The sequence below is a fragment of the Camarhynchus parvulus genome, chromosome 2 (genome assembly GCF_901933205.1).
Source record: "Camarhynchus parvulus chromosome 2, STF_HiC, whole genome shotgun sequence".
NCBI lineage: Eukaryota > Metazoa > Chordata > Aves > Passeriformes > Thraupidae > Camarhynchus > Camarhynchus parvulus.
In genome coordinates this window covers 79,979,441-80,051,529 of record NC_044572.1, presented here as the reverse complement: position 1 = coordinate 80,051,529, position 72,089 = coordinate 79,979,441, and the positions used below count along the sequence as shown (strand labels likewise).

Genomic DNA, 72,089 nt, shown 5'->3' with positions numbered 1-72,089 from the left:
AAAAGTATCACAGGCTGTCAAAGAATTAGAAAAGAAGCCTGGAAAATGAGAAGAGCCAACTCATCTTATTCTGGAGAGCAGGAATTTTCTTCTGTTTGGTGAATTCCTATGTACAGCTAAATATAGCATTTATGGAAAAACTTTGTGAACTCTGGACCCTTTTTGCTTTGGCTGTGGAGCTGCTGACCACTGGGAAGTATAAATGATATCAGCCAAGTCCATGCTGAGACTGAGATGTGCTTTATAATGCTAAATATGGATATCCCAGACTGGGCAAACTGGATGCTCCAAATCACTTCCCCACCTATATAAACACCTATACAATTAAGTAATTTTAATTACACATGGTATTACACTTAACCATACCTATAAAACTACCTGCAGATAACAGGCACACGTAAACACTATTCCCATATAAAGTAATAATGAGATACATATAAAAATATATAGATACATACATAATTTAAATTTTTTAACACATATTATTAACACATATACATATAAAAAGCCTCTTAACCTCCTAGTGATAATGTGGAGCACTTATATATGTTAATGATGACCATCTCTCAAAAAGCCAGTATTAAATAATTCTTCTGTAAGAGGAACAAATAATTTGGGGTATATTATGGAGGCTACAAAGGGAAAACAGACCAGCTGCCCTTTCACTGAACACTATGGAGCACTTGCATGAGAAGAGGCAGGGGATTATGTGAAAATTGTACTTCATTGGATAATTAAAGTTGTTATGCACATTAATTTTGCCTAGTCAGGTTTAAATTTGCCACTTCTCTTGGCACATTTGAATTTACAATGGTTTTGGATGCTTTTATATCTATAAAACTGTGCTCAGGTTTGTGGATAATTAGTGGGCCAAATGCTCCTGTTTCAGTTGTCTCTCAGGGAAAGAGAAGAGGTTGGGAAAATGGATTCAGGTTATTAATTTTCCCCTTCCTGTTGTAGCAGCTTCCCACACGAATGCCAGTTTGTTCTTTGCCCAAGCCCTTCCTCCCAAACAGACAGAAAAGGAACAGAAACCCTCCAGAGGCAGATGTGCAAAATCTGCACTTGAGGGTGCTGTCCTGGATGCATCCAGTGATTTCTCACAAGGCACTGATGGAGCAGTGAGCTCCTGTAAATGTGGATCGGGAAAGGGGCCCAGGAACTGCTGGAACATCTTCATGTGTGTGCGTGCCAGTGGGGTTTTTGCTCTTGGTGCCATAGTAACTGAAGTCAGCTCAGAGAGGTGTAAACCACCAAAGGTGCTTCCTGAGCCTCTGTGCACAGCTTTCTGCTGACAAAGGTGATAAAATATTTACTTTCACACCACATGCAGCAGCAGGGAGTTAAGGTTTCCTTGTGTTTGCTGCCACTATACTGAAGCCAGCTTTTTGCAGAAGCCAGTAGTGTGGGGGTGTTCTGCATTTTTGTGTCAGAGTGTTAATGGGACACAAATCAATAAGTGAATAGGGAGCTTAAGTTATAGTCCCACTATAAGTTCTGTTCCAAACCAAAGTGAAGTAGTGTTTGTAAAGAATATACAAACACAGTTGTACTGAGAGCAGACATGCTTATTATCAGCTTGGCTGCTTTCACAGGGAAGTCTAGTGGAATAGTAGTCATGCAGCATTTACCCAAGTTCTGTGCAAGGGAAATGTGGTCTTTGACTGCCTGGTATCCTTTTCAAAAAGCTGCAGTTGCAGCCTCCTAAGTGTATTCATATGAGTGAAATAAAATATTTGGTGAGCAACAGAACCGAACAGACCAGCCTTATTAAAATAATTTTCCTTTGTCTTGGTCTCAAAAAATTGTTTAGCAAACAGAAATTCCACTAACATGATCATAAAAATGTACTTTGTGGGTGTTTTACACAATCAGTTTCTCATCTGTGGCTTTTGAAAAATGTGTTGTTTATTCTTCACATGATTGACTGCATTATCCTTTTTTTATGTTCATGGGCACACTGAGCAATGTTTGCCTGTGGTTTCCCAGGTCTTCTGCAAGAGCCTTTTTAGGCTTCTGAAGGGTTTCCAGCCCTCATGAGAGTCTGCATGACTGACTAGGATACTGTGCTCAGAGAAAGCCAAGGGAAAAGTGCTGTATGTCAGCTGTCCAAAGAAGAGATAGCCAGGCAACATGGCAAGGTCTGGTCTGTATTTAAAAACAACACAAAAAAACCCCAACTGAGCCATTTTAACTGAAAAGTTAAGCTGAACTAATGTGCACAAACTCTCTTGGGTTGATTTTAATCAGGCTTATATTCACTTGAATTAACCAATCAGAAGCAGTTTGTGGTTACAGAGATATAAATCATTCATCCTGAAACTGGTTTCCGTGCAGAGAGCTGTGGCAGCTTAAGTGTGTTGTTTCCAGTGAAGAGGGATGCCCTGCCACATCCTTGACCTGGGGGAAGGCTCTCACCTGGGCCCTCTGCTGACCCAAGCTTGTTTCTTGCAGCTTCCATTTTTCCAAGCAGGTACTCGTTGTCCTTTTACTCACTGTTGATGAGACCTCTCACACACAGCAGCCAATGGCATCTCCTGGAGCCGCTCAGTGCCTCTTGCTCACCTTTAGCTAATTACCAGTGTCACTTTCATTAACAAGGCTCACAGCTGCCAGGGATCCTTCCCTTCACACCATCCCCAGCAGCACGCTGCAGCTTTGCTCTGTCATTTGGATTTGGGAAAATCCAAACCCCCACATGCAGCGCTGGGTGAGAGCCGCATTGTCACCATCCTCCACAGAGAAATGCTCTCTTCCCATCAAGTAAAACACTGGCTTAATCTTTAATTCAACACTGTCTTTTGAGGATCACAGCCCCTGCTCAGGAACAAAGTGAGTCTGACAACAGTCAGAGTCAGAAGATGAAATATTAATCCATGCTTTCGTGACATTCAGGCTGGATTACAGTAATTCCCTGTCTGCAGGTCTCCCAGGGCTGCCTCCTACAAAACACAGTTTGCACAGGAGCCAGCCGTGGGATTTAACCACTGCAGACAATCAGCCCACCTCCCAGACTGCAAACCTGGGGCTTGGCTGGAGACCTCTCTTCCTTCTTTATCTCCAGGTATGTTCTTCAATTGCCACATGCAGATCACATTCAGAACTGTAGCTATTTTTAGTCACTAGAAAAAAATCCCAGCTTCAGGATGTGTCAAATTAAAAAAAAAAAAAGACAGAAAAGCTGTAAATATGATAGGAATATTCTACAAATATGATAGCCTATCACTCTGGCTCTTTCTCTCCCAAGCCCATCATCCCAGGACACAGAACATATGTTATATGGGTCACTCTTCTTTTAGGGCATTGAATGGCATTTCCTTGGGGCAAGAATTAGTTAAAGTGGAAAAGCAACAAAATGAGGCCATAGTGAAGAGCTGAGTGTTGCACACTAGCCAGCTCAGATCTGACCAAAGTAAAGAGAATGCAAGGTTGTATGAAAGAAATAAATCCACCATCACAGAGGCATATAGCTGAAGAAAACTCTGAGGGAAGAAAACAGGTTAAAGCCAAGCTCACCATCTGGTATTTCCATAAGCATCAAAGATGCAGCTGCTCCTGTGCTGGCATGTGTGGGATCAAGTGCAGGGCTTGTTCCAGTCAGACTTGCTCATTTCCTGTGTGCCTCAGTCTACCTCTCAATTGAAGAGAAATATTTTCCTCCATACCAAGTTAATCCATAAGGTCAGCTCTTGGTTATCGGGTAGTGAGGGAAAAGGATGGATGGAAAATCCACAGAAACAAAACCATGTAAAAAAAATTATGTCAGTCAAGCAAACGAGAACATCATCTCTTGGCTTTGGAAAAGCACACAAAATTCTTCAGAGATGGCAGAGCAGCTGGGACAGCAGGGGCCTGTGGAGCCTGTGACAATCCCAGCGGCAGTCTTCAGATGTCAGGTGCTTGTGAGGCTGGACACACGCAGGACACAGATCATCTGCTGCCCAGGGCTGCAGAGTGGCTGAGCCCACACAGCTTCTGAAGACAAAGAAGGGCAAGAGTGCTCATGCATTCCCTATGGTACAGATAGGTAACATTAAAGGTGCCCTCCCTCAAAACACATGTGAAAAATATACTTCCCTCTGAGTAACAGGAAGCTTACCGTGCCCTTGGCCTGTTTCTTCCACCAAGTGATTTCCTTAGGTAAATGAGTATTTGCTGTAGAGGAAAGCTTAGCCTAAAATGCAAGACTAAGAAAGTTTTGCATCATATGCCGCCGTCGTGCCCTACTTTGCTGAAGAATTCCAGCTTTTGAAGTTTCCAGTGGGCTATTTAAGAGATTTATGAAGTTATGAAAGCAAAAGTCAGGTCTGTGCAGTTTAAATGCTATAAAATCCCTGTGTTGCCATTTCCCATTAGCTGGGTTCTTCTGAAAGCCTTGTGCCAGCTGAGAAGATGCATCTGAGAATGACACTTGGAGGGAATTTAAATGAACGCAGGGCAGGGAAAAAGAGTAGGGAGAGGTGGCAGTAGCAGCCCAACAGCAGTAAGTCTAACAAAGCCAAGATCTAATTTAACAGTAATTTAAAAATCACATTAATGTATGGACATGAATCTTCCTACAGAATTGTGGGTTTACACCCACCCAAAACAGCCTTTGGACTCCTAGACCCAAGGAAGAGTGAAGAAATCCTTGAGGGAGAGGCCTGAAGGTCTCTCCCTCAAGCCAGAGAAGGCAACACTGCTCACATTTTCAGAGTAGTGTCAAGAAAACCATAGTGGTGAGAAGGAGCTGAATTGGGAATTCTTGAGTACCATCCTACACCCAGACCTCAGCAGGAAGGTCTGCACTGCAGAAAGGTCTACACCTGTGAAATATTTTGAGAGCACTTATACCTTTCCTAGGATTCCTTGCAAAGTGTTTCTGTTAATTTCAATTTTATCCACATATTTCCTTTGAGAAAATATCTACTGAATCGGGCAGTGAATGCTGGGATGCTGGCAGGCCATGTAGCTATTTAAGTAAGGGCTTTTTCACATCTGTTTTCACAGGCAAACCCTATTAAATTGTAACAATAAACCGCATGGATTTTACTGGTAAGCAATCAATTTCCATGAAAGATAACAAAAGCTTTCACTGAAATGGGCTAGAAATCCAAATCCCTTAAAATCTGAGTCCGTATTATAAGCACCACGCTGCAGGCACTGCAGTAAACACTGCTCAGGGTGTGGTTTTCTTAGGTTAAGCATCACCAGCAGATGCAGTCACATGTGGTGGGGTGTAAGAACCTAAATAAAGGATGTGGGACCCCAGGCGGATCTCCAAAATGCAGTTTATTGTACCCAAGAGGTTACAGCAGTCCAGGGCCGTGGGCAACAGAGCCTGTGCCTACAGCTGTCAGCTCCAGCTGCAGGCAGGCCTGGAGACCCTTTGGTTTTGGTTACATTGCATTATATGCTTTTCTTTGCTGAGCATCTTAATACAGTAGAACCACTCTATAGCCTAACTATTATCTATAGCCTATCATAACTACTATAATTACCATATTCATGTTACTATTCAACAATCACTAAAAGTTAGTACATTACAGTTTAAGCTAGAAGTTGTTTTTCAGTTTTCTTGCAGTGGAAAATTCTGAGACCTTTTTTCTACTTGCAGCTTTGCTGACTTGTTTGCCTGTGCTATCTTTCTGCTTGGTAAAAACATCTTTTTATTTGAGGTGGGTTTATCCTTTGCTCTAAGTCATAAAAACCCCTTCTAACTAACATACCCTTTGCCTCCTTGGTTAGCCATTAAGACTGGCTCAGCAATTCTTTTCTTCTACATCAAAACTTGCTTCCATCTCTATTCCTTCATCAGACTCTACATTTAAAAATCTTTCTGCTAAGCATACATATCTGTGAGACTTTCCTGTGAAACTTTCGTCCTTCCCAACAGTGGGTTAACCCCACACACTTTATGCCTGCTGCAAACTCCAAACACATCCAGTGCTCCAGAACAAAACACTCTTTTTGCCCTCTCTTCCAGCAGCTGCTCACCGGCACAAGAAGCTCTCACAGCCTCTCCTGTTGGCTGGATGCCTCTGCTCACCAGAAATGCCTCATGGGCTGGGGCTCTCTGAGGTGCCTGGCCCCCAAAGATCGTGCAAGGCAGTGTCCTGAGAGGTGGTCCTGGCAGTGGCTCTCCAATCTCCCACGTCAGTAACACCTGGGATAAACCTCAAAGAGTCTCACCAAGGAAGGGTACAGAGACCACACTGTGGTCTTCCATGCCAGCCTCTGGCTAAGAGCAAAGGCTGTCCACTGCATCATCCAGAGAACTGACTGGGACAGAACAAGACCAGGAGACTCACCCACTGCTAATAAAAAAGGATCTTGAGAACACTTTAAAACAGTTTCAAATGCTTTCTAATACTGCATAACACCTTTCAGGCTTTGTTGATGCTCCAAGGCATCAACGTTTCCAACATGCATTTCTAAAAAGGCTCTAGCATTTTCCTCTCAAAATATCAAGGCTAAAACACCTCAGTTGCTGTAGCATCACACCATTGATTTTCATTAATTATTGTATTTGCATTGCCCCCAGACGAAGGGAGGAATGATGAATCTGACTCCATGTTCTCAGAAGGCTAATTTATTATTTTAAGATACTGTATTATATTAAAGAATGCTATACTAAACTATACTAAAGAATACAGAAAGGATACTTATGGAATGCTAAAAAGATAATAATTAAAACTCATTACTCGCTCCAGAGTCCCGACACAGCTTGGCACTGATTGGCCAATGAGTAAAAACAACTCACACCAGAAACCAATGAAACAACCACCTGTTGGATAAACGATCTCCAAACACATTCCACATGAGCAAAACAGAGGAGAAGCAAATCAGATAATTGTCGTTCTCCTTTTTCTCTGAGGCTTTTCAGCTTCCCAAAAGAAAGATCCTGGGCGAAGGGATTTTTCAGAAAATGTGAATGTGACAATTAATATCTTCCCCAAATTCTGCTCATCAGCTAAACCATCCCTCAGTCAACCTACAGAAAAGGTCCACCTGATGCTCAGCATCCACTGGCAGCTTTAGGGAGTGAAGATACAAGTTCAGCTTGAGTTCTCTCCCCTGGATGCTCTCCCAGCTGCTGCTTTTAGTCACCTCCCCACACCTGAGTAAGTCCCCACCTCTAAGCAGTCTAGCACCCCACAAAACAGTACCAGTGTCTACATCAAATTTAATCAGTGGCTTTGCAAGGCACAGGCAGGAGCTGGGCCATGAAGTGTGGTGACAGGTTGTCCTTGAGAGTGGCAGCACTGGAGAGAGAGGCCAGCAGATGACACAGGCTGTTAGACACTGCTGCCTCTCGGTGACTCCAGGCACACAGGGATTGAAGATTTCACTTTAAGAAGCATTTGTGTTAAATTTGCAGAATAAAAACAAATTCACCTCTCTTTTTACACTTGAAGAGCTTCTGCTGCACAGCTGATGAAAGGCAAAAAGGCTTCAGCTCTATGGTTATTAATGCCAGCAAATATGGCTGAAATAATACACAGGGCTCATATTCATTCCTTGTAGCTTGTATTACCTATTAGAACTATAATGCTATCAAAGTGCTGTTCTCCATTTACATGGGCCCTAGCATTTCACCTTGAGTACAAAGGCTAAGCTATCAAAATGAAGTGCTCAAAATGGAAGGTGCCATCTTTACTCAGCCACCTTTCAGAATATTAGTACTGGGTCACTAATGCTATTTAGAATTGTTTCTCAGGGTAATTGGTACAGCTCTTCTTCCTCAAGTGCTGTGCTTTAATCTTTTCACTCTATAATCTCAGCCACAGAAATATTTGTATTTTCAAAACATAAAGCACAATAAATCAAGAGTGAAGTTCTCGTTTGATTCTGACTATTGAAAGCATTTCAATAGCACCTGCAGGCTGAGTTGACATCTTGCCAATTGTTTTGCAATCTTGTTTGATTATAGGCAAAGCAACAGGTAAGTAAAAGAGAAACTGCAGAGCAGTAACCCTGGAATTGCTTTTGTAAATAAACAAAGGATATAATTTTTAAACTATACATTTATATATAATGTATATTTTATGTACATATGTGCATATATAAATATGTATATATTTATATCATTCCTCAAAAAGGGGTTGTGGTTGGGCTTATGCTTGTTTCTGCTTAAACAGACTGTACACTTGTTTACTAGTAAATGAAAAAACAGGATCTTTTCCCCTTAGTTATTAAAATCAGGTATACTGAATGTATATACATATACAACATGTATATGTTTAGATGTACACCTGTGTGTTACAACAGTGATTCCCCCCCAGCACTTTCTATCTCATAAGCTAATTTAGTCTGAAACATTTTGTTCAACTTTTTTCAAGATAACTCATATTCTTATTCATATAATGTTTTCTTGTAAATTTGCTATTCCAGCAAGGAGCACTGCACAGACCTGTGCTCTTTTTCCAAGGAGCTCTGTTGAATTCCAGTCCCCTGTTTTTGAAATCATGAGGCCTACACAACAATAGGGTCATATTTTGCATGACAAATTTCATTTCATGCCCTGAAGCCAGAGCTTCATAACACATTTGTGAGTCAGGAAAAAGCTCAGAATTCAATGTTGAAGTAGTGGCCTAGCAGTGACCAAGCTGCAGAACTGAATATGGGACACAGCTATGTAACACACCAGCATTCCTCTGCAGAACTCCACAAACACAACTCACATAAAGAAAAGGATCTGCCCACAATCTTCTCCACCACTTTTCAGGTTGATAGACCTTACAGTGTTTGAAAAGAGGGATGTTTGGAAGTCTCTACCTCATGTAAAATACCTAGTTTGACTCTCCAGTCCTGCAAAATAAATCTGAACTTACCTTAATTCCTTGGAGAGTATCACTGAACTTAACAGGACTATAAACACAAAGTAGAAATCCTCTAAAAGACAGGTGGCCTGCATGGGATGGGAAAATAACCTGCCTTGAATGAACCTACACTTGTAGGAATCCTTAATCTCCCAGGGGAGATCTGCTTAGATGACATTGGTAACATTTCCCATACTCTTTAATGGATAGATTCTGCCTTTTAAGATTGTTTTTTGTCCTGCACCCACTAACAAAGTCATTGCTATTGTGAAGGACCAGCCATCAGACAGTGACACACACAGCACACCATGACAGCCAGGAACAAAACCAGGTGCACAAACAAAGTAAACAAATGCATCTAGGGGAGAGGAACATTATGGGTCATGATAAATAGTTGGATCAAGCTCAGTGCTTTCTTTAAGTATTTACCTTAGCCACTACTGGCTGGTGGTGAGCCAGCCACCAGCATGCAAGGCACAGTTCTCACACAGTGAAGTTTTCAGTGTGGATGTTGTAGGAGCTCTTTGGGGCCATGAAAAGCAAAGTCTTAACCAAGGATCTTAACCAAGATCCTCATAACAAGCTCAGTTGACAGGCTTATTTAAGGCTTCAGCCTTTCATTCCAAACCCCTCCAGCTGTCACAACTGTCACATCAGCAGCAGGCTAATGTTTATTATGTTCTGGGTAATAAATCAGGCCCTAAAAGGAGAATTCTTGCATTTGCTATTCATTTTCTCTTGTCCAGAGGGAAGGAATAAGGTAAGGAATTAGCTTCTGATGTGGGTCTTTTTTATTAGCAACTCAGATGTAACACTAGCTACCGGCAAAAAGGATGTTAAAGGTGTTCACCCAAACTGCATGTTCCAAAGAATCTGATCTCCCATTGCTTAATACCTCTGGGATGAATGAAATCTTACATCTGAGTTTTTAAAACTGGCTGTTCTCTCTTTGTAGGGACATACACACACACACACACACACACATGAATATTAATTAGGTCTCAGTTCAGCTAGAGTATGTCTTAGTTCTGGACCCTATATCCACATACATATACGTGTATGCAGCAGCAGCCTTTTGCAGTGAAGAGAGATAATATATATTTCTTTATGCTTAACCTTGTAGGTTAAAAGAACTAGAATTTATTAAAATGTATTTGCATTTGCAGATTTCCCTCATCCAAAGGCCTCTTCCACACAAAAAAGATTCAAGGACATGTGGATTTCCAAATCAAAGAATTGTCCTCTCAGTATGTAATTAGGCATGGGGAATTGAGGTCAGCACAAGAAATGGCCAGTGTACAGTTCTGAAAGGATATGACAGCTCTGCTGCTTTTCTCATATCATCCTCTAACAACAGCTTTACAGAGCACAACTGAATCCACTTCTATACTGATCCATTTACTGTTCTACTTTTAATATTTAAGGCTTTACTTCTCTGATCACAGCTCCTGTTCACTGCTGATTTAAATACACAGAAAGGAAAATGAAGTGTGCAACATTCCACTGGCATGTGCCCCAGTCTGGTGGTCTTCCTCAGAGATACTATTTGAAAAATCAAATATAGCTTAATATGAGGTGCACATCTCATCTTAGAAATAAGGCTTAGAAACAGGGGTTGTTTTTCTTTTTTAATACCAAGTGAAGTTTTCAGTTAAATACATTAGGTTCACAAGTAAGCATAAAACAAGGAAAAAGGCGATGCCTCTCTTCCCTCAGAGCCAAACACTGGCACACTTGGTGTAATTTTACTCTGAAAGGCATTGAATATATGGCTTCAGCCCACCTGAAACATGAGAAGATATTTGTCATTTCAGCTGCTACCAGCATACAGAAAAAATAAGTGGCTAACTCTTGCTTTTCATTTTAACCAACTTCACTGTTCTATATTTTAGAAGGCACTTCTGGTTTAAGAGAGAAGCCAAGTGGGTTCCATTGTGACTGAGATTACCTCAGTCAGCCAGAGCATGGTGCTAACACCAGGGCTGTGGGTCCAGTTTCCCCAGGGGCCATTCACTTAATTAGACTAGCTGGGTCCTTGTGAGTCCCTTTTAACTCAGAGTATTCTGTGATTTGGAAACTGTGATCTCATAGCTGGGCTCTCCAGTTCACTCACTCCTCTCTCTGTGTGTAACAAAGTGATGTCACTATCCATCTTAACATGGTATCAGACATTGACACCTGAGCAGTTACCACACATGGCTTGTAAGAACCGCTTCCACACACCTTCATAACCTGCCACTTGCTTCTCTGCCAGAAAGGAGGATAAAAACCATTATGCTGAACGAGCTTTAGTCAGGACAATGACACTATACTGAGGTAACACAACGTCACCTCACTGACACTGATGCCAGCTGCAGTGTCATCAGCAGCTGACCAATTTCATAATCCTTAAAATCACTGGGGATTACTAATGCTTTTCTTTTTCTAAAGCTACGGGTGACCTATAGAATGCCAGACACTCATGTTTTCTAAAAATACCTCCAATGTAAGCTGGACAGCAGAGATTATGTTACAGGGCTTCTTTGAAGGTCACTTGCAAGATCTACGCTTGCCATGGCTTTAGTATCCTTCATTTCAGTTTTGTCATTGACAGCATTCTGTGTTTTGCAAAACATCATCAGCAACCATGCATGCCTGTGAGCTCCAAATAGTAATAAATTCCATTCCCAGAATGGGGTATCATACTCTTTTTCTCACCTCTGATCAGCATTCTGAAGGGAAGGAAAACAGCCATTGCAATAGAAATTACTTCTTTGTTCACAGAGTGCTTTGTCAAATACAATGCACTCCACCTCTGCTCTCAGGCCTCATATCTGAATGCTAGTGCTTCCATTTTATGATTCAAGAAATAGTATACACTAGCTGCAGTCTTTTCTCTGATGGGGGATGAAGAAAATCAATAAAGGCACATTCTTGAAGGAGACCCAAAACCACAGGGACAAGCAAAATACAAACCTCCACCTTCTTAAGAAACTACTTTTACTAATTTTATGTGATAGAATCATGCACAGCACTTACCAAAGGTTACAGCTACAATGCTGACTTATTTTACCCATCTGCTGAAGAAATCCCCCAGTTTACTGCTGCAGACTTGACTCAGGTTCTTCTTGAGACAGCCAGTCACCATGATCTGCATCCCTCTGCATCCTTATGTGGCAGATAACGTTAGCTGTAAGCAGCTATATTTAAATGTCTTTATCTTGTGAGAGATTTGTGTGCAAAGAATTGAAATTAAAACAGAGATTTGTCTTAATTCTTTACGTCATTGCAGCCTCTGACCAGCAGCATATCCTCATGTTGTAAAATTAACTGCACCCATACTGACATCCCCACCTTTTCTAAAATGCAATTATGTGTATTAATCCAGCATCTCAAGGCATTAGCTTAGACTTAAATATAATTTTAAACTAATTATACCCAAATCTGAAGTGGACACAAGAAGTGCCTTATAAAGCCCATGCCTACCTCCCCCATGAAGATGGCAAGTATTCAGAATAAAGTTATTCCAAAGGGATAAAAACATATGTCCGTTCATTCCCTTCACCTCTGCATGGAAAACTGCTGGGAGTACGTCCATTAAACAGCCAGGAACATACAGTGATCACACTACTGTGGAAAAAAGTACAAGACTTCTGTTTCAAGACATTCAGTGACAAAAGGGTAGATCATAGTGTTGACATAGAAGTAAATAATTTCTAATTACTAATAACATTTGCAACACTGCTGATAACAAGGCCCTGAAATTTGGAGTAACAATGGACAATGCAATCAACAGCATGCTCGACATCATGCACATGTATTTTCCCAAAATTTTAATGAAAGAAGATATCTTTTGAATAATGCAGTGTTGGAGTATGAAAAGGAGGCTGAGAGGAGACCCTATTGTTCATTACAACTACCTGTAAGGAGGTTGTAGCAAGATAGGGTTGGCCTCTTCTCCAAGGTAATAAGCGACAACCTAAGAGGAAATGGCCTCAAGTTGTGCCAGGGGAGGTTTAGACTGGGTATTACCAAAACTTTCTTCACCAAAATGGTTGTCAAGCTTCAGAACAGGCTGCCCAGAGAAGTGGTTAAGTCACCACTCCATAGGTATTTAAAGGATGTATGGATGTAGCTCTTGGGGACATGGTTTAGTGGTGGACTTGGCAGTGTTGGGTTAATGCTTGGACTCAATGACTTTAAGGATCTTTTCTATCCTAAACAATTCTGCGATCATGTGAGTGCAGAGTCTAAGGATGCAACGCTGCACTATTCCCAGGGCAGTAGCCATCACCTCTGCACTGCATCACACACCTTTGCTGCATTACATACACACCACACATGCACTAAACAAGGGATGCCCAAAGTATCAGAAAGGGCCCAGAAACACTGCAGCAATTTCTCTGTATTCTTCAGCAAATCACTTGTGTTATGGCCTGCATGGTGTAAACTGCAGCTTTATGAAAAGCTTGCCACCTCTCCTAATTACAACACTTGCTCTTTCTGAAAGACTAGAACTTCCAAAGCAATGGAAAATGTTACATTTAGTTTCCTTTACCATCCTGGTTTATTACCAGGGTTAGATTCTCCAGCTTCACAGGGGCTGAGTGAGCATCTCCAATTTCATAGTGGAAAACAGCAACTCCCATTGTAGCTGGTAGCATCTACTTTTTATTTTGCATGAGACTGGACTATTCAAAACAGCTCATCCACTGTGTCATAAAACTTCAAAATAAGTTGCACTATCTATAAAACATTGATTAGTCATGCAGCAATCTGTAATAAAATCCCATAAATGCCACAAAGCTGCACCCTGCTGATTTACATTGCACTTACGGAGAAAAAAGAGCCCAATATACAACTTCATGCTTTATTGTTGCATTACTGCCACATTGACAATTACAGCAAATTTCTTTTGCAGTTATTTCAAGGTAACATCTGAACATCTCCTGTGCTTATATGCTATTGCAACATATTTTAAAAGTATCAATAACCATCAGTAAGAAATCCAGTTCACCAGTTATGATTACTTTGGAAAAGGTAATGCTTAGGTAAGGACATCTATGTATAAACATGGATACCTCCCAACAATATATAGCTTTCATACAGAGACATTTTCTAATCATATAGGAATTTCTGCACTCTAAAAGCCACTAAAGCTATCTTAAGAGCCATACCTCATTGTACAAACTTACATAACTATCTAATCAAAGACAAAAATCAGGTATTGTCTATATATGCTGTATATATTGCATTAATAACCAGGAGCAGTAGTTTGCAATTTGAAAGCATCCATGCTCCTTACTGTCAGAATGGAGATGTGGTGTGGCTTTCAGAACCGTTTTTACCTATTATAAGACATGGAGCAGAGGTACCCAGCCCCACCTCACCGTGTGCCTCCACACCAAGGTTTAGTTTCCCAGTGCAGTCAGTGGAGCCAAGAGCAATCCAGTTAATCCTGTAAGACTCTTCCCTTTGGTCAACGGTGCCATACCTAAGCTCTGCTGACTCTCCCGACTGCACCACCACTGACTACACCGGGCTCTAGGCACTGCTTCAGGTGCAGGCACAGCAGGAGGCAGAGCTGGATCCCACGCAGCTCCCCCTGAGGCCAGCAGGTACCAGAGGTGACAGCGATGCTCTGCACCATCGCTGACACAGCACTCGGACAGCTACGGCTGCACCACCAACCCCCTCCTGTGCCGTGCCTGCAAACATTCCTGCCAGCAAATCATCTCCTGCACAGAGTCCAAGAGGCTCAGCCGTGCTACCCTTATGAATGACTTGCTCAGGTGTGAATCACTTGTACACTCATAAGCAGCTACAAACAAGGCCTCTGCTCCACCGACATCAGAAACAGAGATCAGATTTGAAAAGTTACGCATACTCTAATACAGAATAATTCTTACAAACACCACTCGTTCCTTAAGGCAAGTATGGTTCCTCATCAAATTGGAAATAAGGACTGCATTTGCAGATTGTACATCCTTCCTTGGGTTTAGAATAAATATGTCCATGCATATAATTTGTAAAACATCATTTCCATTTCAAGCCTACGAAGAGATGGAAATGTCAGGTCCCTCGCTCCCACGCAAAGTGAGTTGTTCCATTTGTGAAATGGGCCATATTTCCCATAATTTTGTTGCTGTTGTTTTAAATCAGCTACTCAGAATATAATTATATCTGCAGAATTTAAAAAAAAAAGTAATTTTTAAACTTTTCCCACTGTTTTTTAACCACAAAAAACTGGTAAAGCCCCAAGTGACCTTAAAATGTCAGTGATTTGCCAGGTGAATGGCTGCAACATTAGCTCCCACTTTTTCTGACATCATTAGAAACTTTATAAACCTGGAGGCTTTATAAGCCAAAGGCTGTATTGTATTTATAGTCAGTTAAAAACAGAAGGACACTTTAAAATAGGTAGAATGTATAAAAATTTTTCCTGGTTTTTACAGAGGTGAGTTACGGAAGGAAAATTACAGAGCTAAGTGATTTTGAACTGAGAAATTAAATTATTTAATTATCTGGTAAAAATAAAATGATTGCTCTGTTTGGAAATTACTTTCTTTTTACTCCCTCATATCACTATTGTATTTCAGAATAAGAAGACTAGGAAAAAAAAAAAGATGTACAAAAGAGATTGAATCATAAACATATTTACTAATGGTACCTCTTAGTTTCAAAAGGTGATCTCATATTCTAAATTAAAAAAAGGAAACAGATTTTTCACCAACTTATTTTAAGTTCAGTATGGAGGGTCACGAACTCCTTCAGCTTGCTATTGGAATGTGAAATCATCACCTCAAAAATACAGCCCCCACTGAGACCATGAGATTACAAATGAGCTGTCTACAGCAGCAGTGTTCTTGTAATTCTGATTTCTCTATTCTCTCCATTCCCACAGACCACCAGAGGGAAGAATCTCAGCAAGACTGTGAGAGGGCAAAGGGGTGTAAAGAAGATTCAGCTGGATCTCTGCCCACTTGAGAATGTATGGGGGCCCTATCATCATCTCCCTGGTTGAATCCAGAGGGCACTGGAGTGGAATGCTATAGGATAATGAAGGCTACAAGGGTTCTACATAATCAAGACAACCAATGACTTCTCTCTCAACACACCCAACAAACTCCCTCCAGACAGTAAAGGTACCAGTACAAAAGGGCTGTTCTTCTTTACTGGCTTAGCATAAAAACTACATTAACTATCTGCTACTGTGAGTCCACAACTAAAAGTACAAATTTTAAGCCCATTAATCATATTATTCATACTGAAGTTTTTATCTTGGCAATAAGAAAATCTTATAAAAAAGCAACCCTGATCAGCAAATACTCAATACAGAATTTTCCATCTGGGATAACAACTGAACAATGTCTTCATTCTTATTAACCCTTGAGAATTAAAGTAAAAGAAACAGCATATTATTTTAGATGTCAATTTTACAGATTTGACAGTGTGACTACTAAAGGGTTTTTGTCTTCTCTTGAGAACAGTCACCGAAGCAGGCTGGCGGAGATCCTGGCGGGAGCTCACTTGCGAGGCTGGTGGATGTGCTGTTTGACATGCTGCGGGTGAGGAAGCTTCTCCACAGAAGGATGTGGCTTCTGATGAGCCACCTGAGCTGCAGCTGGAGGGAAGTCCTTATCACCCTGTTTGAAGAACACAGCAGGAAAAGTTTAAGGAATCTTAAAAGTGTACTTTCCAGTTCAAATTGATGCAAATTCTAAAAACTGTGAAAATCAGATGAAAAACAATGTTGCATGTTATTTTGGGGTCCCCCTTTACATATTCTATGTTTTTATGCTTATTAGCCAACTTCAAAATCTTTCTTATGCAAGCTTCACTTCTTCCAGTTACACACACTATCCAATAATAAGGTATCTCAATGTGATCCCATGGGAAAAAAAAATCAAAATATTCCTATCTTCAGATGTGCTTGGTTTCCAAGAAGCCACTAGAAAGAATAGACTATTTTAAAAGTAAGTTAAGGCAGCATGAAAAATACCTGCACAAAAAGCCTGCTGTAGGAATCAGAGTTGTAGAATGGCCGGGGTTGGAAGCAATCTTAACAATCATCCCACTCCAACATCAATGCCATGGGTAGGGACACCCTCCACTAGACCAGGTTGCTCAGGACTCCATCCTGAGGGATGCAGTTAAGTCACCCCAAAACCTTCTCTTTTCCAGACTAAACAAAGCCAGTTTCTTTAGGAAGAAAGCAGGATCTAAAACTACTTATGACTCAAATATTAGGGATGGCTGGCTTTTAAGTTTAACATGATCTTTTACCCAGGTCTGCTAGTGTTGGCTCTCAGGTGCTGCTGCTGGGCAGCCTCAGTCCAGGTGTAACCCTATTTGTCACCTAATTAGCATTGCCATTTCTAGGATCAGTCCCATGAGGCTTCCAAAAAGCAACAGGAAACAAATACTATTAGTGCTCAGTGACAGAGGGACAATAGTGCCTTCAGAAAGTGGGACAAACATGTCATATGCCAGAAACTCTGGGCATTTCACTGGCTCACTGGGCAACAATCTTATACTGTCTTGTTTTAGTTTCATTTTAATCACTATGTTAATTTGTTACATTTTATAATTTTTACCCTACTCCAACTTGCTTCCAGCATTCAAAGATCTGCTCTCCTCAGATGACATTTTCTGTCTTCTCTCCCCTGATGCTGCCAATTGCCCATTCCTTATGGGTTAAGGAAAATGGCATCAGCTCACTCTTTCCTATGGGATCTTACAGTAAAGCACACTACAACCCCCAGTGATGTAAGGTAACCACCACATAAAGCCATGACAAAACCCTGCCACAATGCAGGAATTACTGACCACATGATTAATGGCTAGTTAATACTAAGGATTTACAGGTCCTGTCTGCTCCTAAAGTCCAGGGAATAGCACCCTAAATCCCAAGTACCTCAAGGCACATATGGCAGCTGAAACACACTATCTTCAAGCATGTAACCTTACAGGCAGGAGGGTTGCTCCTCATCACAGATCAAGCTATAGCAGCAGTTTAATATGCAGCTGCTTCCAAAGGAAATGAATACAGTAATATCTAGCTTAGATATAAAAAGATGATCCAATAAACTTAAAGTGCTAAAATTACAAGAAAAATGGTGGAAATTATTTCAATGAACAATTTCACACAAATCCAGAAAGAATGCTCAAAGGGCCTTACACGAATATAGAAAACACAAAGCCTCCTCTCACAAAAGAGGAAGGGGTATGAAAAAGATTAATTTTGCTCTGATTGGAGGTAATTCTGAAAAGCTCACAGGAATTTTGCTATGACTGAGAGAAATTTACTGATAATCTTACCCTAGCAATGACACCGGAGATGAACACCGCTGGCTTAGGTGGGCTGAAAAAAATAAGAGAGATTATTTGTATCACTTATTTAGAAGGTAAAAATGAAAAGGAAATCATACATACAGTGCAAAAAAAAAAGGTGGCATTTTTGGAAACTGATTAACTGATTAATGTTTCAAACAGACAAGACATATTTTTTCTTCAAATGACTATTGCCTTAGTAGTACTTACTGCAGCCAGAACCAGACCTTTAGGTTTTGGCTGCTATTACTTCACAATGATTGTGACAGAAATAAGAGGCTAGTCCAACAATACTGCTTCTTAATGCTGAGTCTTTGTTTGCATTGGTTTCTTAATCCTCAAATTTTATACATAAACTGCCAGCAGTACTTTAGACTTAGTGTATTTGTATTGCACAATGAAAACTGCAGCTGGACTAAAGTCACTGCTGTGTTAGAGAATAAAATAAATTTCAAGTTTACATCTGTCAATCAAATGAATGAGGATTCTGAGTCTCAGAAAGAGCAACAGACTGTACTTTAAATCACAGATTTTCAGTACTTTAAATCACAGCTTTTCAAGCGGGTAGTCTATTATAAGAAAAAGAAATGTGTCTGTAATCAAACAAATATTAAAAAACATAAAGCAAAGCCTTTCCTGGTTTCTCATTTGCAGACCCTCCATCCACACCAACAGGAACAGACTCTCCACAGCCAGAGTTCTCTGTAGCTTGGTCAGCACGAGCCATTGGTTTCCCTGATCTCCTGAGCTGACCACCTCTACCTGGAGGCTACAGCACAGCCGTGTCCAACCGCTTGCCCTGCTGGCACTGCCAGAGTCTGAATTACAGACACAGCAACCTTAGTGCCTCTGGGGCAAGTAAAACCACACATCTGCATGGAGTCTGCAGAAGGGCTGGGACCTGGAGCTCCAGAAAATCTCCACAACAGGAGTAATTCTCCTGTAAGAAAACCATGTAAGCTGAGGCACTGTAGAGGGAAGCAGAGTGGGGAGCTGAAGGTGTCCCTCCCCCTGGGAACACTTGCAACTGAGGACTCAGAGCAGGTCCATTAACCTGGACCACAAGAAGGGTCCTACCCTGAGATGTTACAGCTCACAAGGCTGGAACAACACAAAGCACACACAAATCAAATGACTTATTAGAGGAATGATAGTGATTACTATGATGCACTTTACAACTACACAGCTTGTAAAAATTTATTAACATGATGTTGTGTGAAGTTAAGATAACAAGCAGCACAGTATTAGACTTGTTATAATGAACTCATAAATATTGCCTGAGCCCTGTGTAAGTCATGGTATCGCTACTCAGTCTCTGAACAGCCTGGTTATTTAACAAGGCTCAGCATCCCTCCTAGAAATTTTAAAAAAGTCAGAAAGACAAGGTTAGAAAAAAAGGAGAAAGCAAGAGAGTTCTGCTCTAAAATACTTCTATGGAAGAATAATAGTGATATTTCCTGCCATGAGAAATAACATTTTAATAGCTGTATTAGACCTTTTCAATCCAATTTTCTGTCAGTACAAACTAATAAGAAGCAAAGATCAATAGCAAAACACTTCCATTTCATTCTAATTATACTGAGCCAATTAGTACGTTCCAGTCTGCATGAGACTTACTGGATGCTGAGTAACAAACTCAAAGAAATAACTCTGACTGAGAAAATACAGATGTACTGCAGTGGCTCAAGGTACAATTCACACACTTACACCATGACATTAAAAAGGAAATGAACAGTAAATGAAAAAAAAAAAGTATGACAATTTATTCTTCAACTATACATGGTTTAGTCACACTCAGAGAAACTGTTTTTTGCTTGACATTATATGGTGAAAAAGTCAAATCAGATGGATTTTTTTTTAATATTCTTAACATGACCTTTCAATGTTCATTATGCTTGGATGATGCATGAAATTCAAATCAACATTTCCCCAGCAGAGCCTGTATTTGCTGAATGTGCCATGAGCTGTTCACCAACTACCACACTGTATTACCTGCTGTGCAGTTCATAATTCTTACTTTAAAAACAAGTGCAATGTTCTATGGCTTTTGCCAAAAATGACAACCAGAAGGAATCTCTTACATAATGGTCATTTCGAACACCTTTTACCACTGCAAATTACACAAATCTGCTTAGAAACCCCAGCCTCCTGTTGAAATGCCATGCTATTCATGTTCACAGGGTCCAAACTTGCAAGTGTTAAGTCTCCCAAGTACATGACAGAGCTGGATATGGTTAGACTATTGGGCAGATTTCTGTATTTATTTTAATTTAATTGTATGTTCTTTTGTCTCGGGAATTAGGCTGAAGATCCTGTAAAGATCATTGTCATTTTCTTGTAAGCTAAAATTCAATATGAGGTTTATGCTTCAGGTAGTACTTCAGAAGCAGCTAGCACATCTTTATAAAGACAAAAGTCAGCAGTACCATCTTCCTAGTGAAAACTATATTTTTCAGACACAAAGCATTTATCTTGAGCAATATCACGACATAACATATTCAGCCTTGTTTGTATGCAGTGGGTTCTGTGACTGCCTTTAGTTACAGTGCCTTGGAAACAGGACACTGATTAGGCTCTCCCACAGGTGTGTGGTAGGCACCACAACACCTCACTTAGGGCTCATGTGGGACACTCTAGGATAGTGCTGACACACAGAGAACAACCTAACAGGAAATCAGAGCTGCAAAAGGTATCTACTCCCCGATGCAGCTGGAACAGTTTTCTCCTTAACTTTCCCTCTTGTTTGTCATCTTCATGGATTTTTGACTGGACTCTCCGTCCTCCATACTACATTTCCAGCTTTTAAATAGAAGAACTAATGGGAATGCTGACGCAGCTTCCAGCTCAAGCACCTCTATCCTCCATCCACAAAGACCTTGCAGAAACCCTGGCATTTGTTTCTGGCTGCCCCAGGTTTCCATGATCAGCTGCAGGTGCACACAGTAATGAGGCTTCACCCCTCTATTTAACTTGTTACACAGGAAAAATGCTTCACTCCTACAGAAGACACACCAGCTTAATAGCAAGCTCATTTCCATGTATTAACTATCCTGTAGCAAGGAAAAAGGCCAAAAAGCTGGCCAGAAATTGGAATGATTGTGTCAGTATTTATGTCCTATGTCAATCCCTGACTTTCCTTACATTTTTACCAGTTACATTGTTTCAGAAAAAAATCTTTTAAAAAATTAGTATTATTCATTATCTTTGATGATCTATAGAACCAGAACCAGGCCAGAGCATATATAATCACACATCTATACTAATGAAGAATTCAACAGATCAGAGAAAGGCCTGGATAATCAGTCACTGATTCATGCTTTAATTTCATTCCTAATGAGAGAAATCTTTCCAGAGATGAACTTTGTCATAATAAATTCAATCTCTACTGCCAGACTCCCAAATCATGGGCTTTTGTGGACCCAGATTAGCTGCCAGGACCATAACTCCGTAATTGCACTCTGAGACATCTACTGGGATTGCAGTGTTGCAACATCACTCATTATCTTTCCCAAGAACTTCCTGAAAATAGAACAAAAATGGAGAAGAGGCACAGGCTATCATCGCTACATTTATAAAACACTTTTAAGTGCTTTAAATTCTGTTGGTGTTTTATACAAAGCACAACCTACATTTCCAGTATTTTGTAAACTGTGATGGTTTTTCTGAGGATATACTTAATCTGATGAAAATCGGTTTGACAGATGTTGTTTTGAAGATGCAGCATTCCTTTGTCTAGGCATCAGTAAACAAGAAAGCAAAAAAAAATATTTTCTGACAAAACCTGATTTTGTTTATACATATATGTGCTTTACAGCTATTTAATGCACACATTTATTTAAAGTTAATGAATAGTCACAGCTGATACTGTGTAAGGAACACAGCTTTGTGTTTGCCAAGACTGGTTAGTGTTTGTGTCAATACTTTCAGAGCAAATCCTTATTTTGTTCTAACATATGGAGAAAAAGAACACATCTGTTAAGATCTAAGTGTCCAGAGAACTTACCCTGATTTTACATGTGCGATGCTGCAGCTGTTTAACATCAGATTCTCTACTGGATTAATTTGTCCTGACTGTTCAAATAGAATAGATTTCTATTATTCCATAATACTTAGCTCTAATAGGATCTTTATTTGACATGGAAGGTAAATCACAAAGAAGATGAAATAACTTGCAAAGATCATTAACTAGATGAAACGAGGCATTGATAATACTAAAATCTTGTGCCTTCACCTCAGAGGGATTGGTTGAACTGAAGTATGACAGACATACTACAAACACAAACACAGTGACACAGGAGTTACTGTGAAATCTCCTAGAGGCCACAGAACACACATAATGCAGATGACTATTTATCCAACTCCATTAAAACAGAGACCCTGACTAAATCAGTTTTCTGATTCAACAGGGAAATTTGCAGTTAACTGTATCTCTATCTATAAATGCAGTGAAGGTGTGCACATACATGCAGAGGCCGGTGCACGTATGCACACAGAGATGACACAAATTCACAGCTGTTTCAGAGTGGTCCCGAATGCAGAACAGAGCAGAGCACCCTGCTGTGGGGGGGATGAACACCTGCAGCCACTCTGGTGTTTGATGCACCCAAATTACCTACTGCATCCCTTATCTGATAGGATGGAATGCATATAATGCTGGCTTCCAGCAGAAGTTTGAACAGCAGATCCAATCTGGAGGAAGGACTGTGAGCACTGCTCACAGTGCAATCCAAACCAAAGGGCTCCATTCAGAGTTGACAAAACCAGGAAACACCCCCAAACACTGCTGATGTCCACACAAACACAAAAGCTCCTAAAATGGGAAGTGGGTCTCACTGCAGCCACAGTGCAGAAGGTGAGTGCCCCATGTACACTGGCGATCAGAAAAATCAAAACAATATAGCAAGACTAAGAAAGAATGAGAAAAAGCAATAGTAAAAATAGTAGCTCACAGTACGCCTCTATTAAAATACGGTATTCAGACCAGGAACACCATAAGTGAAGAACAAGAGCGAAAAATATAGACAGAAAAAACAGCTGAGAGAGTACAAAGAACCCACATAAGGAGACAGCTAAGAACTCTTAGCATACAGTATACAAAGGAGTAGGTAATATTGCTCTCATCTACGCTTGTTACAGTATAAGTAGAAAGTGACACTTGCAGAAGACTAAATTTAAAATTATTAATAGCAGGTATCTTTAAAATAGAATTAAATGTAGAACCTCCTGAAAATAAGGCATTGATCTCAAAATTTCCACTACGCCAACATTCAAAACATGTTAGCCTATTTTAAAGAGGACAAAACTACACAGATGCAAGGTTTTGTCAGACTGGATGATTTTTTTTGTCAAAATATATTAGACTAAAGTTAAATCATTAAAACTGCATTAAAATAATCTTCTAGATGGAATTATTCATATTTATGATTAAAGAATGGGAATTATTCATATGTATCTTTTCATATTTGTGGGAATTAATGATATGTCTTAACACTGGTAATCACCTTTTGCTCTTTTAAGTAAGCCTGGCAAACAGATATATAGAATCTATAAATATGTGTTTTTCTAAGACTTTGGAACCACAAATTACATCATCATTTTTACCTACCCAAGAATAATGCTGGAGTTTGTGACTTGATGTTTCCTTGTTTTAATCAAATCATCCACTGGCATGTACTGTGACTCATAGTTGGCCTACAGCTGTGGAAAGCAAAGGAGCCATTTCTGTGACAGGCGTGGAGAAAGCAAAGGAGAAATTCCTGCAAACCAAAGAGATTACAGCACAGCACCTGGGGCTGCACCCAGCTCCCTGATCCTTCAGGCAAAGGCAGCACACAGACAGCATACGCTTGCCCGTCCAGCACCCTAAAACAGCAAGGACTTGAAAAGTGAGCAGAACCTTCCACTGATCAGCTTGCCTTTATTTCCCTGCTCATTTCCAAATAAACACCATTCACTTTCCTCACAATTAACTTAGGCAAGCAAAATGAAAACCATATATGAAATACTATGATCTGCAATTACTCATTAATCCCCCAACTGCCCCCTAATAAGAGCAGAAGTTTTGTGGGTTTTTACTTTTTCCTGGCATGATATCCACTCCATGAACAGGTTCCCCAAGTATTCTGAGCAGAATTTCCTTTTCAGTCAACAAAACGTCATACTTTAATCCTGCCCTTCTATTTCTGCAATTGAAACTATTGTGCCCAGTTGTTCAAATCATTCACCTTAATCTTCACGGTTGTTTGGGAATTTGTATTTTCTGGTTATGAAACATGAACATTAACTAGTCTTAGTTTCAATCTAATGCTTCTCTAAAGATGTCCAGATATGTCATTACAGGGATGCTTATTTGAATTTACAGTTGCCTTTGATTTTGGCATTGTCTGCAAAAATAAATTCTAAGATGATTAAAACCACACTGAGATGATTAAAATCACACTTCTCAGCAACAGAACAAAACTAATATCAGCTTGCTCATCAGCTTGCTTGAAATAATTTCCCATTGGTTATAATACATTTAGGTTATTAATTTTATGGACAGAAAAGTAATAATTAGTCTGACTGACCACCAGAGAGAAATGTTTTAGCTGATTGCATGGGGACATACAGTATCTGATATTCTACGATAATTTATTGTGTTGAGGTCATTTATCTGCCAAAGCTTTCAGATCTTTAAGATCATCCACAGGATGGCACTGTTGAACCTCAGAGTCTCCTGTAGATGAAAGAGGGAACAACCTCAAAAACATCCAGGTGCTGCAGCAAATACTAAAACAAGTAAAAAGCAGCATTTCCCCTTGATGGCAAATCTTGACGAAACACAGTGCATACAGAAATACACACAAAATTCTTACACGTACCTACAGATGCTACTTTGGGATACAACTTTCCTGTCTGCGTGTCTTAGGCTGTGCCCTGATACACCCCAAGAGAACACAATGCCCTATGAAAAAATTTTAATTACTATTTGTTTTGCTATTCACATACAAGCAAATCGGGTGTCCTGATCTTTTAATGAGGTGGTAAATGACTGGCCATTACATTTAATAGCAACTGATTGACATTCATTATTCTTACATTCACTATTAAGGCATTGCAGCATATGGCCTGATTAATCTCACCAGCCTCTCATTCATCTTTTGTTTTAGTTCATGTATAACCCATAAAAAGAAATTATTTAAGAAAGAGATCCACCATCTCTTATCTATATTGTTGTACATGATATTGCTATTAGAGAATAAATTTCTCTTTCAAGCTGCCTTCTGATCACAAAATGAAGATTTAAGTATTTCACCTTTTCCACAGACTCAGAGGATTTAGAAATAGTCTGCAATTCTCCAGCTGCTGGTTGATTTATAAAGGTTCCATCCTCTTATTGCAGTATCTCCATTAGCTCTTAGTGAACGCCAATGACCAACTTTTCACATGCAGCCACTCCAGCATCAGCCCACTTAATAATCTGTAACCACTTAACTGTGGAAAAAAGAGACCTATGAAAACTGACATAAAGTAAGTAGTGCTTAAATGGTGATGCAATTCCAAGGAAACTCTAAAATAAGGAAGGAAATAGGGTAGACTTCAAGCATTTGCAAAATTACCAAAGGCCATGGTTCAAAAGGGAGAGAAGACCAAATCTTCCACGTGTTTGTCAGGCGCTGAAGTGCATCCCTGTGCATGCTCCCATGACAGCAATACACTTCCATGCTGAGAATAACATGAGCATGGGCCTGCACTGCAGTGTCTTGGCTACAGAGATGTAGGAGCCAGTTGTGGCACTGTTGTACTCCCCCATCTCTCAGCAGATGAAAGATGGAGTGCAACTGGAAAAATAGCTTGATGCCATACTAGGAATAGAAGATGTCAGTGCAGTGAGAAAACCACAAGAAGATAGAAGCTGAGAAGGTGAAAATCTCATCACTTCTGCCTAGGTGAAGCTGTGTTTGTCTCAGAGCCACACAGCAGTGGCCTGAAATTTCCCAACCTCTCCCCTTAAGAGTTCATAACCTGAATCTTGCTTTCCAATGTTTCACAGTATTAATCATTCAGTAGATGTGCACCTTTCACTCTCCTACTGCTTTGAGCAATTGCAGTACCATTTGTTTCCCCAAAACCAGTGCAGACACGAAGTCAAATATGCAGGCATCTGCACATGCATAAATACTGCATCACCTTCCACAGCCATGCAACTGTAATGGGGAGCCTTCTCAACCCAATTTTACACTATGCATTCTCAATGGTTTCCATCCTACAGTCGCACTCTACTGTCACGTGAAGCTCTCCAAAGGAAATGTCTCTGCCCATAGCACAAGGTACCATAAGGTAGTTCTTGACCATTTCAATAGGCCACTCCTGGGGAAGCTCTGAACATGATAAAGGATGTTGGAAGGTCATGAAGATACTCTGGTAGTATCAGATGCCAGCTGAAGATTGTGTAAGCTGACTGTTCTTAGCCAAAAACTTGCTTTAGTTCAAACCCTGCCAAAGTTATCGACACAATTTTCCCTATTCTCCAGTGGCAAGTGGAGCCATAAATCATGTCATCCAGACATAGAGAACATTCTTTAAGTATGCAATTTTATATTCAGAGCTCACATAGGAGCAACAGAAGATGGAATTAAGAAATGTTTTTAACTTAACAGCTTACTTTTAATAGCAAGAAACTCCCTAGTCCCTAATACACTTAGCCCAGATAGGTTTTTACTGTGACACAAGACAAGGAACGAAGTTCTCTCAAAAGGATTCAGACATGGGTGCATCTTCATTTAAATGAACTTGTTGAAGTATAATTTCTCCACAGAGAAGCTGACCTCCAATGACCTGAGAGGAAGCAACCACTTGATTCCTCTACTACCATTACTGTGCCTGTGCTGAGAGGCGGCGGTTGGAAAGGCAGCGTCATTTTCCATCTAGAAACATCCAGTCCCCTGAACACTACCAGAACAGGCTGTTTCTTCCTTCCATATTAATCTTATGGGTTTAATCTGGAAGGTCAATATCAGATATTACTACAATCATCTGCAAAACTTCCACTGTCAATGGGACTGGGACTTGGTGCTATGAAAATACACAGAAAATAACCTTCAGGAAATCAATAGCAATGGGATTCAAAGCATTGTAATCTGAAGGATGTCAAGAGGAGTTCTTAGACACTAAGCTTTCACTCTGTGTGAAATAAATGTCTAGCTTTGTAAAGTGATAATAGAAGCCATGACAATTCAAATGGATAACAAATCAATGTGCTGTTAAATCTGAATATAGTACTAAAGCAGTACCCATTCACTTCAATGGGATGTAGAAATCTTAAAGCAACTACAAACTCCTGAACGTCAATACCACTAGTGATTTTTCTGTTAATCAAAGAAGAATGACTGCTACTTTTCTAGTTCAATCTCTTAGATCTGCCACTTCTTGGTGTTCTATTTCTTTGAATGGCTTTAGTAACAGCAAAAGCAATTCATTTCCTTAAAGAAGCACCATAGCACCCGCAGGGTGGCAGCTGACTACCTGGCAGCATTACCTTCTACCACACAGAGCAGGGTTAGACTACATTTTTTCTGTTTGTGATGCACATCTTTGCTTCTTTGCTTTGCTTCTATGGGACAAATAGATCAGCCTCTCTGAGGAATGAAAATAAAACATGCATGCACAGTCTCAGCTGAGCTTACATTTATTAAGCAGCAGCAGTACTAGTAGTACTTCATGCTGCAAGTTCGTACTAGTATTTCATACTGGTCATTTCCATGCACAGCACAACAGAAAAGAATAAAGATGCACTAAAAGTTACTCATTTTACTTTATCCACTACCTGGTGGGACAGTTCTGGCTAGAGCACTGTCTAAAGCCACATTTCTGATCTTCCAGCTGAAGGGTGACCCAGCAAGAACACAATTTTTCCAAAATTACTGTCTGGTGTCAGTACCTTTGGCCACTGCCTGGATGTTATAACAAGTGACAATATAATAACAGGAAGTGACTTAAGAAATCACTACCCTACTTACCTTTAAAAAGTGTATCTAAGTATCAGCTTAGGTTGGATTAGCAAAAATAACCATACCATTCCTCCGTACACTTCAACAATCTGTTTCTGTCATTCTGTGTATATTTGGACATAGAAGCATTTTAATTAATGGCTTTTTATTTACTAATGAATTGTGACATGATTTGTAAAAGCCTATTAATATGCAAATGCAGAGATTTCTCATGATTCAGGTAATTTTTACTTTTATGTAGTTCAATGGAGATCCAGTACATCAGTGTGAAGATTAATGAAAACATACACCACCACAATCAGATTTTCAGATAATTAAAAGGTGAAATAGCAATTGTCACAATAACTACACCATTTATCATACTCACAGCCAATTTGTAAACACTACTTTTCATAACTTTTCATAATGTGGGGTGACTCATAGCCTATTCTTTTCAAATTTTCCCATTTCGAAGAAACATTTTGTAAATAGGTGCTATTTCTACTACAAAAATGTATTTTCTATTATTTATCTCTTGATTCCATTACATTTCCTTATTTCCCCTCCCACCTTTAAGACTCCTCAATATGCTGGGACACAGAGCTAAACATGTGTGAATGCTGACTATTTTAAGAGTTCAGTGTAAAACACATCCCTGCTGAGTTTTCATTGTGAAAGCAAGTGGTTAGAGGGAGCTCAAGATCTGCAGCAGCAAGAACCAGAGGAAATTTTTCAATGGTACTTTTTTGGCAGAGGGTACAGGTAAGGTAATGATCCTGTCCTTCTCTAACAGCCTTTTAGCCCCCAAGGACTACATCCCAAACCAGTAGTTCTTGCGGTTGTTTTTAATCGCAAGACATTAACTACGCAACAGTGGCAAGTTAATCACCAAACTCTTTATTTTCTATGATGTGATGACTTTGGATAATGTATTTCCAAAGTCAGTGCTTTCCTGAGAAAGCATCTCTGTAACTTGCAGCATAATCACTTCACACGTAAATACATCAGGAATTTGGAACTTGTAGCAACCAAATTTTGCTACAGGCTGGAGTGTAAGGACAATGCACTGCCTGACTCAGCTGAACTCTTCTGAATTCACATGATCTTAGACACAGCTGAAAACCTTTGCAATGAGAAGTCCTAAAAATACTTCAGAGGAACAACAGCACCAATTTAGATCTTATAGTTCTTCCTCTTTTTTTAATCAAAGAATCAGGGAGAAGATAGAATGTATACTGGCCCGGGATTGCTAAGTCAAAGAACACAGGAAAGGATTCAGACAGTTATCCTGCTTTCATCAGGAAAACATCTCATGGAAGAGTGTGAGACAGAGTAGAAATCATACTGACAGAAATGCATGTATCTGAGAAAGGCCTCAGATTCCATTAAGGCTGTACATTCTGGTTTGATATCTTACAATACAGATTATCTTAAAAAACTGAGCCCCCCACCCAAAAAATCTAAGTTTACATTTAACTGAAAAGTAGAGGTATTATTTGAATATTTTATTTAGAAGAGAGCTGCAAAACATAGAATAGCAAAGGTCAGCAGAATGCAACAATGCTAGAAGTAGCAATAATGTATTTTTGGTGTCTATTTGTTGTCACTTCTCAGTCTCTGAGCGACTCCCAGAGCACCTACTCATGGCAGGTGCAAATAAGTCATGAGGCCAGACTGCATTTGAGGCTGCTCAGACACAAAAAGCTGTGGTTCAGTGAAAATCTATTCTCTGAATAGGGGCTGAAAAAACCCCAACACATGCATTACTACAGGTTTTGGTAACAACCAGACAGCTGTGACTTCAAAAAGCCCAAAATAAGAACACAAGAAGCCAAATCAATGTCTGAGATATTTACTGCTTGTACTTGTATTCACTTATAATTCTCCTTTTACATTATATTCTGAGATCACATTTTATAAACTGATACATGTAAATTTTTGACCAACAAACAAGTTTGCACACACCTTTAACATCAAATGCCTACCCATTCATTATGTGACCACCAAAAAAAAATGCAAAAAGAGCAGGTGTAAAGTGAATGTCTTTATTTTTTATCAAAAGGACAAATAATTTTCATCCTCCATATTTATGGAAAAAGTTTCCGTTAACCAACATGGCATTCCTATTATTAACCTGCACTGTCAAGAGAGGAGACAGATTCTCTCGTGTATTCTTGCTCTGAGTACTTGCTGCTATGACATTAAAATTGACAGAAGGGTATTGGGCTCCTGTCATATTTATTTAAAATCTTCACACAGAAGAAGCCCACAGAGACATACCCTAGGCACCCAGATGACAGCAATGCTATTGCTGCTACATAATGGCCAGCTGCAAACTGAAGTTTAATTTCATTTTTGCCTATCAGGGGGATCTCTTCTAGCTACTTCCAGTTGTGAAGAAATGTCCATGAATTTTACAGCACCAATCCTCATTCATAACCATAGCACATCAAAAGGAGTAGAAAGTAAAGCGTGCAGGAACTTTAAGGGAGAATAGCAAGTTTTGTTGTGAAGCTCTGCTACAGAGAACAGCAACCCTACCTGATGCAACACAGAGGGGATAGTAGCACAATCCAGAGCTCAGAAAACACACAGTGCAATCATGCTACTTGACCCATAAATAGAAGTAAGACGAGAAGGGCCCATTCCTCCTAGGTTCAGGAGTTTTTTGAGTGTTGGGCAGAGGTACAGTAGGAAAGAAAACTGCAAGGAGAGGGAACAGAAAGTGAAATGAAAGGGAAAGGGGAGGGGAAGGAAAAAAAAAAAGGGAAAAAGAACATCCTCTCCTTTGGCAGTACTGCTGAATACACATTAGGCAAAATATCCTAAAACATAGTGGAAGTGTAAGCTCCTATGACAGGCCACAATAACAGGGCAGGAGAATTATCCATGGATAATAGCATGGATATGTTCCATGTCAAGCACAAGCTATCTTGTTTTAGTAAGTAAGGCTAGAGAAAGCCCATGAAAAGACAATGCAAGGATGCCACTGATCAGCCTATGAAGTGCCTTGATGTGTGCACCCCAGGGTATCAGTGACATGTTGCCATGGACTTCCCATCTCAGGCAGACAAAGGGCTTGGCCATGACCTTGTTAAGCATACAAAGGGACACAACACTGGTGCACAAATATTCCTTCTTCTCCCCCTTTTCTGTGTGGGTGGGCTAAGTATAATCACATGTATGCAATTCCTATCCCCAATCCCCTTCCCTCCCAGTTTTATAGTTGTGACATGGGGAAACAATCCAAATGTTTTGTAGCCTATACAGAGATGAGAAACACTGCCATTCTTCTGAAAGACCATCAAAAGACAGATTTGCAACTCATATGTAAAGCACCAATAAGCTATCAGCAGTAATGAACTACCAGACATTCATGGGTTAATTTTGGTACCTCTGCTATTTCCTGAAGCCCAGTTTCCAAACAGACCACTGGAGAGCCTAATCTTTTAGGAATCAAAACATTACGACTTTCACATGTGAAATAGAAAGGCTACAACTCTCCACAACAGAAGAAAAATGAATGGAGAATTTCCCACTCTCTGTATCTGCCTGTGCTGGCATGACAGACCACACTGTGTGACAGAAAGCAGCTACCTAGCATTATGTCAAAGGGAGAGCTATGATCACCCTTGGAAGTGGCAAAGTCATGCTGATTTTAGCCTGCATTCACTTTGCAGAGCTTCAAGTAACAGCAGGGTGTTAACAACGAATGGAAACACTCCAGAAAACGTGAGATAAGGCAATTTACTATTGTAAAAGTCCAGCCTGAAGTAATTCCTGTCTTTCTCTAGGTATCACAGACTGGCAAGCAGCCCCTCATAACTTTCTCACAAACCACTCAATGCTCAGAGAGTTTCATTTTTTATTTCACCAAATGTTATCTCACTGTCACTTGGCACATGAAGCAATTTCATCATCTGTTACCATTTCTTTTAGGTATGGTAATCTTAAGGAACAAATTAATTAAAAGCTTAAACCAGACTGACAGGTGTGACTTCAGTAGCAGTTTTTAAATGAAAATGCGTATTTAGAACTTCAGGAAGGCTGGTAATTATTTCGGGTAGGTCAGGTTTTAGACCAAATCAAAATATTAACATAGCAATGGGAAGATGTAATTTGGTGATGTTTATGTCCTTGGAAAACCTAGGGAAACCTATTCAGTATCTCAGCTATTGTGCACATAACACAACAGTTTCAAATGCAGTTTGTAAACTTGAATTCTAGCTATTTTCCTTAGTATACCCTGCTGCATTTTTCAAAGGGCTTAGGCCTTCACAAATGTGACTGATTTAAACAGGAACACCTGTACCTCTGAAAATTGAGTGAAGAAAATTAAGTAGGGTACTTGTACTTGAGAAACCATTGTCTGAATTTTCAGTAGAATGTGTGACTGAGCCTGCAGAACCACTATCACAGAAGCATGGGAGAAGTGAAATATCTGATATAATCCTCAGGGAAAAGATGAAAAGAATTTTAGCACAAATTCTTTGAGAATAAACAGGATAGTGCAAAAGAGATGGTTGTTCATCTTCTCACATGTGCTTTTTAACTATTAACAATTTGGTTGTAATGACAAAGAAATATAGTACTGTGCAAAATGTGGACTTGACAGCCCAGAAGATCATAATCCTTTTAAGCACAGAACAGGCAGTGCAAGCAGAGGCCAACTCAAACATCATTGCTAGTGTGACCTTGTCCCCAGACCTGCACTTGGTGTCTCCCCTAGTGGTTCATCTGGCGGCAGCTCAGGCTCACTGAGCACTGTGCCCACAAACAGATGCCAAGCACAGATAACAGTCCCATCACTGCAGCCAGTGCTGGGTCAGTGCTCAGGGCAGGCTGTCTCTCTGGAGGTTCACATGCCCATGGCAGCTGTTTCGCTCTGAAAATCACCAGCTTTTTCTGCCTTCATGGAGCATTTCATTGTGAATGTATAATTTTTTTGCACTCATCTGACACTGGCAGCCTACTGATCAGAACTCTGGTCACTTTGGACCAACAAAGCTGTACAGACAACCAAGAGCAGGTTCCACATTGTCCCATCAGATCATTTATAAGATGTGCAGATGGCTGTACAAGGCCAGCCACACTCTGAAAAGGCTAGATGGCTCTCATGGATCATCCATTCTCCAGTATGTGCAGCTTGGGTGGCTTCTCCTGGGCAGCAGCACAAAGGACAAGTGCTTCATCTAATATCCCTTTTAGTAGAGGTCTGCCACTACACTTCAGATAGAAATTGAAAATCTATCTTAGATTATAGCACTTTTCAACCTAAAAGAGTCTTGGAAACTCTCATTCCTAACCTATTCTCTGGCCATACACATACAGAGTTCATAAACCAAAACTGCCTTCAATGATTTGAGAGTCTAGTCTAGCCAGTCTATAAGTCTAAAAGATAAACAACACTGAAAAAACTAATAAAACAAATTACAGAACTGTAATTACAGAGCACTCCACAACAGAACCACAGAAGGGCTGAGGTTGGCAGCGACCTCTGGAGATCATCTGATCCAAGCCCCTGCTCAAGCTGGGCAATCTAGAACATAGGCTGCCCAAAACAATGTCCAGGCAGCTTTCTATTATCTCCAAGGATCAAGACTCAAAAATCTCTTTGGGAAATCTGTGCCAGTCCTCAGTTACTCTCACAGGAAACACTGGGGTTTTTTTGACTGATGTCCTGAGAGAACCTCCTGTATTTCAGTTTGTGCCCATTGTCTCTGGTCCTGTGACAAGGTACCACTAAAAACCACTGTCTCCCTTAGTGCCCTACTTACAGGTATTTATATATATTGAAAAGCTCTCCCTGGCTCCTTCAACCTCTCTTCAGAGCAAAGGTGCTCCAATTTCTTCATCGTTTTTGTGGCCCTTCACTGAGTTGACCCTCTTCAGTAGCTCCAACATCCTCTCATACCAAGAAGCCCAGAACTGGACACAATCCTCTGGCATATCAGCCCTTTCTCCCAGTTTTGTGTCATATGCAAACTTGCTGTGGGCATGGTCTGCCCCATCACCTGGATCACTAATGAAGATGATGAAGAGGATTGGACCAGATCCAGTACTGACCCCAGGGGTACAGCGCTAATAACTGGTCTCTAACTAGAGTTCCTTTAAATGATCAATTCTCTGGGCCTGGCTATTCAAGCAGTTTTCAACTGACCTCCCTCTACTCATCGAGCCCATGCTTCATCAGATCCTCTCTACAGAGATCTTTCAGCAGACAGCTTTGAAGGTCTTTCTGAACCCTAGGTAGAAAACATCCAAGGAGGCTCTCCCCTTTTCTATCAAGCTGGTATTTTCATTGCAGAAGTTTATTAAGTTTATCAAATATGACTTCCCTTTGATGCATCCATGTTGACTTTTCCATCACTTTCATGTCCTTCTAGTACCTGAAACTAGTTTCCCTGATTGCCTGCTCTATCAGGAAGCGAGGTAAGGCTGACCAGCCTGTAGCTCTCTGGCTCTTCCTGACTGCCTTTTCTGAAGTGCTTATAAACACTGGGAATTTTCTTATTATTCCAACAGTTTCTGTTAGGTACTTCAAGAAAACAAAAAAGCTATTGTAAGGGTGGGACTGAAAAGTCGAAATGATGAATAAGTTATTTTATTCTTCAAAAGATTTTAACTTAGCTGAATTTTTTACTGTCAAATATAGTTCCATATAAAGCATTCAAAACTTTTAAAGTTGAGACACAAACATCAGATTATGCAGCGATTATTCTGAAATAAATACCAAAGATAATTACAGAACAATGAACTCATGAAGTAATCAAGATACCCACATTTACATTTTATAGTTTAGAATTAACCATGTACATGTACATTTCTCTAGGAAATACAGATTAGTGAATTTCAGCTGTATTATTGTATTTTGCTATAGATACAGTCTTAAAAGTTACTATCTACCAAAATAGTTTTTATGTAGTGCTATTGCACAGTAAAATTTGATTTCCTCCTTTCCTGCATTTATGAAGTCAACTTCTGCATAAAGCAATTCAACCATTCTAATATAATCATCTAACAACTGAGAGACTTCTGGGATATGGAAACTTCAGGAATTATTTTATGAAGACATATTTAAATTAAGCAGCACATGTAACACTAAAAACATACTGTAGCACTGATACAAAGTCTAGACAAATCTTGAGTTCCTAAAAATGGAAGATTCATGTAAAATTTCTAGAACATAGACAAACTGGAAAACAATGGGCCTCAGCAGTCAACACTGTTCATCTTCACAGAAAATGCGTGGATTAAGAGACATTAAAAACTTAACAGAAGACTGGTGAACTTCTGACTCTGCAGCAACTTAGTCAAATCCCATGAAAGTCAACTTATAAACTGCTTTTTTCCCCCATTAGCCTTTTTACCCTAAAATAAAGCTGTCCAAAGGTTGGCTGGTTGCTGATTAATCTGCTTTTGTGGGAGACCAAAATCATGATAGAGGAAGCAAAGTCTCTGTCAGAGTTTTCACAGTAAAATTCAGTTCTGAGAGCAGAGAATAGGCAATCACTGATAAAAGTGACACCCCAAAATAATTCTACATCTGCAATATGTAAACAAAGGCAAACAAATGAAATTAGATCCTAGGAACTGCCTTTTACTATAGTGGGCCTGAGATGCTTCATCCTGTCCAAGCTTGGACACAGAAACCTGCAACATCCCCTTTAGAAGGAATACCTAATACCCTTTACAGCACAGTTGGCTTTCCACAGCCAGGAAGAAATGTACATTTCATACATAAGGCTGATATCAAAACTTCAAGTAACAAGTTTCTCTTACTCTAAGACACAGGGCCAATCTTTTTCCTATTGAAAACACAAAGCTTGTAACAATTTTTTTTCCATTTTCCATTTTTACAATGATATTAATATCTAGATCTTGGGCTTTCTACTTGTCTATGTGCCCAGGTCTATTAATCTAATTTAAAAAAAAACCAAAACAACAACAACAAAAAAACCCCAATGCATATCCAGATGGCTATTCCTGTGCAGTAATTTGGCAGCATTACTTCATTCATTGCAGACAATTTTAACTATGAGAGCTTCATCCAAGATAATGTCTCTCTCAGTAAGAATGAACCCCTTATCCATGGCAAGAAGTGCTCTCCAAGATGCTAAACTGTTTGGTTGCAGCAGACTGATGATCATCTTACATGTTGTATATTATTATCCTTTGAATTAAAAAACAAACAGCAAAATTACCTCTGTTTCGCCCAGGATACCTTAAGATCAGCAAACTGATTATGTAAGGATTGTTTTCTGGGATCAATTGGTTCTTGCAATTCAGCTAAGGGAATATAAATGCAAATGAAGATCTTGAAGAGATGAACTGCAGAAGTCACAAGGTGGGTCTCACATAACATTACTTGAACATCTATATGTAATTCAGAACATATTACCTCTTAGCTTATTAAAAATTCATCCTGATACTTCTTGAAACATTCCTGTGTGACAGACAGCTGAAATGAAAGAGTTCCATCCAGGACTTGACTTCCTACACAGCAACAAGGCTGTCTACCCTCTGCAGGTAGAAGTATCTACTCCATAAAGTGCAGATCCTCTGGAAAACAGGGATGTAGCCTAAGTCTTTGAATAACTGTCTTCAAGGGGAGATCAGCTGCCCTGCCATACCGAGAGTGAAAGCAACTTTAAGAAGATGTGGCAATGCCCCAGCTTATCAGGGACTCTCAATTGCCACTTGTTTGTCAGGAACACTGTCTGTGGCATTTGTGCATGTGGCAAGAAAATGAGGCATTGAGGCCACAGTCCCAGTAATGGGACCACACTGTTCCAATGATGTGACAGAGGTAAAGCAAGATGTGCAGGAATCTTCAGGCATGAAACACAAGTCTGAGTATTTCAAATATATAAAGGTTCACAAGACCAAGAGGTCATCCAAATTTTCAGCTCTGTTAGGAGGTCTAATGAGCTACACCATCTGTGCTTGCAGATAAGGCATTTCTGCTTGCAGGTAGCTGCTCTGCATGGCTAAGGCCAAGAAAATACAGCTTCACCTGCACAAGATTTCTCAAAGCTTCATGAGCCAAATGAGACTGTCCTGCAATTTTGGCAGACATCAATATCCCCAAAAACAACACATAAAACACCAGCTATTCTTTACCACCACTGCTTCTATTTGTTGTCCCTACTATACACAGTTACAAAGGAAAGTCCCAGGAGATCCAAGGGCAGAAAATATGAGTTTCACAGGCCAGGCAGACACAGATGCAGACAAAAGGACAAAAGACTGGGATTTGTGAAAACAGATATATAGACACCTAAAGCTAATCTGGAGAAAAACTTGACATAAAGTGATAAGTTATAAAATATAGGCTATAGACGATGAGGCTGATCAGACTAAATTTTACAACTAATGTAACTAATTTCTCTCTTGGATTCCTGGTGAACAGCAAGCTGAACATGAGCCAGCAGCATTTTCTAGTAGCCTAAAAGCGGGCTTTATTTTGTGCTGAAGATTAACCCGCTCTGCTGAGTGCTCACTAGACCATGTTTGGAATAATGTGCTCAGTTCTGGGCCCCTAAAACATCAATAAAGTAGTGTGAGCTCAGGGAGGGCCATCAGGATGCTCCCAATGTTTGATCATTTATCCTCTGAGGAAAGGCTCAGGAAACTGGGTTTGTTCAACCCGCAGGAACAAAGGCTTTGGGAAAACCTAACAGCAGCCTGCCAATGCCTGCAAGGATGCTACCAAGAAGCCAGGCTTTAAACAGCGGTGCATGGCTGCAGGATGGGACAGCAGGGATAAGCTGAAAAAAGGGAGGTTCTGTGCAGACAAACTTGCCATGAGGACAGTGGAGCAGAAGAACAGGTTGCTTGTAGGGATTGCACAGCCTCCATCTCTGGAGATTTACAAGACCTGGGTCAATAAAGCCATGAGTATTCATTCTGGTCTGAGCTCTGCTCATCCCTGGTTTGAGCCTACACTACAGATCTCTCAGGCCATCTCCAACCTGAGTTATCTCATGATCCAGAGCCTGAACTGCGTCCTTAGATGCTATGGTTTGTAAGAAGCTTAGAACTTTAAACCAGGCAATCTGCACCTAGCAACTGGTTTCTAATAGTGACCAATTGCAAAAGTTTAGCAAAAGTGCTAATGACTTAATTAAGTTCAAAGTGATCACTTCCCTGCTATTCATCTCATCAACAGCTCATTGTCTTAATCTGTTCCCATCCATTTTGGCAATTGGATGAGAGATTTCCAAAGTCTCACCATGGTCTGCACACATCTGAAATCATCTTCAATTAATGTACACTCCCATCTAGCATGTAACCAGTAGAAAACAAAATTCTGCTAATGGTATGCAAATTGTTTTAAAATGAAGGAAGCTGAGAAAGCAAAAGAAAAGTAGCATGAAGGTGTGGATGAACCAGATGTTACTTACTGGAATTTAGATGATTCTATACAGTTTGTCTACTAATAAACAGAACTCACAAATTGCACTGAATGCTCCACCAATTTCTCTTATGTTACCCTCACATAAACCCTTTCTTCAGCAAACAGAACAGACCTCTGGTTATCAATGAGGATTACAGAAGAGGTGCCCTTGCTGTAACAGCTGGAAAGGATTTAGGAAAAAACCTAGGGAACGCTCAAGAAAGAAGACATCTAGAACTAAAGGAGTCTAGTAATTTCCCAGAAAATAGCCAAAAGCTATACTTAGCAAATCACATAATCAAACTTTTCACAGATTAAACTTTCTTCTTTTTTTTTTTTTATAGCGTCCAACTTGAGATGTTCAATTCAATGCAGGAAAGGCCAATGCAAATAAAGGCAATAGGAGCTATAGCTGGAAAATACCAAGTCCTACATGCAAACTAAGTATTCTAATATGACTGCACCTTAGGGTCAAGCTGGCCAGCCCATTAATTATACCTTAACTTCAAACTTGGCTTCCTTATACCTGAAGAACATTTTAAAAATAAACTGATTCTGAAAGCACCACTTATAAGCACCATCAAAAAGGCCATAAGGAAATTATTCAGAGACTGATGTGAAAAAAGATTTTTAAAGTGTAATAAATAGGAACTAGAGCCACAGGAAATTCAATGGGTATTATAAAAAGTTGGGCAAGCACCTTCTTAATGACATAAATTCTGGGGAATAAAGTAAGTTCTGAGAAAACCTGGAGAGTTGATCAGGCAACTAAAGTTTGTCAGTGAATATATAGATGGAACAGATTTTACCCCAATCCTTAGGTTTGAGGGGATTTGTTTGCTTGAATGAAGTCATACTGTTATTTTAAGACAACTATTGCACATATGGAGCTTCTGATTGGTATAATTTCAGTGTGATGGTCTAATAATTAAGAGAAGTTAAATCTGAAACAGTTGTTATTGAATTCTCAAGTCTGAAAGAACGGACAGGTTTTTTGCAGCCCCCATTGCATCTAAAAGAAAACACCAAAACAAAGATCAGTGAAGGTCAAGTTGATTTCTTTTTTTAAGCTTGGCTTAGCCTACCCTAGTAATATCATTTAGGCTGAAATCTTTCTTGCAGCAGGGTAAGGAAAAGGGAGAAGGCTTTTTTTCCTCTTCCGAAGATCGCTTTCACGAGGAGCGCAGGGCTGCACACAGCTCATTAGATGGTAGGCAAGCCTGCATGGGACTAAATCTCCAAGTCTGCCTTTAACAAGTGAAGTTGGAAAACAGAGTTCATCATGCTAATCATCACACTGATGAAGGTTAGCTACTTAAGCCAGAAGGGTGATAATAGTAATGAGCCCTCTGCACTGGCTAGCACTGCATGAGGTAAGGACACTGCTGACATCTTGTGTCTAGTTCCTGGACACAAAGGAGAACGAGTAGAAGTACTGGAGGCAAACACATTTTCCTGACTCCCTTCTGTTTCTCAAGTTTAATCTCCCTTCTGCCATTCTAGTAAATCTTGATTTTGATCTCTTCCTTCCTCTCCCTCTTTCTATCCAGCTCTTTATTAATTTCAGTAGGCCTCTCACTCAGTTTTCTGCCCTATCTAGTAACAGTTCAGGAGTCTCTCTCACACTCAAGACAATCACCTTCCCATTATCTTTTCAGAAAATAGTAATCTTTTCTTCCAAGAGTCTCCTATTCCTTGACCCTCCCTTCTTTGTCCTAGAAAGATATTCATCCCCTCAGGATCTTTAATTCCTTTCCCTTATTATCTAGCGCTGATAAATTACTGCTTGGAAACATTAGTCCCTGGATGTTTCTACAGCAAGGATCCTCTGCTGATTTACATCTTGTTGCAGGATCAAAAAGGAACTTCAGAAAACAGAACATTTCCCTGCTGCCACTAACCAGTACCCCTCCAGAGATCACAGCAGATTGCAAAATGAGAGAAAAAAACAATTTCTTAAGAAAGAAACAAATGCTTACACATATTTAGGAGTCAACTCAACTTGAAGGCTTCGCTGAAAATCTTTCTGGTACTGTTGCGCAGTTTTGGCTGCTGTCACAAGGCAAGAGCCAATAAATGTTAAGTGATTTCTTCAGAAAATCAAAACAACTGCTGGAACAAAGCAAAGAGAAGAAACTGGTGGCAGCAGTAAAGACAGCTGCCTACAAAGACAGTACTTAGCCCAGATTTGTGCCTGAAGTCCTACCTTCCTGACAAACGACTGCCTTTTCTATTTCAAAGCCAGTCTCACAGCAAGCTGCTTTTAATTTTTGAGAGGGAGACTACATTCTGTGTCTGCCCGAAAGGTAATGCCTAATTACACCAGTCTGAAGCCATAACAATAAAACTTTGATGATTCCTACAATTGGTTCCAAGTTTATCTATGTGATTTGCCAGGCAGTTATTTTCAGTCTTCACTTTGATCAGAGAAAGTGACCTTGCTGTCCTTTTAATACCAACTGTAAAATAAGCTTGCAATTAGTTCTTTAAAGTTCAAGTGATTCTAATGAAATCTCTTATGACCAAAAATGCAAATTAATTCTTTAGTTCTACATCTCAGTAGTTTAGGGAATTCAGATTGTCGTCTATCCTGGATCTGCTTGAGTAGGGAAGAAAAACAGGATAAACATACTAACATTTCCAGAGCTAGCAATATTTTTACGCCTATGTTAATTAGCAAAGATTATGAAACAAGAGTACAACAGTTTTTAAAAGCATTTGATGAAAAGAGCACAAAAATCTTGCATTATTTCTACATAAGCAAAACTTATAGGAGCTGTTCCTAAAAACATTCATGTTTCAGCTCTTCCTTTCTCATTAAGTCAAACAACAGTTAGATAATAGAGCTGAAAACGATTTTTGGTACCAATGTATTTATCACGTTTCCCAGCACATCAAGCTGTCAGACTAACAATTAGTTTCATTTCAAATTAGACCTGACAGGCAATCCGTTGGTGACAGAACACACACTAATTCAACTAAAACACATACTTCTTCTCTTTCAAAATACTGCTTCCATCAAGCACACAGCTTCCTTGATACTCTTCCTGCTAGGTGGGACTGCTCCTCCTGTCATTCCATGACTTCTTACAGCAAATATAGCAAATCTCTTAGTTACCCTTAGGTGGCAAACAAAACAAAGGTTTTCTCTGCTCCCCAAAGAAGCAGCCATGAAATCCAGACTTAGGTGTCACCATCATACACTAGTGACCCTGCTAATAGTGTGCAGGAAACAAGACAACTTCTCCTGTATTACCCTGTTAAATAAGGATGGCAACCCCTCTGAGGAACTGACATTCAAGAAGCAAAATAGCCTCAACACTTCATTGCTTTTCCTCAGCCAGATTCTTCATCTATCCATGCCCTTATCCTTTTGCAGCTGAGGTCTACAAAGTGCCTCCAGGCCCGAGGAACAACAGCCAAAGTCACGCAATGGGAAACCTTGATGTTTAGCTATCAGAAACCAAAGGACACTGAAGGACAGCTGTCTTCCCATATCAAATGAAAAGAAATACTCAAAGAAATGCCAGGAAAATCAGCCTTGAAGACTTGGTATTTTTAATTCAGTATCAGTCAGTGTTCCCTTTCCTTCACAGCCTCATCTTGCCTCAGGAAGAGGTGTCAGACATACAACAGCAAGCAAACTGTACCAGAATCTGCTTATAAGGCAATTTCTTTCTACTGTATCATATGGAGGCTGGTATTTTTTAACGAAAATGGTTTATACAAAAATGAGACTATAAACATTGCTACTGTAAGTCTTTTTTTTTCAAATCTTCCACAGCTCTTGTATGCAATAACACCAAATCTCTACATCAAATGTGCTTCAGTTAAACATTTGTATTTTGCTTGGACTTTTAAAAATACAGTCATAAGCTAGTCAATAGTCTGATATTCCCTCCTCTCAAAATATTAAACAACATAGGTCCTACCTGTAGACACAGAACGACCGAATGGTTTGGGTTGTAAGGGTTGTTTAAACATGATCTAGTCAAACTTTCTCTGCCATGAGTAGGGACATCTTTAAGGCTGCCTTGAAAAGTCTGCTCAAGGTCCCATCCAACCTGATTTTGAGTACTTCCAACAATGGAGCATCCATGACTTCCCTGGGCAACCTCTTCAAGTGCCTGATGACCCTCACAGTAAAGAACTTCTTCTTAATATCTAATTTAAATCTATCTTCTTTCAGCTTAAACCATTGCCCCTTGTGGTAGTTGGTCCTATTAAAAAGTCTGTCCCTATCTCTCTTGTAAAATCCCCTTAGACGATGAAAAACCACAAAGAGGAATCCCGGGAACTTGCTCTTCTCCAGGCTTAATAACCAAAACTCTCTCAGCCTTTCCTCATAGGAGAGGTGCTTCAAGCCTCTCACCATTTTTGTGGCCTTCCTCTAGACAAACTCCAACAGGTCCACATCCTTTTTATCCTGGGAGTCCCCAGAGCTGGATATAATACTTCAGTTGGATGCAGACCAAAGTACAGCTTGCCTTCTGGGCTGCAAGTGCACATGTTCAGCCCCTCATCCACCAGAATCCCCACAAGTTTTTCTCTGCAGGGCTGCTCTCAATCCATTGATCACACAGCCTGTGTGATGGCAATTGTCCCAGTCTAGGTGCAGGACTTTGCACTTGGTCATGCTGCACTTCACCATGTTCACACTGGCTCCCCTCTCCAGCCTGTAAAGCCCGCCAATCAACCTCAACTCCATCCTTCTGCTCACTCAGGCAGGAAGTGCCAAATTATCTGGCAAAGCAGATTCTTTTTTTAAGAGACTTGGAGTATGTCAGATTTTCATAACCTACTCACAACACTCTTGCAGCATGTTTTGCTGAGGAAACTCAAGTTCCAGCAGCTGTGTTTATTGCATGCCAGGTAATGAAGAACAAATATGAAGGACTTGCATTTAAAAATGAAAACTCAACAACTGATTAATGAACTTCAATAAGAACGAGCCGAGATCTCAACAGAGCAGTGGCACAGATGCAGAAGATTATTTCATAAATATTTTAAGGACCTGTGCACTGGATAGTGCTGACAGAGCACACAGCACCACCTGCACCAGGGGTCAAAGATCCCATGTTTAAAGACAGGTAAAAAAAAGAAGTTTTTAAAGCTGGTGCCTCCACACCTTTGCTTACCCTAGGAGTGCAACACCAATTTGACTGCCTTGCAGGCCTCCTCAATAAAATCTTGTCTTATCTCAGCTGGCCTGAGTACAACCCAGCTTGCAGTCTTTAAAATGTGCCTTAGGCCCTGAAGAATTTTTCCATATATTACCCAGAGCAGGAAACAGATACCCATAGATAACAGCTCAAGTGGCCTCTAGGGCAAATACCCAATTGCCTGCAATTTCTCTTGGATGATCACAGACAGTTGGGAACACAATCCAACAGTTTCCACGACCATTTTTTTTTTTCAGAGATTGCTTACAGAAATGAACACTTATGCGGCTTCATTTTTTTACTATGACAAGATCATAAATTTACAGTTTGTAATTTCTAACTCACAATTGGGCTCATATAAAGCAAATCATTCACCTCTACAGAAACGTGAGAGAAGTAGTAGTCAACTTTGTTGCCTCACAAATTATTTCTCCTCAAGAATGTATCTCAAATTGAAGTTAGAGGGCTAGAAGTATACTCTGCAAACCCAAAACCACTACAAGCTTATTCCTGGCTAAGCTGAAAAGTAAGCACAGAGCTCAAATGCTCTGTAGATAACCTCAGGCAACAGATTATTCCTCCTAGCTGGTGGAAGTCGGGGAAGTAGGTTATTTCTCACCCTGGCTGCAGCCTACACTTCAGTCATTTTATTTGTTAACCAGCACAAAACTGTGTTAGCCCATGGCCAGGGCTTGCAACAGCAGCAGAGCTCCCAGTGCAGGGAAGATGCTTAACTGTTTTACTGTCTGACCTCACTGACAGCATGCTGTCCCCACCTCCACCCTTCTGTCTCTCCCTACTACCAAGCCAGAGACAGGAATCTAGTCGAGATGCAAAGGTGCCACATGAATATTTCATACAGTAACAAGACTGCCAGCAGCCTGAAAGTGTTTCAATCTGTAAGGCAAAGCAGGGACGACAGTGCAACTGAAGGGATTTTCATCTTCTGTTTCTCATGTATGTATTTGATCATAAAAAAACCCCTCCCTATCCATAACTCCTAGATTAAGACTGAGGGAGATTAGCAAAACCAAAATAATGCAGGTTCTTGTTTATCATGAACCTTATAGGAAAGGGCTCCAAACCAGGGTGGTCCAAGAATGGAAGTGAACAGGAAGGACAGGTCCTTCTTGAGCTCAGACTGATCTTCCAGCTTCAAGTTGGGTTTACACTGGGTGCTTGTGACCTTGTTCCCAAAACACAGTACCACCCACAGCCCAGGTACCAATGCCACTAACCAGCCTAGCTGACAGCCCTTCAGTTAAACGCCCTACCAGTGGAGAGGAATTCCAGAATGGCATCAAACTCTGCAAAAAAGTTTGGATGACAAAGGCCACTGGAAAACTAATAGAAAATGGTTGGTTGAAGGCTGCCTCTTGCCTCAGGAAATGCTGCTGTTGCTCCAGTTTAGAGATTTACTTTTGAATATTGCTGAAGAAGTGTCTCTGGTCCCAGCTACTGCGTGGGCACGTGACAGACATCAGTTCTGATCATCTCCGGCTTGCCTGTAATTATCAGCTGATAAGTGCCACAGACAAGCACCACAGAAGTCAATATTTACGCTGCCAATAGCACTCCCACTAAATATGAACTCTTCCAGGACATTGTATCTAAAAGAACATCTCCGACAAATGAAGTATTTCAAGATGCCTAGCAGCAGATGGACCACAGACTTGCATCCTAAATGAAAACCACCAGGGCTGCAGGGGCACGTGGGTGAAGAGAAGTTTATTATTGAATATGAAAAGTCATGAACACCAAGTAGTACACACTGAATTAAAGCAACTTGATTCTGCATAAAGATTTTCCAGGCTTCTTTCCATAAAGCAATATTTCCTATCTTCCAGTGGTCTACTTTAGGGAAGTGAAAGTAAAAGATGTATGCACAGAATCAAAATAAACTTTTACATCAAAACCATCCATATCTTGATATTCATCTAAAGATTGACTGATCTTACTAGAATTTATTTGCAGAGATTGTGCTAGTTAGACTAACATGTGGTACTTAAATTTTTCATTTATATTTACCAGGTTGTTTTCTCAATTTTCATCTGCAAAAACACACACAAAAATATCTGCCAAGGTCGTGGTAAAATTCTTTTTTTCTGAGAATGCTTACATTTCCTTCCTTTTCCATATTTCAAAAGCTAAAACATGACTTTTGGGTGGGCTTTTTTCCCCCTCCTCTTTTAGTCAAGCTTATTTTGGCAGATCATGAATCACCAACTAACACTGCAACTCTTACCTTCCTTCATCTTATGAAAGAAAAAAATCAAACTGAAAAATGTATAAATTGGGGCTCTTTTCCTCTCTTCACTTCTCATTCTTTTCTTGTATCTGCTAGAAAAGCTCAGTGCATATTTACATCCATGACTATACTCTGAAGAAACCAGAGAAGAATTACTCATTGAATTTATGCCATATGTTACAGATAACGGATACAAATCTAAGGAAAGCCTAAGAAAATCAAGGCGCTAATTCATATACTGTTATGCCAAAACTGAACTTCTGGAAGCACTTCTTGGCAATGACATCTTAAAACACAAACCAAAACAAACATATGTATGCCTTGAATTCACCCTCCCCCAAACTAATTTTCAGAATTTAGCCAGGAGACATTTTCTGAGGTACTGTAAACAGTATCAGTGTTATGTCTGAGCAATTAAGATTTACATTTTTTTCTAGCCCTTTTCGCCTAGGGAATCTTGCAAGATTAAAGGTATTAATAATATGTGCAGCAGTGGTGAATCCAGAGAGCAACACTGCTTTTGAGTTGTTCTGTGAATTTGCTATACAGCCTACAGAGAGTGCACACAGCATAGGATACAGAGACTCAATCCTCATGTAAGGCTATAGAGGCAGGCCTGTCACTGCCTGAGACCCTAGCCTATTTATCCTACTTCCAGCAGGGCTAAGAAAAGCAGCAGGTTATTAGAATAACTTAGAATCAGTTTTAAAATGCCTTCCTAGAAGGTGCTTCTGATCTTTCAAGTCTCTAAAAATCTAGTGCAAACGTTTTGCAGCCAAATGCAGCAGTACCAGGTTACCTCTGTAACCAACCAATACCATCACAGCTACTGAGAGGAAATTCCCAAACACTTCCCTTACTCAGTTTCACTACATAAAGCTTTCATGAGATCACCACTTCTTCCCAACACATCTCTCTATTGAAACAGCAACTCAGCATTAACTCAGCCTACAATCAGTTGGACAGTGTGGGACCACATCCTCCCCTCGCTGCCTCTCAGGGGGCAGCAGTGAACACTCAGAGCAGGAGATGAAGATGGAGCATGCAGAAGTGTGCTCCTGAGAGCACTCTCCAGAAATCTGCAACTCAGAAATTCCCAAGCCAGAGGTTGTGTCCTTGTATTGTCCTGTAGTACTAACTGCATTCTGTGAATTTTGTAATCCAAAACTTTTTTTTTCAGGCTTTACCGATGCACTTCTGGAGTTCCTCACCACTGGTGTGGCATTTAACTAAGCAAAACAGCTATTTACCATCAGCACACTTGAAGATTCACTGTTTACTTCCAAGGTCACTGACAACAATGAGCCCTGCTACTGTTGCATAGATCAAGTAATATGTCCACCTTTCCCACAAACACAGTTTTTGTTTATTCATTCAAATCCTAATGCATGACTGTTTGCCCAGAAGCTTGGCTCAGCACTGTCTTCTCTACTGAAAGGTGGGACACACTATGGAATCTCATGGCTGTAAACACGCACTGAAATTATGGCAGACTAAACATCAACTGTGAGGATTCAGTAACTCCAGAGTTAGCAAACATCACTAAAAGGGCTGTGAAAACCCAAGGGGATCTCTTGATGGAAATTCTGCTGCTAGGTTCTTTGCACAGACACTTTGTCCCATTTGATGATAATATTTTCCACCACATTTTGTAGTAACATAGCTAAGTTCAAATAAAAACAAATGAATGCCACTTATCTCACAGAAGCTATTTATTTGTCAAGGTTTCTCTCAAGTATATACATAAAGATAGCTTAGAAAAGGAAATACTAAAAACAAGCAAATAAAGATTTTTTTCAGCAATATGAATGCTGTTTTAGATTTAGCAGATGAATCTATTACTTAATAGCTTCGTTTGCATAGTTTTGCATGCTATCTAACAAATGTACTACTATTACAAAATCTTAGCTGAGGATTTTCTAGCAAGAGAATGAGTGTTTAAGGTAAAGTTACTGTAAAATACCCCAAAACAGAGGTTATATTTGTTGGCTAAATATTTAATAGGATTGGTACTAAAATCTGAATCAATGATCAAGTGAAAAAAAAAGTCTATTTGGTATGCACAGAATTCCAAAAAATGCAAACAAGGCTCCTCAGTAGATAAACTGAGTTATCATGGGATATGGCAGAAGACACTCTCGAGAATCAGAAACTGAAAATAGAGCAGAGGAATAAATCAAGCATCATAATGATGGAGGTTAACAGTGGGATCCTGCAAGAAACTTGAAAACAGGTCTAAATAGATGACAATATATGCTAATGTTAGTGAATTATTCAAGACAAAAAAAGCCTGAATGTAAATAGTTACAAGAGATCTCAGAGGAATGACAGAACAATAAAGAGAAAGAAGAAAGATGGCACCATGATAAATGCAGAAAACACACACTGAGAAAAACAATCCTAACCGAACCTACATGATGATGGCCTCTACCACAGTTATTAAACTCAATAACAAATGTTGGAATCACTGGGAAAAGATTTTTGAAATCAGCAGTTTAATACCTAAAAGGCAGTTAAAAAGACAACTGTAACACAAGAACAATTAAGAGAAGGAAAAGAAGCAGAAAAACAGAACTATGTCAGTGCATATGTCTGGGGCAGGCTTTTACCCTCCACATAGTTCTAGTGCAGTTTTACTTATGACCCCAAAAAACCAAACAAAACAATGAAAGAAAACTCAAGAAAAATATACAATAGAGAGGAGAATGTAAATTATTCAGTATTTCATAGTACGTAATACTTGAGGGACACTGGAAAAAGTTACCAGGCACGCAAAAAGAAAAACTTTTTGCAGCACACACTACTTGGACTGTGATGCTGCCTTTTCAGGAAGGGGATCATCAAGGTGAGAAATGTCCATATGGTCGAAAGAGGGATAGAAAAACGGGAACTAGGTTGAATGGCACTTTGATTAGCAAGTTCCTAAGGAGCAATTTGGATTGCTAGATGCTGGGGGAGTTTATTGGGCTCATTGTACACAAATTCTGCTTGTACACTGCCCCAAAGGACCATCTGCTGGGGAGTGCTGCACAGGCAGATATTTGTGCTGGCCCTGCAGAGACATCCATACCCTTTTAAACAGAAAATAAAGATAGAGACTATAACAAGGTTATTACTCCCTCTTTCCTTCATTTTATTGCTACTTATTTATTGTTTTAGAAGACATGGGAACAGGCAGGGAGAAATATGAAACATCCAGTGTCTTAAAAAGCCATTATGTAATGAACCTACAAAAATTTGTAAAAAGGTAGAAAGGAAGACAAAATCTGGTGTATTAACTGTGAGCAGTTATCTTCCCTTTTCTCCTCCCATGGCAGAGGACAACAATGTGTATTAATTTGGCAAGTTTCTCTTCCCAGTAAAAGGTATTAAAACCTGAGGGGAATTATCAAAGCAAGAAAACACCCAAAAATCTTCTAGCCTACTTGGAATGCAGAGATTTCCAAAAACGCCAGTAAGACCTCTCATTAAACTGAGTTAGCACGGGATAAAGCAGAGAGAAATGACATTAGTCAAACACAGAAATGAAACATAAATGGCTTTAAAACATATGAATATTACCATCTATTTCTGTTAGAACTACACAGCTCCTAAACAGCAGATTTATTTATTTCTCAGTCTGACACAGAAAATTTTTATAAAAGAGCCAAGTCCTGATCATCAGACCAGCTAATCTGTTAGCTCTGCATAGGAGGATGAAAGGTATACAGGTCTCCCTCAACATTAAAACTCTTCTCAGGAGTTAAAAAAAAAGGTGATTTAGGAAAATGCAACAGGATGAGAATAACTGGTAATCACTAACTAATAAGGAAATAATTTCAAGGGCCGGACACAACACAAGAATTTGAACTAGGAAACAAGGTGTCATAAAGAGAGATCTTCCAAAGACCATCAGAAGGAATAAATAATACATTATCAGCAGGAATTGAAATTTTCTCTAATAGTGGTTGTTCATAAGATATGAAGGAAAAAATGCTATATTAAACTTCAAAGCCATGTAGAGGTAATCCAAACCATCCCAATACAGGGAAGGAACCAAACCAACCAGTGTTATCAGCCAGAAAGCCTATGCTTGGAGAAAACAGCAGAACACAAAGCGCCACTCCTCAGAAACTTTTTTTTTTTTGGCCTTTTTTCCCCTATTGTAAACTGGAAGAATAAAATCTTTCAAACACACCAGCAGAAACAGAATCGTGTAATCTCTGAAAACAGGAAATTAATTCCACAGCAGTTTTCAAAGCAAAAAATAAGAATGCTAAATTTCATTTAGTCACAAGCTTTCTAAATAGCCTTATGTGGAAGAATTTGTGGTAATGCTATTAGTGTCACTGTTGATATAAAACAGCATACACATGGCTAAATACACTTTTCCTCTAGAATCACTGGGTAGCATGATACCAGAAATAAAGGAAGAATCACAGAAATGAAAAATACTCAGTTCAATTTACTAAAATTTTATTCCATCACCTCCCATACAAAAGCAACATTTTAACAAATAAGCCAAATGGGGTTGTCCCTTAACTGGTTGATTAATTCTTTAGTGCTCCACAAAGTCAAAACATTATTACATTACAAGGAAAAAAAATTGCTTATTAGCAATAATAACATTGCACATAAGCACATATGATAATAATCTGCATGGAAAAATAAAATATTTAAACAAAAATAAAAATCTAGCAATTTTTATCTAGCAACTACTAAACAGTAAACAGTTTACCACTGCATGTTCTAAACACTCATATGAGGTTGCAGTCTTAGGAATTTGACCATCAGCACTGGAATGCAGTCAAGCTTATTAGCAACCTTCAAGGCGTACAAGGATGGACACAGTGAGTAATGAGATTTTGGTTACAGAATTATTTTGCACATTTTTGGTAGTTCAAATACTCTCATAAGAGACACTTCAACTTAAACTGTTCTAGCAAAAAATCCAGCCTAGCTCTTCCAGTGTAACACCCAGAGCTCTGCACTGATTTATTTATTTAAAGTAAAAAAGAAGGCTTTAGAATAGGGCTTGGAAAGCAATGGGCAAACACTCAGCACTCAAAAGTACCTGGATCTCAAGAACTGTTTGATTCAGTACTGCAGCGTGAGGTGCTAGATGAAGCCAGACGTAACTGAGAGCTAGTTTAGTATTTAATTATAGCTCTAACAGGCTGGCGGGGGGAGGAAGATTATTAGGAAAAAGAACTAATCACTTTGGTTGTACCCAGCAGCAAAGCCAGATGCTCTTTGAATACACTACCAGCTCCAGGCACTACATATATTCTAAGGAATAAGTCCCAGAGAAACTGAAATTTTCCAGAACTAAGATTTGTGTGAATGTTGCTAAACTATTTTTACTAACTGCCATCTATTTAACTTGATGTCTGTGACCAAGATGTGGTGATTAAAATGTTACACTAATATCAGAAGGCAGCAAGCCTACTGCAGAGAACACTCCCCCAACAAGCAACGTACTGCAATGAACAGGAGTATGAGCTGCCACAGCAGACTAAATAAAATTCTAATGATGACAATTTAACAAATGCTGCTTTCAGTGTTGTTCTTATCTATCTCCTATGTATCTCTTGCTTCTTGTACCAGTGTTCTGGGAGCAGCTGGGAGTGAAATAAATTCCCTCCTGTTTGGAACAGTGACAGTTAAGAATGATAATTCAAAGTTTATTTTAATATTAAGCTACTTCAAAGTTTGGTGCCTGATGCAGCTGAGGCAGAAGAAACTTAAAGGAGAGAAAGGTGCTACTGGAAAAAGATCCCCCTCTTTGGCACACAGTGACAATCGCACGCACCACCTACTCCTCCTTTTCAGCTCTTGGTGACATCACTTCAAACACAGGGTTTTGATGCTAAATAAATGAGAAGCATCTGGTCCTCTGCAAGCTTTTTCTAGGAGAAATTAATACCTTTAGCTTTAGAAATACTCTCAGTGTTGTTGAACACTTAAATAACAGAGATCTGGGCTCAGTTAGCATAGTGAAATGGATTTCACTGTACTTCTGGGTTTGAACATTTTTGTGCTTTATAATGCCTGTGCTTACAGACTGGCATAGTTACCTTCATCCCATGCATTCCAACACTACAGAAAGATATCAAGAGAAAAGAACTAGGAAAAATACCACACAAGCCATTAGTTCAAGATCATTGACTTTTCTGTACTGGCATGGAATGCTGTGCTATCTAAGCTGTGCCATGGTAAAGACACTGTTTCCTATCCATTTTCCTCTCAATATATGACTAAGCTGTTCTCACCTTCCTCATCACACAGAATACAAATTAAAGACTTTCATTCTTTTAAAATCTTTTTTCTTACACCAGCTTGGCTGATAATTCAACTCAGCTTTCCAGCTAATTTCATAAGACAGCATATGTTTTTTCAGGACAGAACCTGGCTCTCGCTGAGCTGGATGGTGTTATCTTCTATTCACTTTGAGGGGGAGAAATATCAGATCTTTTTTAGTTCTTTCACACATGCACACAGTACTTCAGGAATGTGAAAAGAACTATCCATATAATGTCATAACTGGCACTTAGACTGATAGATTTATCAACTTACTGCTTCAATCATCAAGAAATACTGGAAGCATAAAATAGTCTTTCAGAAGGCTCTCATCTTCCTGCAGGAGAATGCTTCATTCATAATCTTGCCTAGCTTTTTCTCCATTCCCTACATTCACAGATATTTTCAGTTCTTAAATGGAGATAGTCACAGCCTATTTTCTTGCTTTACAGAAGCTCTGCATTTAAAAATCAGTATTACACATTCTATTCTCTGTACATACACTTAAGTCTGTTACTGCATAGGCGTTTGATAGAGTTGAACAGAGGTCACAGCAATTACTTTGCTACTTCTCAAAGTAACTGGTCATCTGCAGAAGGTATTGTCCTGAAAAATCACATGAACACAGCTAATATTTTTTCAGGTTTTATAACTAATCAAATTATGTATGTATAAACTTTAGCAGACTTGAGCATCTGCTAATCATAAAAACCCTAGGCAAAAGATTGAGACACAAAGATGAATAGTAAAGCAGAAAAATGCATTGAAGGCAATGCCACTTATATAAAGGAGAATAGTGTAATGCTATTAAGAAGCTATTCCCTTAACTGTGAAGTAAATTTAAGTCCAAAATAATAAAGATAAGAATGGGGAAGGGATTAAAAAAAACCCCAAGCACTAAGCACAGAATCTTTTTTGGAAATAAAGATACTTTGGAGAAGGTAGGAAGCTATTTCCCTAACTGTGCTATGTTGCTTAATAATGCTTATTATTATGCTTAATAATATTACAAAATTATAGTTGCAATTCTTCGACAGCCTTTTTCCAGCAGAACCTTCTTTTAACCTTTGGAATATTTCACCAAGTAAAGAAAAAGTCACACAAAGCTCTAATATGACCATGGAGTAACACCCAACGTTTGCTGCAATTTTTATCTTTCCCAGAAACCACAAGCACAGTGTTCACAGCCAGATTGCTTTTCCATTGCATTTCCACCAGACATTTCATTTTTAAAGCCAGTTGCCTCCAAAGTTCCATATCTGAGTAACAAGAGTTCAAAGGCCAAAGACAGGAATAAAAACCTCTGAGTCATACCCATTATATCCATACGTTTAATCAAATTTCATTTTTTATGTGATCAAGGGTAAAACAACAATACAGTCTATGAACATAACCTCTTTAGTGCAACCATATCAGCTCATGGAGGTAACACAATCAGACCACAAAGAGGGGAAAAAAAGAGATGGTTAGAAATCTGGTGGAAGAAATTTGAATTCTGTCCAAGAAGAGGATGACAGATGCTTTTACAGAGTACCAGTTCACTCCTTCAGGGCTGCCTCCACTGACACAGTACCCCAAGGGACCTTTGAAGCAAAAGGGGACTCAGTTAGTCCTCTACCCACCAAAGTTGCACATTTCCTCTCCAGAAACTTACGCAGAAGGTGTAGCAGTCTGTCCTGAACCGTCTCTTTCTTTTAACTTTAAATATTCATCACACTGAGTCAATGCTTGCTTACATTTCCAGTACTTTGGTTTTACAGATACATGAACATAGGTAATGAGGTCTTTTACAGCTTTATGTCAGTGAATTTCATGGGAGGAACACTAATGGGTTATTCACTCCGAGTATTTATGGAAGTTCATTGCTACCTGTTCACACTTATATGGGTTTGGCTTCCATGTTTAACAAGCTACAAAGTTTTGGGGTTTTGTTTGTTTGTTTGTTTACACATAGAACTCTCAATATTTTCCTCTGTCCAACACCTGTTGACTCTACAACAAACTACATCAGAACAAACTGGACTGGAACATCTTTATACATGATGGAAACTACCTCCTAGAGGATGTGCATGCAAGTGAACTGAACACTACACATAATTTCCCAGGTCTCAGCTGTCCTGAAGAGCAGATATTCCCAAGCTAAAGGGTCAGAACTTTGACTCTACTCTTTCTACCCCAGCTAAAACAACCAGAACAATAAAATACAAAGAACGGAAGCGGTTCCAAACACTTCCATATTCAGGATGTAAACAGACATACAAACCTTCTCTAATGGCTTAATTATATAGCCCATTTATATTTTTTAAATTCTGTCAGAAGTTTGGTCAACATGGGTCATGACAAGGCAAAAACTAAGAATATTTTAATGACAGGAGAATCTTCAGTGGCAAATAAAAAACCAGAAATAATGCCTGAGACTTATTTCTTGTCAGTTGCAGCAGAGCAAAGTGAGGGAAAGGAAAAACAAATTCACTCTTGAATGAAAGTATAGACCCACAGCCAAGTTTTTGAGATTTTCACTGCACTTCCGAAAGAAAAAAAACAGTTTTAGCTCAACTTGCATATTCAGACCTAACAAGTAACACTGAAGGATAACAAGGGCCTTTGACAACTCCTCTCTCACCGTGTAACTAAGTATTGAGAGTACTCTTTGACATACAAACACCCATATGCTTCATTAGCATAATTTTGCTTTTGAGTCAACATTCTAAATTATTCTCTTGGCTTTTTTCCTTTCAGCCGATGGATGAAAGGCAAACATCCACATCATAAAAGTCAGGCATAATGTTGGGTTCACAATCTCCAGGTAGGCTTAAGATACAAAACACATACAATTTAAACACATATAGAGAAACTACACTACTGCATTTATCTTGAGTAATTAAATCATGCTAATTACCCACTTTGTTTCAGAAATATAACAAAAGAGAAGGCAAGAGTCTTTAAGACATAAAAGCCTTTGCAGTTTACCCTGTTTGTTAAAAACAAGCCAGATACTTTAAATATTTTTTTAATCCAGGTCCTGATCGATAATTACAGTTTCTTTTTCTTGAGATCCCAGAATGACAATTAATGAATCTCTTGTGCAAAACTGAACATGCAGCTCTCAATTCAAATTATCTGTCTTTCAGTAGTATTTATTATGTCTAGAGTCAGCTAGTCAGCTGCTGGCACAGGAATGCACATGATACTGCAAATCTCAGTCAAACAGGCGTTAATGGGCTTTTAATAAAGCCTAGGACTGTGAGTAGCCTATTTATTCCAAATAATTTCTGTGATAACATACAGTCCTGAAAAATGATGGGTTTGATTAATAACCATATTTCTATTTATATGATTCACCCTCCTCTAGCATCACAAAAAAAGCTTCCAGCAGCAATCAGTATGACTGTCAATCAATAAAAACTGCAACCATATCCAAAAAACCAAACCAACACAAGTGTTAAGAAATTACACAACCCTGAGAAAAATCAGTAATTCATCAGTACAGTAGTTCAGCCAGCCAGCATCCCAGCTCTAAACAGGTTGATCAAAATCACTCATCTTGAATATGGGCCGAGGATCCTACCACACAGCACAGTTTAACATGGACACCTGGACCATGGGGGTGCCACTGGCTTTGATGCCACACATACCTTTAGTTCACCTAAACCAAACTGTGCAACTTTCTTTCATTGAGCCTTTGCCACCATATAATCATATCCAGACATTCCTTTTTTAAGTAAAACTATACTTATACTAGAGACATAAAATTATTTCTGCTACAACTCAAGGCTGAGACCTGCCCTGCAGGAAAAGTTTAAATTTGTGCAAAACGGTCTTTTTCACATATTGTTTTAAGGGATTGCAAATCACCACCCTGACAAGTCTCCCTACAATTTCATGAAATGGGAGGTTGCCATAACAATTTTATTTTGGGAAACAGAATTGAGTAAAATACTTTGCAGAGTAAATTACAGTAACTGGACTTCAAGTTGCTAAACAACTGAGAAAAAGAAACATCAAAGACCTACCTGGTGAATGTTAAAGTCACCTTTATCACAGCACAGTTAGGTATGTCAGGGGTGTTTACCTATGTCAGCTTCGTTTATATTAAGACTAGAAACACTGATCCAAGTCTTTTCCTGCAAGCTGCAAAAACAACGCCAGCTGTCTCCAAAGCCACAAATCGTTCTATGAACTGAAGCTTTCTTGCCCAGCAACTGCTCAGATCTGTGCCATTATGGGGAGACCATGTGCTCTCAGAGTTCCCAGAAAACTCTCTGGGAAAGACTGAATTCTTCTGCTTCCATTTACTGCCAGTTCCACTAATTTGTCTTCAGATATGTTTACAATGAGATTAAAATAATGACTCATCCTAGCCTCCCTCTTCACACACAAATTACTCTTCTCTGTTTTCTTATTTTCTCACCCCATTGTCAGCTGCCCATATCAGCTGACAGAGATTTCCTGAAGGGCTTTTGCGTCTTTTGACTTCAGACGCAATGGGAGTAGAGATTGCATCATATCAACAATACCACCTTAAAATGGCAAAGACTAAAACCACAACTAGTTCAAAGTTAAAAATACGGATGTTTCCACATCAGTCTAACAAAGGGACATAAAATACCAGCTAACTAAGCCACAAAAGTACATATATATTGGCGCTGAAGAGCAATGCTCACTTCACCCCTCCTGACAAATCCATTTCCTGATAAACCAGCCCTTCACATATATCAGAAATCCAAGGGTTTTCAAACAGCACCATGAATCATCTGGAGCAGACACAAACTCTGGGGGACTGCACCTTCCAGCACAAAAGCAGCCAATGTGCTGCAAACCTAATTTAATTTTGACTAGTTTATTCTGTCTATGGCAAAATGCCTTCTTGCTCAGCCACTAGAGATGTGCAAGTATTCCCAAAGGAGCCTACAACAGACATATTAAACCCTTTCCCATAAAAGGCTCTCAGTTCTACCAGGAAAACAACTTCTCTTGGCTTGTAAACAAACTTATAATATAATTCATATTAATTCTTGCCTAACTATGCTTATGTCCTCCTGCTGCTTTCTCAAGAGGATTCGATCAAATAAATAAAATAGTTCAACTCAATGCTTTCAGTCTGATACACAGACTCAGAGTAACTTCATCTACAAGCCCCTAATACAAACCAATAATGTATCCTCTACATGAAAACCAAAGCAAAGGGCACACTTAAAGTGCATATTTTGACAATCAACAGATCAGGTGGATGAAGGAATGGATTTTGAGGTACCACAGCTAGTTAAAAAGATAGCTCTAGAAGTCTTTAAACTTTATCCTCTGTCTTAAAAGCATAACCTTTGCTCACAGTATTAAAATACAGTTTGTTTTTGTTAGCATCTACAGATCAAAAGTTCATCTCTCTCTCTCTCATTCCAGCCTAGCTGTCTAGGCTTTGTTTCACACCAGGGGGTGGTCTCAGGGCACCTCACCTAGACTCCCTGAGGTGATGCTAACCTGACACACACATTTCAAGGAAACACCTAACACATGCCAGCTAGGATTGGTCCTTCAGTCCAGATGACCAAACTAATTAATCACTAAAACACACACAGTGTGAACATGAAGTCCTCAGCACCCACTGCTTATCCCTACAGATGTGCATCTACTGTGTCACAGCACCTGCTACAACAGACACAGCCACAAAAGTCAAGGTTAAATTTTAACTTTTCCCTGCACCATTTGAGTGAAACAGGAAAAACATAATCTTGTTTGAATAAGGGAATAAAGCAGGTGCTGTGTTGTAAGGGAGGCTTAGATCTGTGAACAGGCACAAGATGTCTTGTCATTTGGATCCTAATGAGGCTCCTTGCCATGAGGCTGGCGTGCCAGGGAAAGATAAGCAGGTACATAACACTGTGCTGGGTCTGGCTGAGGTGGTGAATTCTCCCCACAGCAGCCCTCCCAGTGCTGTGGTTTACACTGGTAGCTAGAAACACCACGTGACATAAAACACACCAGTTTTAGCTACTGCTGAGCAGCACTTCCACAGAACCAGAGCTGCTTCTCCAACATTATCCTCTCACCTGCAGGCAGTGGGTAGACAAGATCTTGGGAGGGGACACAGCCAGGACAGCTGACCCCAACTGACCAAGGGAATATTCCATACCATCTGCTCAGCAATAAAAACTAGGAGAAAGGAGGAGGAGGCAGGGAGAATTCATTACCATGATGTTTGTCTTCCAGAGCAATTCCTAACACATACCGAAGCCCTACTTCCCAGGAAGTGATGGACATCATCTGCTGATGAGACATAGTGGATACATATTTTATTTTCCTTTGCTCCCATGCATAGCCTTTGCTTTTCCTTTATCAAACTGCTCTCATCTTGACAGATGTGTTTTTTCATCTTACTTTCTCCCTCCTCATCCTGCTGAGTAGGGGAGTAATAGGGCAGCCTGGTGGACACTGGCTGTCCAGTCAAGGTCAACACATCTCAAATAAAAGGATGTATCCCCACACAAAGTTTAAATTGACCCCAAGATAAAATTTTTTACTTTAGACAAAACTTGACTGCAATACAGACACTTTCAATTACTGTGTCACAGTGCAGAATAACAAGATGACCAACTTGGCTGATGAAGAAAGTTCACAAATTTTAATTCTCTTGACTGGTATTTGAATTTATTAATTAAAATTACTTTTCCTGTCTCAAAAAGGTGTTTCCTATTCAAGTAAATAAACACATATGGGTTTACTTCTAGACATTTTCACAATGCTTATTTATTCCCATTATTTTACGTGTAAAATAAATATCATCTAAGTCAGTCTACTTACCAAAACACAGGAATGGTTCTCTAGTTTGTTTTTTTAACTTGAGCAAATAGCAAGGACAAACCCATGCCCTAAGTTAGTAGATAAACATTTCAGGTAAATATAGTCTTGGCTGGAAAGAAAAACAGCCAGCTGAGGAAAGCAGCACAAAACCAGGTGGCTTTTGTAAGAACACTAAAACAGCAACAGTCCATCGAACCTCCCTGCTTTCATTTCTAAACAGCAGTAATCCCATAAATCTAGTTAAAACTGCTAAGTAACTGCAGTCTTAGTATCCTCCACCACCAAAACTGATAGATTTCAATCTAAAAATAAAAGCAGATAATATTAGTACCATATATTTTTACTTGTCTTTTCAAAAGCGCCATATTGTCAAATACCTCACAGACACAGGATTGGGGGCGAAGGGGTAAAAGGAAACACCCAGCACACAGAAAGATCATGTCATATACAGACTGCCAACCTAATACCTGTGTCCAAGTATGCCTAGCCTCTATGCTTCTGCACAGTCTGAACTGAAACATTTTAGGAAAGCTGAGGTTTTACTTCTATTGTACTTTTTTCTCCAGCCTTCTCTTACACAGCAGGATCATTTAAAGAAGCCTCAGCAATAGGAAAATTCCCAAATTCCCCAATTCTCTTGAAGGAGCGTCCAACTTGCTACTGCTTTATGATACAAAAACAATTGCACCTTTGGTCTGCTAGTCACAAGGAAAACAAACTGGTGATAAGGTTCAAGGTCATGGAAATTCACTGTACCACATGCACCAAATCAAAGTGCTCACCTGCTGGTTTCCCAGTCTTGGTCATCCTTATCTTTTTCTTCTTTGGCATCTGAATTGTGTGGGTGTTTCTGCACAATCCGCATCCCACCGGCTTTCACTGGAATGAAAATTAAATAGATAACAACAAACCTCAGTCAAATCAATGTTAAGTGAAGAATGTAAGGAATTCCTTACACTCTGCTTCCCTCCTGATACTTTTCATAGTAATTTAATAGTAACCACAGTTTGAAAAAGAGGCACAATGTGTTAAAAAGTGGCAAGCCTAAAAAACAGCTCCTTCAGGACCACATCTGCCATTCTCTTTCACATGATGCCATCTTTGCTTATCCTGAGAAGCTGCAGCTCATTTTACCACCTGCTTCCAATGACATTTTAGAAAACTCAATTCTGTTTTAATTCCCCCTTCACCCCATACCAACTTGCAGCAGTCAGAAGGAACTGAGGCAATGACTTGCATAACACTACACAAAAGGCCACAAACCAAAGAAACTGACTTGTCATTTCATGTTAAAAACTACATCTATAATAATGGTATTTATACAAAGAAGTACTTCACAAATAGTGTAATAAAAAGCAAAATTTAGGAGAACTGTTAACTTGCATTTAGAACAGAGCTTTTTGGTTTGCAAAACATATGAGCATTTTCAACATTTTCAATCCTTGCATCATTTAAGTTTTAGAAATGATGCAAATATGAAAGTAGCCCTTTGAAACACAAAACAAGAAGTGAAAGTAGATCCACTTATGTGCATCACTTATCCACTCCAAAGTGCAATCTAAAACAGGAAGCAAGCCAGGCTTAGAACTGCAGCTACTAAGCAGAGCAACAGACAGGCTGCTCTTGATCTGCTTTCTGGTTCAATAGTGTACTTTTCTTTTTCTTCAACAACTGCTACATATGCTTACAGGACAGCACAGGATAAGATGATGCATCTCGTTAGCTTAATTGGATAGGTTATACTACCATCAGTAACCACATCAGAAAACCACTATAGTGGTCAGAAGTCAATAAAACCACTTAGAGACACGCTGGTTTGTGTTTCACAGTGCCTGACACAGTGTCTGTGGTGAGCCTTGGCAGAGGCGTCACAGCTGGAGCGAGCAGGATGCCAGAGGAGCACTCGGAGAAGCTGAAGGTGGCAGGGACAGGGTAGCCATGCTTCTGAAGGCCCTCCTGTGTCCTGCCACAGAGGGAGCAGGGCACCTCACAGCTGTTCAGTGCTACCCCAGAAACCTAGACAAAGGTCTAATTCCCAAATCTTAACCAGGACAGCATTGGAAAGGCCACTGCTGTGTATAAATTTTACAGCCTGAGTGAAGGAAAGCAGGAAAGAGAAAGTGACCTGGACTAGGAGAAAGTGAAAGCTTTGGCCCTGTCTTTTAAAATCAGATTTTAAGTCCTGAGTGATATTTGAATGATAAACTTCTATCAATAAAGGTCATTAACTGAAGACAGGCAATCAACAGACAAACTCAAATAAACATATCTTAAAACCTTTCAAAACTGTGTCCTCTTATCATGCCCTAAAAAAAACCCAAAACCAAATCACTAACCATTTTGTGTTTCCTCTCCAGCGTAAAACTTTAATTGGTAAGAAATGTTTCACATGGGACAAGGAAAAAAGACTACATTTCCTTGTAGAAGACTACATTTCTTTGTTGGCTGAAGTGAGGCAAAAATTAAAATTTCAATTAATTTTGCTTGATTCAAGCTCCTTAGAAATTTAAGTTTGTTTGCAAAAGCAAACAGTTTTGTCAAGTGCAGACTTCTTTTAATATCTCAGTTAATCACAGTACTGCTATGCTTTATTTACATTTATTTATAAATTATTGCTTTATTTTAATTAATTTCTAAATTTAACATCATTGCACAGTCAGGACCTTTTACTTATTTGTTTCAAATGACTTTTCATGGAAGATGCTGTCTCCACAGCAACATCTGCCAGGGTTACAAACAACAGTTCTGAACAAGACACACACTTCCATGTCTTTCAACATCTAACAGAAAACTAGAGAAAATGATACGTGAAGATTTGGTGCTAATTTAGATCTAAAATGTCTCTCCTCTCACATTGTATATCATCAGGCCACCATCCTTTTCTCTTTATCTGTCACTGGAGAAAATACACAGCTAACACATTCAGATTTGCCTGTATTAAAAAGCAGGGATTAAAAAGCAAACAACCAGACAACTAAAAAGGCATAATAGTGACTAATGCAGCAACTTAGAATTTTAAATGTGATTTTTTTAACAAATATTATCAGGCATAGTATATACAGCTTAGAGTACTTTGGTGCATATATTTAGCAACCCAAGGTTACTGTGCAGAAGGAACCAGCAAACAGCTGCAATAATCATGTGCATTTGTGAGACCAGAAGCAAAGTAAATAATTAGATAGCATTCTGCCACCCATGACACAGCATGCTTGTACTCAACCCAGTTTTAGGAGATTTAGCTTAAGATGATAAATACTCTTGCAGCATAATTCACCTTCCTTTTCAAAAGGTATCAGCTAAGCTACATTACCTCAGGGTGTGACAAGAGAGGAACTGATTACATCCACCAAGCTAATGAAAAACCCACTCAACACTTGGAGATTTTTCTCAGGAATTATGAGGAATCAGCTACTTCCTACTTGCCTAGCATTTACTACATAATTCGACAGATGCTTACCATGGTGATTTTGTCACTTAAAAACCATCCTTAAAAGAGCTCAGATTTCCTTATCCTCCAAACAAATGATTTAAATAACTGATAAGCCACCTTCCAGAACACTGTCAGAGAGGAGTGTCCAGAAGTGGATGGTGTCAACGACCCTGTGTTGGGATTAGGAAGAAAACAGCTCCTGTGCCGAAGAGCAAGTGCAGATCTCAGGTGCTAAGGCAGGAGAGGAAAGGAGATGGCTCCCTGGAGTGGGGACAGGCAAGTGGCCCTAAGCCTTTACTAAAGCGTGAAATAAAGAAGGGATCATTTGCCAGCACACTCAGAAGAGCAATAAGTCTATCTGCTTAACTACTGAATAAAAGTTTTGGATTTTAATTATCATATGTCATGTTTCCCTCCCCTCGAGAGGCAGACAGGACTACCTTGTCAGTCCTGTGAATGCCAGCCTGTGTTCCTCATAAGGGTATGACTACTCCTTCTGGAAACTGATTAAATAACTGTGTTAATCAATTACCACTCAAGCTGATCTGGAGTCAGGAAGCATGCTACTTTTTCCTCCCTGCCCCCACTGCTGGACTCCTCTCTGTTTCTGAGACTGAATTCTGAAATAAACCCCACTGAGTTGGAGCAAGTACAGAGTGCCTAGAGAAGCACCACAGGTCAGGGGCAGGGCTGGCCCCGGCTCACTCAGGGCGCAGACCTGAGGCAGTCCTTCCCAAGGAAACCTTCCAGCTCAGCCCAAATCACCTGCCGGTCACAGCAACTGGAGAAGAACTTTTACATATCCAGAGTATACCAGGAGTCTTAGCAGCTTTCCTTTTCCTTGAGTGTGTATTCAATATTAACAAAAAATTTATTTCTTATATAGTGTGTAGTAACAGATTCCATTACAATGATAAGATGCATGAAAAGGAAAACACAAAATACACCATTGTACAAGATTAAGGGAGCATACATTAGTGTTCAACAAAGTAAGAAGAGGAGTTATTATATGCCTTCATTTCACAGAAATCTCAGCTCAGAGCTATTTTTTTGATGTACCAAAAAGCACATAACTATTTTCAAACATCTATCATAAAACTTCATAAATGCACTATTAACACAATCACCTTCCTTTATCCCTCCACAGTATGTACCAGATGAACAGCTAAAGCATAATTACACAGATCTCTTCAGAGGAACTGTACAAACCTACTCAGCAATGTATTATGGGTACACTTGATCTCACTGACAGGCGGATATTTAATCAAGATTTAGTTAGGGCCCTCTTAAATTTCAGAGGGGAGGTCAAAGTCGCTTCCTGCACTGAGGTCTTGAGGTTTCTTTCCATTTCACTACCCTTTGTCTTTTCAAGTGCCTATTCTTTTCCCCGTGTGTGAAAGATCAATGCAGAAGAATGCAGTGCAGTCAGTAAGCAAGGGCCAACGGTGCACTTGAAAAACAACAGATTTGTCAATTTTGCTTTTAATTTGATGACCCAAATCCTTCTAAACTTACATGTCTAACAAACTCAGTAGGGTAAGACACATCTGTAATTACAGGTAGTGCTCTTTATAGAACTATATGCAGCAAAACCTGGGCTTTTAAGTCATTTATCAAAAGAGATTCCCTATTCACACCTTTTCTTTGAAAGAAATTTGCCTTGTTATTTATGAATAAAATTCCACCTGTATCAATTTTTCTGAAGAATTTCTTACTTTCATTTTATTAAAACTTGTTTGCAGACTGATCTATTGCATTATTCTAATATTTGGGGATCTAAACAAGCTTGAGATAGAGGATTAAAACTTATCTTCAACCACTAGAGTAAATATATACTCTTGCTAGTTATAACACTTCTTGTGGGTTTTCCAGGTGGTAAAAGACCAAAGGGCCAAACAGTTTAGAAAAATCTTCTTCCCAAAGTGACCTGAACATATGGTAAAGCATTTTTTTTCTTTGCCTCAAAGACAGGCTGAGTGATTACCCTTCTTCCAAAGATAAATTTTGTGTGCATGTTCACAAAGACAGAAAAAAAACCCAAAACAGGTATGCCTTAAATGGCATATAGGTGAAGGTGTTCTTCAATTCATATGTGGGCCCATGTTTTAAAAAGTAAAAAGCTCAAACTGAAATATTCTGACAGCAAAGGAAACCTGTACTGTACTCCTGTACTAAGCTTTTACACTGTACATCGCTGGTTTCTCATGTGGCCTAGAGAGGCTCACTTCAAGTCTTTAAAAAATTTTCGCCAGTTTCAAAAGACAGGTTTTGAAGCAAAACCCTCAAACATGGAACAACATCAGAAAATACAAAGCATATTTGTTTCCTCAATGTTGTAGCTGGAAGACAGAGCTAAACCAATGTAAGATCTTAATGATCCCTGCACTCTGAAGCTGACATGTACCTCAAGACAAGCCAGCTCCAGGAGCTAGAGCAACAAAAGCTGTCAGCACTGGCAAATGATGCTCTGGTTTGCTCCCTGAAGCAGCTCAGCAAGAAGCCAGGTAAGAGCTAATGCCATGACAAGGGAGGCTGCAGGACTGGAATGACTGCTCAGCCAAGAGACTGACTCACCTGCACTGCTGAACTGTATCTGCCACGCAAAAAGCAAAGCCATTATTTCTCACTTCTATTTAGAGGAATTTCAGGTCCTCGTTATAAAGAGCATAGAATTCAATTATGGTTCAACAGCTGTTTGCAAATTTAGCTTTAAATCTCACCAACTGATCTGAATATAAAACTAGCGACCTTGGGATTTTTTACTGAAACACTTAAAATAAAAAGCTCACCAACTACTCCACAGGGAAACATTAGATGACATGTAAAGCTGCTGATGCAGGGACCAAAGCTCCCCTTTCTAAGGAAACTGTAAGAAGCAAGCCTAACAGTACTTGAAGGAGCACAACTTCGATACTGCGAGGAATTGAACCCCACCTGTGCATAGAGACAAGCTACCATCTATGGACCCTGGCAGATGAGTTTCCCACTGGAGGCGACACACAGGTCCCACCCTGACCGTCCACTCGCACACAGCAGCAGGACGGAAGGCGATGGAGATCCTTTGCCGGGCACTTCTCAAGCAGCTTTACCTGTTTCCTACTCTGCCAGAATCGCAGCCAGGAGCGCGCAGGATGCTCTGGCACTCACACCGTGATGCCCACAGGCAAAATGGATGCACAGAGCACTCCTGATTTGCAGTGTCTGTTCACACTCAGCGTACACTCTACAGGAACAGCCCTACAAGCTGAAAGACCGCTCCGCTCCCCTTCCCACCACACCACCAGCCCCAGGCGGGGTTCCGGAGGCCTCCGCCGCCTTTCGAGGGCGGGATGCCGCAGAAGACAGCGCTGCCCGCCTGCCGGGTGGGAGCCTGGAGATGCCAAGCTGCACGCACCCGACGAGGGTTTGGCCACAAGCGGAGCTCTCCTCGGGGCGAGGCAGGGCAGGGAGCGTCGCTCCGTCACCGGGAGAGGCTGCCGGAGGGCAGAGAGCGCCGCGGGCGCCCAGGGCTCAGGCGGGGATCCCAGCGCACCTCCCGCGGCTGGAGCGCAGTGGAGAGCGAGGAGACCCACCGGGGCTCGCATCCTCGGGGGATCGGACCTGCCGGGGCTCACACCCCCGGGCTCGCACCCCTGGCAACGGCGGGACCCACCCGAGGCCGCCCTCGCCCTCCTCAGCCCCGGCGCGCACAGGAGGGGACCTGGCGGGGAACCGGCGCCCGGCCCCGCCGGCCCGCGGCCGCCCCGGCCCCCCCGTCCCGTCCCCCGGCGTGGCAAGAGAAAGAGCGGAGAGACGGGAAGCGGCGGCCGTACCAGCAGGAGGGTGTCCGGCCCGCGTCTCTGCTTTCTCTTTGGGAGGCGAAGACATTTTTACTGTGGCAGCGGCCCCGCTCCCGCACCGGGTACCCGCACCCCGACACCGCCCGGCGAACACGGCCCACGCCCGCCCTGTCAACGTGGCCGCCGGGGGGGCGGCGCCGCGCCGGGCGCCGGGCCCTGCCCCGGCCGGGCGGGCGGGGACGTGGCGCCCGCAACGGGCGGCGTCTGCCGGGCCGTGAGGGCCGGGCCGGGCCGGGCTGGGCCGGGCTGTGAGGGCAGCGCCGTCCAGTGCTGCGGACTGATCCGCTCTGCTGGTTTTATGTGTGTGAGGGAAAACGGCGCCGGCCGTTAACGACGTGGTTTTGAATCGTCTGCACTTCAAATAGTACTTGTAATTAGTGACTAATTGGCAGTGCGCGCCTGGCGCTTGGTTGTGTTCTGCCAAACCGCGTTGTGCGAAGCGGCATTAAGAGCTGTGCAGTTTTTGGCTGAGGTGGAGTTAATTTTCTCCGCCATAGAGCATATTTTGGAATTGTGCTGGAGACCTTGGTAATAACTCGGGGCGATAAGTGCCCACCTTGCCTTTGCTTCAAGACCTCATTGCCTGGCTGTTTGAAATTAGAGACCTGATTCACATAGTTTTAAAAAATTTTCAAACACTTGAGTTAGCTTTTCCAAGTCATGTGGAAAGGCACAGAGCATAATATCTGAATGAATTATATTAGCAGCAAGGTGTAAACCATGCAGGCCATTCTGGTTTTCTTCTGTAGTTTGAAATAAGAAAGCAAGTACCCCAAAAGATGAGTGTATGATGTTTGAAAGTTGACCCTCCCTGCCTCCACAGTGGTATAGAAATATTTCATCAGGCATTTGCTATAGGGAAATTAATAATATTTTATTTATTTGTAATAATATTTTATTTATTTATTATATCTAACAACTATATCGTCATTACAAAAATATATGTGATGTGTAAATACACATTTTTGGGGTTTTTTTTTGCAACAGTCCAAAATATATTCATGTCATGGCATCCTTAACGGCTCGAATGAACAAATGTAAAAATACTGTAACTAAGTCCTTACGTTTTGCTGCTGGGTTATTTAAATTTCTTACAAATGCAGCATGTTAGTCTGAGATTGTATTTTCAGCTCTGTCACCTTCCGTGTAGCCTTACACAAATTACTCCAATTCCCTTTCTAGTCTCTGTCAAAGTCTATCCAGATTGTAATTTTTTTCTAGAGTAGTATTATGAGATTTTAATGCTTTTTTGTCTACCATTCTCTGAATTTGAATTTATTTTCACTTTTTCTTGGTTTTCCCAGGTTTATTTGCCTTGGATTTCCTTGTGCTGATTACCGAAGTTGATAGAAATTTTTGCCACTGCAGGTTTAATCTAAGCCAGCTGTTATAGAAATGAAATTAAAGAAAAATGTGCTATATTAAATTAAAACACCTGCAAGTTAATGATTTTTCTCTAAGAAACAATTTAATTTAATAATTTCCTATTTAAGCACAAAGTTTTAGTACATGAAGGTGCACTGGGAGGAAATATTACATCAAAGATGTGCTTTAGCTGTTCTTGCTACAGCCAGCAACATTTCTTTATGTTATGACAATTCACATTGCCATTTACACAACTATTTGTATGAAGGCTTGCTGTGGCTTTGCAGCTAAAATACAACATCCACCCTGAGTATTTCTCAGAGACACGGGGCTGAAACTTTCTGAAAGCACAGCTGTGCATCAGATTTGGAAGCTGGGATCTCAAGACAAACCATACTAGTGCAGAAGGAGCAAGAACTGGAAGAGGGGAAGACAGATTGAAACAGAATAAAATGAGGAACAGGAGGACTTGGCCTTAGTGGACCGGGAGACAAGGTCAAAAAGTTGGGTAGAGGGTGCTGGAAGGGTAACATGAGAATTGTGAAGCAGGGCAGAAAGAAAGAAATGTTTTTCCTCAAGCAATGAAGTAGGAGCCAGAACTGTTTGAGTGAGATGAGAATGAGGACCCCAGGGAGAAGGGAGAGAGGACTGAAGGTAGGTCAGGCAGGAACAAGCACGCAGAGCATCGGGCTTGTTGTGGGAGGGAGAGGGGAGGATCTTTGCTGCTTTCCATAGTCTGGAGCTTCTCAGACCAACCTGTGTAGTTGTCAGTGCTCATAATTACTGCTTTCCTCAGGAGACAGGGGCCTGTGCCAATGCTAAGTTTCTATGCTTGCAGAAGAATTATAGAGGTGTCAGTATGATACCATAGGATAGATTTTAATTTTCAGATAATATTCTTAAATTGTTGCAAGAAAAGCTAAAGGAAGACAAAAATCCAAAATGAAAAGAAATGCATAAGTAAATAAATTGAGATTTGTAGAATCAAGTACCTAAATGAGGAGATTCCATAAAGTTTGTAAGTGGTACTTCAGTTTTGTGAAAGAGTGTGATGGTTTCTTTGGCAAATGTAAAGCAACATGCATTTTTCCAGCTATGGCACTGCCATAATATTAGTAACAATCACAGCATCAAGAGAGTCAGTAAAGATGGAAAAGACCCTTAAGATCAAGTCCAACCATCAACTTAGCACTGGCCATGGAAGTGTTCAAAAATGTGTGGATATGGCACTTGAGGACATGGTTTAATAGTTCGCCCTGGGCAATCTGTTCCAATCCTTTACAATGTCTTCCATGAAGACATTTTTCCTAATATCCAGTGTAAATCCCCACCCTGGCAGAACTTGAGGCCATTTCCTCTCATCCTGTTACTTGTTACCTGGGAGAAGAGACTGGCACACACCTGGCTACAGCCTCCTTTCACAGGTAGTTGTAAAGAGCAGTAAGGTCTGCCTCCTTTTCCCCAGGCTAAACAATGTCCTGCTCAATTATGCCAAATACAAGAAACAGAGAGGCATTCTTAGTGACTGGCAGTGAAATGCCGGGATTTTTTACTCACTTAGTCATTTCCAGCAGGCCGGTTGTTTGTACCAGCATGCACAAATGGCAGCAACAGTGGGAAACTTTGTCGGAAAACAGGCAGAGGTTTTACAAAAAGCTGGCTGTGGAGTCACTTCCTTTGCCAATTCAGCCACGCCTGGTGCTGACACACTTTCCCCAGAGACTGTAGCAAAGTCAAGTCTCTACTGGAAAATGAGTGAATGACAGCATCACAGGGCACTGAAATATAGCAGCACACTGAGGGAAGAGTAAATAAAACATGTTGTTTAGGATATTTCTTGTTTTAATGTGTTTTGAAGACTGGTGGATGCTGTAGAATAGAAGTATTTTTGTGGAGGATTCCACCACATACCTCTTCAGTTCATGGGTAAGAGCTGGTAATAGACATCTTAAGTCTCTGTGACATTAACCAGCACAATCAAGAAAGAGAACTCTCCAGCTACTACAAATTTTAACTAAAATAGCAAGCAGAAAGAAGCTATGTCTTTTGTGGTGATGATGCAGGCAAAAAAAAAAAAAAAGCCAGCCAAAAATAGGAAAAAGTCCTTTACAAATCCCAAAGACTAAGTTAAAAACACAACCTGAAGAGAATAGTTAGGGAAGTATGCAAAAGCATGCATATGACAGCTGTTTTCAGTGGCAGTTGGGCATTCACAGCGCTTTTGACAGTAATACCAGGTTCTTATGTTTTGTCCTTTGTAGCCCAAAGTATGTTCAGTAAGGAGTCTTTTTTAAAAATAAACAGTCTGTTGAACTATGATTAGGACACCATTTTTGTCAGTTTTGAAAATGCTCACCAGTACTAAACAGATGGCTGTAGTTTTGGTGCTTTTGCTTGGGGCCTTCAGCAGAATTTTGTGTTCTTTCTGAAAATACTGCCACACATAGAAAAGCAATTTTTGGGTTCAAGTCAATGGGAAATTATAATACTGCAACCTAGGGTCACTCAGCATTTGAAAGGCAGCTAGCTGCACTGCCACATGATTTCTGCTGTCATTTCCAGCACTCATATGCACATACATGCTGTAAATCCTGGGAAGTACCATAATCTGCTCTGTTTGGCTACAGGGTAGGCAAAACTCTTTCAGTGAACAGGGTTTTGCCCAATTTATAGACAGGCATCAAGTCAATGAAAACTACCAGCTGATTTTGATAATGCATCCAAGATAGTTTTGCCTCAAAGCAGGGAGTTGTTTTGAAATTTTGATTGTTTTATTTCAGCAATATGTTTTAAAATTTTGCTATTTTTAAACCTGAAAAACCATGGGGAAATAAAATAATTTTCTCTTTTATCTTCTTATTTTTATTTTTCCCCCCTGCCAGTTAATAAAAATATCAGTTATCCATATAGTTCTAATCCTTTGTGATATTTTTAGTGTGCCTTAATTTCTGAGAAATGATAAAACAAACCTAAGGATTTACTTAGAAATTTGACCCTTCACTTTGACTTTTTGAGTTTGCAGATCCTTATTTGTATATGTTGCTGCCTACTACTTAAAAGAATGGTCTTAGTCTAATGCAGCCAGTTGGGAAAGTTCCTTGCTTTTTTACTCATGTGGAAATATGTAAAGCTTTTAGCAAAAGTCAAATAAAGCCATTTTAGTTCTGTCTCACTTTTATGCCAGACTGAGAAAAGGGTGCTGGGTTTAGGACTGTGCTTTGTTAGGAAATTTCCAGAGATTGTGTGGAATATCACCCAAAAAGGTGATTTTATTTTAATGTGCAGACTTGGGAAAATAGTTTGTGTAAGTGACCAAGCAAATAAATTTGGGGCAAGGAGTAATTTGCTTTAGTAATGATTTTCTACCCTTCTGTTACCAATTGTCATTGTATTGACTCAATAAAGTCACTTGGGTTGAAGTGTTTGCTGATTTCTCTGTATCTCGATGGTCTGATTAATTCCATTTTGCTACTCTAACTGTACTCTTATTCTGACAAGGAACTCAAATTTATTTGCTTTTTTGATTTACTAATTCAATTTTCCAGGAAAACCTGTATAATTAATTTTTTTTTTTTAGGGTTTGAAAAAGTTTCCATTGGGTCAAACATAAATTTGTTGAGTGTTAAAAGTTTCTGAATTGAATCACAATGTAATTGTAAGACTCAAATGCTCTTTTTTCTTAGTGTTTTATTAGATTTCCTTGAACATATTTCTGATAAAAAAGCATGCTACGGATCTTTCTCACGAGAAAGGTAGAATGATGATGTTTTCAGAAAGAAATGTTGCAGTGTTACATTGCCACTCTTATATTATATTGTCATGAAGTTCAGACTTCTAAGCTGTTATCAAATATTAAATCAGCATGAAAAGCAATTTCTCAGTATGATGGATTACTACTGAGATATGAATCAAATTCAGGAGGCTTGTAGCAAATTAAGAAATTGTTCTGTATGCCTTTTTCACAAAAACAGTCTGTTACTCTGTTAATATCTATCTTAGCTATGGCTGCTTTTTACATTTGCTTCTCCCCACTCTACAATATTATTTTAGCTGTTAAGTTTTAGACATGGCGCATGCTAGAGTGACATAATTTGTTGTAGGTTTCTTTTCTTTGAAGAACAGGTTGCTGTTTGCCATACAGCTGAAGTAAAAATTTATATTGAGTTCACAGGAGAATTCTGCCTTTAAGGAAACCCAAATGGAAACTGCTATCACAATATATCCTCACATTAAGCTAAAATTTATTGCTTTTCATTAAGTGAAAATAAGATTATATAAAAATGGCTTTACCACTATATACTAAAAGGAAAATAAAGGAATAAATGTGTATGAGTTTCCAGAGGCTTTGCCTTGCAAAATATTAATTCTTCCTCCAATGCAGTGCACTGCAGTTCTGCTTTAAAATGCTACCCATGGTGATACTGCCACAGAAGTATTCTGATATGGAGGATTACCAAAGCAATTTATAGATTCAATGGAAGAAAGGTA

General features: G+C 39.9%; 1 protein-coding gene across 1 annotated transcript; it reads right to left on the bottom strand.

The window, feature by feature from the left end:
- Positions 1–13,431: 13,431 nt before the first annotated feature.
- Positions 13,432–66,366, bottom strand: DAP (death associated protein). The gene is made up of 4 exons (XM_030943734.1): positions 66,210–66,366; positions 59,750–59,846; positions 18,102–18,144; positions 13,432–16,426 (listed from the first exon to the last, which is right to left on the bottom strand). The coding sequence occupies exons 1-4, from the start codon at positions 66,262–66,264 to the stop codon at positions 16,307–16,309; spliced, it is 315 nt and encodes a 104-aa protein (XP_030799594.1). The 5' UTR covers positions 66,265–66,366; the 3' UTR covers positions 13,432–16,306.
- Between the last annotated feature and the right edge of the window lie 5,723 nt (positions 66,367–72,089).

Bases quoted from the DNA above. Each gene is read 5' to 3' on its own strand.
- DAP (XM_030943734.1), bottom strand. From the start codon at position 66,264: ATGTCTTCGCCTCCCAAAGAGAAAGCAGAGACGCGGGCCGGACACCCT. The intron at 59,847-66,209 runs GTACGGCCGCCG...TTTTCATTCCAG, and splicing joins GGCCGGACACCCTCCTGCTG to TGAAAGCCGGTGGGATGCGG. The intron at 16,427-18,101 runs GTAAGATTATCA...TTCTTCAAACAG, and splicing joins TCTCCGGTGTCATTGCTAGG to GGTGATAAGGACTTCCCTCC.